Raw genomic sequence first — 72,089 nt, forward strand, 5'->3', positions numbered from 1 at the left:
GGCCATCTTCCCAGGATCAACCTAGTGTTGCCTTTGTACTTTTTCTTCACTAAGCACGAGATCTCCAGTGTTTTCTCTTGGTACCAAATTGTCCTTGGATATCAGGGAGCAAACCTCAGGGATCCAAGCCGGTGGCTGTCCAAGTTCCCGGGATGCAGGTGAGGAAGACCAGGCCGCCTCCGCTGACCACGTGACTGCCCTGGAGCCCGGTGCGCGGTCCCCAGTGATCACGGGCGGCCCTGGGGCTCCCCTGAAGGCAGGGCTGGGCGCAGGGGCAGGTGACCCGGGAGTCGGGCTCGAAGCTTTCCCGGCATTTCGACTAGCCTGGTGCACTGCGCGGGGAGTGGCCCAACCTATTCTGTTGCCACAAGAACTCGTCCAGAATCCCCAATTAAAATCATAAGGAATTGCTCCTAGGGCCCTGATTGGCCCATGGGAGGATCTGGTTTTAAAAAGAGGAAAAGGATGAGATGCCTGGGTGGCTCAGTCAGTTAAGCATCCGAGGTTGGCTCAGATCATGATCTCGTGGTTCGCAAGCTCAAGCCCCACATGGGGTTCTCTGCTGTCAGTGCAGAGCCTGCTTTGGATCCTCCGTCCCTCTCTCTCTGCCCCTCCCCTGCTTGCGTGCTGCCTCCCTCTTCTCTCTCTCTCTCCCTCCAAAAATAAAAGAAAGGTTAAAAGAAGAGTAAAAGGACAGAAATAGATACACCGAGGGACAATGTTCCTTATGAGAGATGAGAATGGGGTAAATCTGAGGATGAAATGACTAGTACAATCCCCTGGCAAGCTGACGGTCTCAGGAATAAGAAACACATATATAAGAAACACATATGGGCTAGGGCAAAGGGAAACCTCCATCATCTACAGTGGGAGGCTGAAGGAAAGATGCCTGTGTTCTTCAGAAAGAGAGGGAAAGTTTCTGGAATTCACTGTTTCCCCTTCCCATCCTATCAGTGGATAGAGGCAGCGGTGATTCAAAGGTAGCAGGTTTGTGCTCTGGGATAATTCTCAAGTGTTTGAAACTGGGCTGTGGTGCAGTAGTTCTTGAATGGTCTCTTTCTGTGCTAAGCAGGTCATCAAGAATACTGCACCTGGGTGAACCAACTCCTCTTCAAAGTGAAAGTATCTTTAATGGCCAGGGAGGGAAACAAGTTGGCTAACCATCATTTCTTATATCAGCCAGCCATACACCAAGTACTCCCAGGAAGGCAATCTTTCCTTTGGGATATCAGAAACTGATTGCTCTTGGTTAGCACAGACCAGAGTCAGAGCTCATTAGGAATGGCTGGGCACTCACTATGTGGGTGACAGCCTCATTGCCCTTGCCCGGGACCCAAGACATAGTTACCAATACAGCCAGGGAATTGGAATGGCTACACACAGGGCCAAAGGTTTTCATTTCATCTGAGAATGGGATCAAGCTGAGAATGAAATGTCTAGCCCCACGGTCCCCTTGTCCCAGAGTGAAGATAGCTCCCTCCAATATCAGTGACCCTGACCACACACGAGCATTCCTGCTGGGCACTTTGAAATGCCCTGGGATTACCTTTGTCAACATAGTACTGAAAGGCATTTTTTGAGGGACTCTGTGGCCCAACGTATCCTGGACTGACAAGAATGTGGCCTGACACCCAAGTTAAAAGTAGAAAAAAATGGCTCTGAGACACTGTCCCTGAATGGACAACAGGGAGAATTTTGTTGGAAAAGAGCAACAGGATGGAGAAGGATACGGAGAAGGCCAAAGCTCTGTCTTAACAGAAGAGAATGCGATAGAGCAAAAAATGAAGCGACTAGCACAATCTCCTGGCAAGATGATTGCCTCAGGAGTAAGAACAATGTGTGGGCTAGGACCAAGGGAAACCTCCTGCACTGTGTCCTTCAGAAAGAGGTGGAAAGTTTCTGGCACCGGCTTTTTTTGCCCTGTCCTTTGAGGCCAGTAATGACTCATAGTTATCAGGTTCTGGCTTGTGGCTTACACTCAGGTATTTGGAAAGTGGCTCTGGTGCACTAGTCCTTGAATGGGCTGTTTCCTGCACATAGCAGGTCCTGAAGAAGACTGCAAATGGGTGAACTGTCTGCTCTTCATAATGAAGGCATCTGTAGCAGCCAGTGGTTGGAGTTCTGCTGTCGAACTGATGGCGTTTGGGGCTGATGGTGGGGGTGGTCCAGAGCCGACGACCAAGAAAGATTTCTTGAAGACATCTTTGGTGCAAAAAAAGGTGATTTTATTAAATCATGGGGTCAGGACCCATGTGCGGGAAGAACTGCACTGGGGTCCTGACGGGTAACTCATTATTATATACCCTCGGGTTGGCAAGGGGTCAGGATAGAGTATGTTTCTAAGGAACTTTGGAAGCAAGGTTTTTGGGACCTTGAGGGGCTAGCTGTTGCTAGGGAAATGCCATTTATTACCATTTAATAAAACCTCAGTCACGAGACCCATTAGATGTATATCGGGGGGCCATAAGCTTGGGGTATGATTGCCAGCATATATCTTGGGGCAGTTGAAATAAAAGAAGTTGAGCTACAGGGTCCTCGAGGTTGGGGTAATGTTAAGCTAAGGTTCTCTTTTGCCCCTAGAAAAGTGTCATCATTGAGGCAGCTGGGCTCCTAGAGGGAGGTCACTCTGCCCGTTTCAGGGACTTGTCAATGGGATACAGGCAGTAAGGGAATTTAATTTTTCCTTTGCCTTAGTTTCCCACATTACCATGGCAAGCACTTAAGCCCCTTTTCTTTGTTCTTGGGTAGTCAAGAGTGTCCAAGGAATAATACTCAGATCACACCCGGGGTGGGGGGCGGGGCTAGCTTGTGCTTTACCCCTCAGCCGGACTCATGCTCCCTCATCATATGCCCCCTGAGCAATGTTGACCCTTAAATCTTTAAGGTTGATGAAGACGGAAGGTCTCATCTTCTGTAGCTTCTTTCTGCTGAGTAGGGGCGTAGAGTTTTCCCTACCTATACAGGTCACTGTTGGTCTGCTGGAGAACATATAGAAGAGTTACAAAAGGTGAAGGCCACCGAATCCAAGGTGGGCCTTCTTAAGTAGCAAGGCTCATCTGTTGACTTGAAGTTATTGTAGTGATGGAGTCTTGGCACCAGGCAGAGAGGCATGGGAGAAAACAGCAAAACGTAATTAGAATAACAAGAGAGAAGCCCCAAGAAAAGTCCTTTGGTTAGTTGACAAAAATCCTCCAGTCCAGGAGTTTAGTCAATCACTAAAGGAAAGAGAGGGATTGTTTATTTTTTTAAATATGAAATTTATTGTCAAATTGGTTTCCATACAACACCCAGTGCTCATCCCCAACAGGTGCCCTCCTCAATGCCCATCACCTACCCTACCCTCCCTCCCACACCCCCATCAACCCTCAGTTTATTCTCAGTTTTTAAGAGTCTCTTATGGTTTGGCTCTCTCCCTCTCTAACCTTTTTTTTTTTTCCTTCCCCTCCCTCATGGTCTTCTGTTAAGTTTCTCAGGATCCACATAAGAGTGAAACCATATGGTATCTGTCTTTCTCTGTATGGCTTATTTCACTTAGCATAACACTCTCCAGTTCCATCCACGTTGCTCCAAAAGGCCATACTTCATTCTTTCTCATTGCCAAGCAGTATTCCATTGTGTATATAAACCACAGTTTCTTTATCCATTCATCAGTCGATGGACATTTAGGCTCTTTCCATAATTTGGCTATTGTTGAAAGTGCTGCTATAAACATTGGGGTACATGTGTCCCTATGCATGAGCACTCCTGTATCCCTTGGGTAAATTCCTAGCAGTGCTATTGCTGGGTCATAGGGTAGGTCTATTTTTAACTTTTTGAGGAACCGCCACACTGTTTTCCTGAGCGGCTGCACCAGTTTGCATTCCCACCAACAGTGCAAGAGGGTTCCCGTTTCTCCACACCCTCGCCAGCATCTATAGTCTCCTGATTTGTTCATTTTGGCCCCTCTGACTGGCGTGAGGTGGTATCTCAGTGTGGTTTTGATTTGTATTTCCTTGATGAGGAGTGACGTCGAGCATCTTTTCATGTGCCTGTTGGCCACCTGGATGTCTTCTTTAGAGAAGTGTCTATTCGTGATTTCTGCCCATTTCTTCACTGGATTATTTGTTTTTCAGGTGTGGAGTTTGGTGAGTTCTTTGTGGATTTTGGATACTAGCCCTTTGTCCGATACGTCATTTGCAAATATCTTTTCCCATTCCGTTGGTTGCCTTTTAGTTTTGATTGTTTCCTTTGTAGTGCAGAAGCTTTTTATCTTCATGAGGTCCCAATAGTTTATTTTTGCTTTTAATTCCCTTGCCTTTGGAGATGTGGCGAGTAAGAAATTGCTGCGGCTGAGGTCAGAGAGGTTTTTTCCTGCTTTCTCCTCTAGGGTTTTGATGGTTTCCTGTCTCACATTCAGGTCCTTTATCCATTTTGAGTTTATTTTTGTGAGTGGTGTAAGAAAGTGGTGTAGTTTCATCATTCTGCATGTTGCTGTCCAGTTCTCCCAGCACCATTTGTTAAAGAGACTGTCATTTTTCCATGAGATATTCTTTCTTGCTTTGTCAAAGATAAGTTGGCCATACTTTTGTGGGTCCAATTCTGGAGTATCTATTCCATTGGTCTATGTGTCTTGTTTTTATGCCAATACCATGCTGTCGTGATGATTACAGTTTTGTAGTAGAGGCTAAAGTCTGGGTTTGTGATGTCTCCCACTTTGGTCTTCTTCTTCAATATTGCTTTGGCTATTTGGGGCCTTTTGTGGTTCCATACAAATTTTAGGATTGCTTGTTGTAGCTTCGAGAAGAATGCTGGTGCCATTTTGATTGGGGTTGCATTGAATGTGTAGATAGCGTTGGGGAGTATTGACATTTTAAACATATTTATTCTTCCAATCCATGAGCACGGAATGTTTTTCCATTTCTTTGTATCTTCTTCAATTTCCTTCATAAGCTTTCTATAGTTTTCAGTATACAGATCTTTGACATCTTTGGTTAGGTTTATTCCTAGGTATTTTATGCTTCTTGGTGCAATTGTGAATGGGATCGGTTTCTTTATTTGTCTTTCTGTTGCTTCATTATTAGTGTATAAGAATGCAACTGATTTCTGTACATTGATTTTGTATCCTGCAACTTTGCAGAATTCATGGATCAGTTCTAGCAGATGGTGGTGGAGTCTATCGGGTTTTCCATGTATAATATCATGTCATCTGCCAAAAGTGAAAGCTTGACTTCATCTTTGCCAACTTTGATGCCTTTGATTTCCTTTCGTTGTCTGAATGTTGATGCTAGCACTTCCAACACTATGCTAAACAACAGCGGTGAGAGTGGACATCCCTGTCGTGTTCCTTATCTCAGGGGGAAAGCTCTCAGCTTTTCCCCATTGAGGATGATATTAGTTGTGGGCTTTTCATAAATGGCTTTTATGATGTTTAAGTATGTTCCTTCTATCCCGACTTTCTCGAGGGTTTTTATTAAGAAAGGATGCTGAATTTTGTCAAATGCTTCTTCTGCATCGATTGACAGGATCATGTGGTTCTTATGTTTTCTTTTATTAATGTGATGTATCACATTGAGTGATTTGCGGATGTTGAACCAGCCCTGCATCCCAGGAATGAATCCCACTTGATCATGGTGAATAATTCTTTTTATATGCTGTTGAATTCCATTTGCTAGTATCTTATTGAGAATTTTTGCATCCATATTCATCAGGGATATTGGCCTGTAGTTCTCTCTCTCTCTCTCTCTCTCTCTCTCTTTTTTTTTTTTTTTTTTTTTTTGCTGGGTAATAGAGGGATTGTTTAAAGTGCCAATTTAAGTATTCATGTCAGTTAGAAATCCAGAAATATTTTTGTGGTAATCTGGGATGTATACACAGCATTTTGTTAGAGCAAATTACCAACCCAGTGTCTACCAGTGCTGCCAGTGGGGTTTTTAGATGTCAGGCTTGAAGCATCCTCTGATGGGAGTGGGGAAAGGCAGCAGGAGTCAGATTGGTCTTTCCAGTTTGTAACTCAAATGTCTGTGGTGATCCTCTGAATGGCCTGTCGTAAGAAGGAACTGTTATTATAAATTGGGAAAGTAAAGTGAAAAAGAAAGGTACAACCATCATAATAGAGGTTTGAGGTCTTACACAGGTTCCCGGGAATAAGAAGGCACATTATTTTGCTCATTGAATTCCTGTAAAGGGGGTACAGGTTTTATTTAGATACAGGAGTCCATGAAGAATGCCCCTCTCACTTACTGCAGTGAGAGTACATAATATGACCCAGTGAGGGCCCTTTCATTTTGGAGTTAAGTCCCCTGTTGCATGAGACTTCCCATACCTTGAACAAACCAGGTCTTTGGGGTTTATATGGGGTGGGTTTCTAGTAACTGTCAGATCAGGTTTATGTTGGACATGGTTTGCATACTTAGAGATTTATGAATTAACCCAGACTCAAGCAAATAATAAAGCACTATCGTCTTTATCTCTTGATAGGTCTACAGTGATAAGAGTCCTTGCCTACAGTTGTTGGGGGAATCCATCCCACTTTCCAGTTGTTTAAATAATATACCCATGGGGTCCTATTACTATCCCCACAGGGTAACCTGTGCTATTGTGACAGGATCCCTCAAGTTTACTTCAAGTTGTCTAGGCAAACATTTAAAGACAACTAGGATTTAGCATCCATAAATGTGCATTATTTTTCTCTCTAAAAACCCTCATTTCCAGAGATAGCCAAATCAAGATGAATTCCCTTGTAAAACATGTCCAGTCTTACCAAACTTGGCCTAATTATTTTACATAAGCTCGGCAAGAATAGTAATTGATCATAAGGAAGGATCTTTTAAAGTTTGCTTTTCTGGAAGCCTTTATAAGGAATCTTCAGGCTGAGTTTCTGTAGCCTCTCCAGGCCAGAAGCTAAGCCAACTACTTCCCGTCAGACGGGCCTGCAATACCTGTGGAATTGGGTGAATTCCTCTTCACGAGGTCCCCAAGATATCCTGAGGTTCCTGCAGCTGCCAAGAAATGACATTCTTTACTCACCTGGTGAGGCTGCTGGGAACTCTGTAAGCAAGGTATGCGGCCAACATTTCCAAGGGGCTTTATTGGCTCCATGTTTCATAAAGTCAACCTCAGTTCCTTAAAGCTGTGGGGTCATTTCTGAGTCTATGCATGTCTCTCTCTCAGATAGGACATTCCAGTCAAAGCCTTCGTAAAATAATGAGTATTTCCAATGGTGTCCTGTTAAAAGGAGAAGATTCTTACTGCACTTATGAAAATAACTGCAATGGCCATGAAAGAAAGAATACTCACTGAGAGTGTTTGAATTCCAGAGGGTTTAGGTAGAGAGAAAAGTTCAATGCTTCAGTTTACAAGTGAATATTTGATGACATCTCTGTATATTATAGATATCTGAAGAGAACGTTTCCTTAATCTGGAAGAGCAAACATGAGAGAACCAGCAATATTTCCAACAAGAATCACAAAACTATAATCTTCCTCAATTCATTTAGTCCCATGTTCCTAATTCTTGTTCAGTTTGAATGCAGCTTTTTAGTTGTTGAAATTCTTGCTCATCTGGGTAAGAATTGAATCTGAAAGACTTCAAAACCTCTATTTGCCCTAAAAGTCCTTTTTTTTTTTTTTTTTTTTGTGAATCTCCTAGAAGATTAAGTATGTTTTGTGACAGAATAAAAGCAATTATAAATGATGAAATCTCAGAAATGGACATTGTTAAATATCTGATGAGAGTTCATTATGACGCAATTGACAAGGGAATTCAGTTATTTCTGTGGCGCATAACACTTTGATAATCAGAATATCAAGGGAGGACCTTAGCAGAAAAAAATTAAAACTTTAGGAATTGCATGTATCTCTGAGCGGTTACAGAATTTACCCAAGCAATAGAACCTAAGGTTTACCATTGTTTGACAATGCTTCTCCAAGTAACTTAGCATACCACATAAAAAGGCCTAATTGGTCAAAAAGACTTCATTTACAATTGAAATCTTGGGAAAGTTTGTTCAAACCTTAGGAAGTGATGGAGAACATTCTAAATAGGATTACAGATCATTACAAATCTTAAACTTTAAATTATTTATGTAACCGAGATGGCAATAAGAGATTCCAAAGGCAAATAAAGTATGTAGCATTATATAGTTGTTAGCAAAACCTAGCTCCTTTACCATTGAGAAGTTTTAACTTTAAGTAATCAAAGACTTGATAAAGATGAAACCTAAAGCTTTGGTTTTCCTGGCAGACAAAAGAGAAACAAAACAAAACAAAACAGAAGAAAACTTTGTTTACATTTCCTTATCAAGAGCAGATCAACAATCCAAGAAAACTTTGTCTTTCCAAAAGGGAGAAAAGCAGACTTTTAACCTTACACCCATGTAGTGTTAAAATCCATCCATGGCAACCTCAGTCCATCCTTACCTCGCATAGAATTCCTTTTTGAAGATTTCCTTTCACAAACCTTCTACAACTTTCCTTTGCCTTCAGATTTTGTCCAAAGCCATTTCTCTCCAAACAACCTATCTGATTTAACACAAAATTGCTTTCTTTTACCCTCAACGAAAAATGTATTCCCATTCCGTATATCTTCCTTACATACCTCCTACTTTCCTACATACAGAGTTGCTTTCCTTATTTCCATCAGCCTTAACTACACTTAGCAGAGTTTTAACTGCTAGAAACCTTTGTCTCCAATGAAAACTTAGTGACCAGTTGGTAACTGTTTACACCAGAAATCTTTAGAGGGAAAATTCATGAATCAGTTAAGCACAACGCATGTTTTCCAATAGACCCCAATAGCCCTAGTTTCTCTGCAGTAAGAAGTTAAAAGCACAAACCTCTGTTCAGTAATCAAAGCTTTGCATTGCATTCTATTTGGAAAAGACCTAGATGTCCCATAAATGTCATCTCATTGGTCACGCAAACTTTAAAGCAAAACTTTAAAGTTTCAGGTTACCAAAGACTTTGAAAGCTATCTTAACAATTACCCATGATCACGTTGAGACAGTCAAAATTAACCATTATATCAAGTCCTCGTTTTGCTAACAGATTGCAACCGAGATAAAATGAGCTCACTTGACCTTTAGTAAACCTTGGTAGAATAAAAGTTTCAAATTTAATGCTGATAACTCTAAAGACAGGTCTATCTTAATTAAAACAACAAACTTAAATTAGCTTAAGTGGTGCATCAAGCACCAAATTGTTTCTCCTAGTCCACTTAAAAGACAATCCATTTGTTTCCCATTATCAGTTTTTACCTGGGGCGCCAGTGGGTTCTGAAGTGGGTGGGCCAACGGGGTGCTCTTTGCTCCTTGACATTTAGGGTGGGAAGAGGAGCCAAAAGTGCCTGAGGCACTGAGGATGGTGTAGGAACCAGTTATGTATGCCACACCCACCGTTGTGCAGAAACAGGAGGAGGGGAAGGGGAAGGGGAAGGCAGAAGAGGTGAGGTGCCGGCAGAAGGCAGAGAAGGAAAATTTCCCAGTTCTAACCTTGTCAGCTGGGACAGAGGAGCAGACGCCATGTCTTTTGTTCCACCAAAGTGGAATTAGGCAGTTCACGTCAGGCCGGAGAAGACAGGGAATTTCCCCAAAACAAGTGGAATCTTGGCAGCTGTTTGGGAATATTCCTTGAAGTCCCTGTCTTGAAGTAGACTAAGCACAGTTGGCTCCAATTATAGCCCTTAACACAGGAAATGAATGAGGGAGAGGCCCTCACATCTATTAGGCAGAGTAACAGAGAGAAAGAGTCAGTGTCCCCTTTTCAGGGATGGCCTGTGTTTCCTTCAGCGACTGAGTTGTATCAGGAGGCCTGTCTAGACATCGGTCATTCAATATATCAAGAGGGAGCTTACTGGCCTGGTTACTGACCAAACACATTCTTTAAGAGGCCCCTGGGTCCGGGTAGCCGTGAAGGCCTGGACCTAGGGTAACCTCTGTCCATTTCCCCTGTTTCCTAAGGTCAGGCACTGTTACAGGATCAGTCCTTTCTACATTTTGCAATCCAAATTGTTTCCGGTGGGTTAAGAAGGCATCCCAAGGGAGAATCCTTGGGGACCAAACAGGAGATCCCATGTACCACCTAGAGATAAAAGGAGAGAGAGAGAAGGTCCGCTACCCCTAGACTCCATCCCGACTCCCCAGTAGCGTCCCAATGCACAGGATATGTCAGAGGTTCCTGAGGTGTCAACGTGACCCGAGGCATTCCTCGAACAAAATCGCTATGACCACCAACCAGCTAAGGGCTCCTGGAGGAGGGATGCTAGCATCCCCCCGCTTCCCTGTTGCATTCTAGAGTACAGATGAGTGCCTGACGTATGGACCTGAGTCTGCCTTGCTGAGAAGGCAGAGAAGAAACTGCCATTTTGAACCCGTGAAAAACACTAGAAAAGTTTGACAACGGGGAATTCCCCAATTGTAAGTAGTAGTTAGTAGAGGACATTGATAGAAAACAGTAAAGACAGAAATCCGTCATGATCTAAGCGACATTCCAACCCATATAGTCTTTATAGCCAACTTCCCTAGGAAATGGCACCCAGTTGGGTTTTAATTCAGTGGGGGTACTGGTTTCCGCCAGCTCTCATGGAGGTCTCGTGGCCAGAAGGGGCTAGACCAGAGATGTGGAGGGGATCACGTTAGACCAATGAGGAGGGAACTTCACACGGGAGTCTTAGGATTGGCAGCCATGCTAGTCACTTAGGTGAATGTCCCCTGCCCAAGACAGACAACTTTATATAAGGACAGGAATAAAGAGAGGGCATCAAGTTTCTAGATCTTACTACCATTCTGGCCAAGGTTCTATCTTCCAACCAAAAAGCAGGCTTTCTCCTCCTGGTGGAGTAGCCACAGGCTAGAGGATTGCAGTCTGAGCAATCCACATGAAAGTGTTCCAATAAGACCATACTCCTCAAAAATCCCCTGAAATGAGGGGAAAGGAAGAAAGAGAAAGCATACCCACAATATTTGCACCGAAGCACAGAGTCCAGATGAAAAGACTCGAAGCCCCACATTTGGACACCAAAATGATGACGTTTTGGAATGATGGTGGGGTGATCCAGAGCCGACGACCAAGAAAGAATTCTTGAAGACGTCTTTGGTGCAAAAAGGTAATTTTATTAACGCATGGAAGAGCTGCACTGGGGTCCTGGTGGGTAGCTCACCATTTTACACCCTCAGGTTCGCAGGAGGTCAGGGATAGAGTGAGTCTCAGGAATTTTGGAAGCAAGGTTTCCAGCACATTGAGGGGCTAGCTGTTTCTAGGGAAACACCATTTATTACCTTTTTTTTTTTCCTTCAACGTTTATTTATTTTTGGGACAGAGAGAGACAGAGCATGAATGGGGGAGGGGCAGAGAGAGAGGGAGACACAGAATCGGAAACAGGCTCCAGGCTCTGAGCCATCAGCCCAGAGCCTGACGCGGGGCTCAAACTCACGGACCGCGAGATTGTGACCTGGCTGAAGTCGGACGCTTAACCGACTGCGCCACCCAGGCGCCCCTATTACCTTTTAATAAAACTTCAGTCATGAGACCTTTTAGATGTATATCAGAGGCTTGGAGTATGATTGCCAGCATATATCTTGGGGCAGTTGAGATAAAGGAAGTTGATTTACAGGGTCCATGAGGTTTGGGTAATGTTAAGCTAAAGTTCTCTTTTGCCCCCGGCAAAGTGCCATTATCCAGGCAGCTGAGCTCCTAGAGGGAGGTCACTCTGCTGGTTTCAAGGACTTGTCAATGGGCTATATGCAGCAAGGGAATTTAATTTTTCATTCGCTTTTGTTTCTCACATTACCACAGCAAGGACTTAAGCCCCTTTTCCTTTGTTCTTGGGTAACCAGAAGTGCCCAAGGGATGTCACCCCCTCCCCCCGGGGTGGCAGGGGATGCCAGCTTGCACTTTACCCTTCAGCCTGCCTCATGCTCCTTCATCATAACTATTACCATGCCAACTCCAGCCTTTCGAGCACCAAGTCATCAGTGACAGGTCAATGGATCCTTTTGTATATCAGAAGCTGATTGCTTTCAGGTAGCATGGGAGCAGGGAGCATGGGAGTTTTCCAACAATCCCTGGTTTTTCACTGAGTTCTTGACAGGCCCAATGTGCCTGGCGGGAACCAAGATATAATTAGAAAAACAGCAAGGGATGGGGCGCCTGGGTAGCTCAGTGGGTTAAGCGGCTGACTCGTGATTTGGGCTCAGGTCATGATCTCACAGTTCCTGAGTTCCAGCCCCATGTGGGGCTCTGGGATGACAGCTCAGAGCCTGGGGCCTGCTTCAGATTCTGTGTCTCCCTCTCTCTCTCTCTGCCCCTCCCCCACTCATTCTATCTCTCTCTCTCTCTCTCTCTCTTTCTGTCACTCAAAAAATAAACATTAAAAAAATTAAATTTGAATTTCCCTGTAAGCTGCAGCTAATTGACAAATATTTGAGGCTGGCAGAGTAAAATGTTTCTCCAGGAACTCCTTACTGTCTTAATGTTAATGCTTTGCTAGAGGGGAAAAACAACCTTAGCTTGACAATAGCTATGCCTCCAGTGATCTGTGAGTCTTTGGCATATAAAATCCTCCTTGGAAACTTCCCTTTGGACTTTACCTTCCCAAAGCACAAAGTATATAACCAGTCACTCTTCACAACCCCAGTGCAGGCAGCATTTCCTGCTCACAGGTCCTGTCCCACTGCTTTAATAAAATCACCTTTTTGTCACCAAAGAATTCTTCAAGAATTCTTTCCTGGCCATCAGCTCTGAACCCCACAAACCCCACCATCATCCCCCAAAACTTTATCACGCTAAATCTGAGAGCCCTGCCTGCAAACTATGTACATTCTTACCTCAGATAGGTCAAGGAGTCTTTTGGCCATCACCTTTTTTCCAGCCCTTTCCTTCAATGGATAGAGGCAGTGGTAATTAGGTGATGGTGGTGTTGGCTCACAGCTAACACTTAAGTGTGTGGAACGGGGCTCTGGTCTTGTACACTTTGATTGATCTTTTTCTTGGCAGACCAGCTCAGGGATTGCAATGTGCATAGGCAAAATGCAGGCATTTCAGGCAGCAGGGGGGGGAAGGTCTCAGCAGGGTGACCATTGTCATACCAACCACAGCCTGCCAAGCACCATCTTCTCAGTAAGAAGATGACAATGTTTCCTCAGTGATACTGTTGGGAAAATGAATAAAGTTTTACACCGTAAGATGGCCGATGGGCTAAAACAAGCTCTGGTCTCTACCTTAGAGACCCCTCTTCCAGGTTCTTCTTGCCCTGTTTGCCACGTGCGCAGAAACCCCCACGGATATGGAAGCTGAGAGCTATAAATTACCCTTCCCACTTGCATTCGGCGCTCAGATCTTTGGAGAAACGGTCTCCTCTGAGCCCGCCAGTGTTAAATCTCCGATCCACCAAGATCTCCGAGCGCCGCTTGGTTTTTCCACCTGCGTTCCAGCCTGGTTCCGTAACAATATCAGAAACAGATTTGTCCAGATTGGCACAGAAAGGGAGTGGGAGCTTGCTGCCAATTGCTGGGAGATTGCTGTCTAGGTGACAGCTGCATTGCCCCTGACTCCTTACTGCTGTTATATTCGTTTTGCCCCAGAAGTAAGGCAGGCTGCTTTCAACACCACCCTTTGTCTACAGGCAAACCTCTTGTGCTTAATGCTTTCCAACACCCTAGGGCTCCTGCTTCCTGTTGCCAATGTAAGTTTGGCAGGGAAGCCGATGAGGCACCCATTGTCCAAGCTATCCCAAAATCAGGGAACTTGCTATAAAAGACTTGACAATTAAAATCGGAGGAGAGGCTTGCCTCCCAAAGCCCCACAGGGAAGAACTGGTTAACAACAACAACAACAACAATAATAATGTTTCTGCTGATTTAATAATAGCAAATAATAATAATAACATTATTATTATTATTATTAAATCAGAATAAACACTGAAGGCCAAAGTTGTTCACCTCAGATGAAAATGGGATGAAGCTGGGACTGCTGACATGAGCACTATTTCCTGGGCAAGCTTGGTGTCCTGAGAGTAAGAAGGGAACACCTTTGGGGTTGGGATGAAAGGAAGCACAAGCCCCAAGAACACTGTATCCTGACCTTGATAGGGCAGGAAGTCTTCTGGCTCTTGCTTTACACTTCCAACCAGTGGGCAGAGGCACTCGTGATCTAACATAATGTTGGCTTCTTTCTGCTGGCTGGCAGCCATGTCTGTGGAATTGGGTTCTGGCCCCAGAGTCCTTGAATGGACTCTCTTCCCTGACCATCTGGGGAAGAACAATGTTCATGCTCAAACTTTGATCTTTTCAGATTGCAGGAATGTCACAGGGGCCAGTGGGATCAGGGTAACCAACCCCCCACCCCCAGGCCAACAGAAGCATACCAAGCACACAGGTCTCGGGAAAGGAGGGCAATATGTCCTTAGGAATCACCATGTGTTAGCTGCTTGTGAATGCTAGGCACTCTCTGAGTCAAAGCCACATGGTTCCTGACTCTGACCTCTGATCTCCATCTCCCCTTGCACAGAAGTAAGGATGGCTCCCTCCTAATAACACTTGTGCCTTCCCCATGCTTTTTGCCTTCTGTTGCCAAGATAGGTCTCACGGGTGAGACCCATTGCCCACGTTCTCCTCGATGTAGGTGAACTTAGCAGGACTCCACATTAAAGTCAGAGAGAAATACTTCCAGGCTCGGACTCTCCCTCATTGGAAAACCTGGTTAGAAAGAGACCAGGGGAGTTGGAAGGGATGCACTTGGGTCCAAATTCTTTGTCTCAGATGATAATGGAATAAAGCTGTGAATGAAGTTACTTGCACGATTCCCCAGGGAAGCTGGGTGTCCTATGTCTATGGAAAACCTGTGGGCTATAGTGAAATGGAACATATTTTAGCTACACCTGGGAGCCCCAATGTAGCATAAAAACCCTACATTTGACCTCAAACAGTGTAGGAGGGCTCTGGACTCTTGCCAGCTTTGCAGCATTTCCTGTCAGTGGGTAATGAGAGACTAAGAGAAAAATTACCAGGTGTACTCACAACTGCAAAGAAAAGACCTCCCCCCTCCCCCCCCCCCCCCCCCCCCCCCCGTTCCCGAAACCAGCCAGGGCGTGCCCGGTTGTAGTCTGACATAAAGGCGGGAACCAATCAAGTTCTGCTGAGCGTTCAAATTTAAATGTTAACCAACAACAGCTCTGTAACCTCTAAAAAAATATCCCTAACTTGTTTGTGCCTGTCTATAAAAGAAGCTGTAAGATCCTTACTCGGGACTCTTAGCGTCACCGGCAACGAGTGCGCGGAGGACCGGGTTCGAACCTGCAATAAACGACCCTTGCCGCTTGGCTTTGATTCTGGACTCTGGTGGTTTGTTTTCGGGGGGGGTCTCTCGAATCGGGGCATATCATCTGGGGGCTCCCCTGGGATCCCCCCAAACCCACCAGACCCCAAGTCAATGGGTCGTCCCTGAGACTGATCGGTGAGTGAGCCGGATCTGTCCGTTTCTGTTTGTTCGTTTCTGGCTCTGTCCGTTTCTGTTTGTCTGTTCGTTTCTGGCTCTCCCGCGTGGGATCTGTATCGGTGACTGACACGGCCCAGGCGGACGCGCTATAGGGCAGTCGGTCGGGTCCAGTAGGAGACGTCCACTGGCACCCGTCTGGGGCACCTTTTTGGGCCCATCGGAATTTTTCTGTTCGGGTGGCAAACACCCGAAACGCACTAGCGATCTAAGTGTTGTGTTCTCTATTCTATAATTTTTAAGTGTTAAACTCCTTCTCTTTCACAGGCGACCTGGCCTGGCCCAGCCAGAAATCCTCATAACTTTACTGTTTCTCCTTTTAATCCTTTCCTCCACCTCCAGGATACAGATGGGCCAATCTCAAAGCACTCCCCTTTCTCTCCTCGTTGCTAACTTCAGGGATGTTAAAACCAGAGGACAGAATTTGAGTTTAGACATCCGGCGGGGAAAATTAATAACCCTCTGCCGCTCCGAATGGCCAACCTTCGGCGTTGGATGGCCAACCGAAGGAACTTTCTGCCTCCCTATAATTGCTAAGGTGAAATCAAAGATTTTTCTACCGGGTTGCGAGGGACACCCGGATCAAATTCCCTACATTCTTGTATGGCGGAGTTTAGTGGAAAATCCACCCCCTTGGTTGGCCCCCTTCCTATCCTCGGGAACATGTAAGGTCCTTGCCATGCAGCCTGCAGGTCCCCCAAAATCAAGGACGCCAGCCGCGCCCTTGTATCCCATATTGCCCGATAGTCAGGACCTACTATCCCTAGACCCTCCACCCTATCATCCCCCTCCCCTGGCACCCCAGGCCCTGCCCGCGGCAGCCGCCCCACCAGTCGCCCCGCTAGTTGCCCCCCTAGGGGAACCAGGAGGACGGGAGGCAGCAGCTGTGCTGAGCCCCACTGAAAATGAAACCAACCGCGGGGGGCCAGCCGGCCGAACCCGTGGGCGCACCCAGCGTGAGCCAAACCCTCGCCTCCCTGACTCCACTGTGGCCCTACCCCTGCGGGAAATAGGACCCCCCGATGAAACAGGCAACCCCCGACTCCAGTATTGGCCCTTTTCCACTAGTGACCTTTACAACTGGAAAATGCAGAGCGCTCGATTCTCTGATAACCCTAAAGATCTAATAGCTCTTTTAGACAGTGTCATGTTCACCCACCAGCCCACCTGGGATGACTGTCAGCAGCTCCTCCGCATCCTGTTCACCACAGAGGAGCGAGAGAGGATCCAATTAGAAGCAAGAAACCTGGTTCCCGGAGACGACCGTCGGCCGACATCTAACCCTGACCTCATTAATGCAGCTTTCCCCCTAACCAGACCTCCACAGGACGAATGGGACTACAACACGGCAGAAGGTAGGGGAAGGCTACTCATTTATCGCCAGACTCTGATGGCGGGTCTCCGGGCTGCAGTTCGCAAGCCCACCAATTTGACTAAGGTATATTCGGTCGTACAGGGAAAGGCAGAGAGTCCAGCTGCTTACTTAGAGAGATTAATGGAAGACTTTAGGCAGTTTACTCCCATGGATCCAGAAGTCCCTGAAAACCAGGCTGCTGTCGTTATGTCCTTTGTAAATCAAGCAGCTCCTGACATTAAAAAAAAACTCCAAAGCCTAGAGGATTTAGAAGGTAAACAGATCCAGGATCTGCTCCGTATAGCACAACGGGTCTACAACAACAGGGATGCCCCAGAAGAGAGACAGATCAAAGCCACAGAGAAAATGACTAAAGTCCTGGCCGCTATAGTCCAGAAAGAACAGCCACCCCCAGAAGGCATTCAAACAATACACCCTCCCAGGCGGCACTTAGATAAAGGTCAATGCGCCTATTGTAAAGAAAAAGGCCATTGGATACGAGAATGCCCCAAGAAGAAACAACCCCGCCCCAGCCAAGGGCAATGGCAGCCTAAAATAGCCCCCATACTGTTTACCCAAGATACAGAATAGGGAGGACGGGGTTCGGATCCCCTCCCCGAACCTAGGGTAATATTGCAAGTGGAGGGGACCCCGGTCCAGTGCCTAGTTGGTACCGGGGCACAGCACTCAGTTCTGGTCAAGCCCCATGGAAAAGTATCTGAAAAATCATCCTGGGTACAAGGGGCCACCGGAATAAAGAAGTACCCCTGGACAACTCAGAGGACTGTGGACTTAGGAACTGGGAAGGTAACCCACTCCTTCCTGGTCATTCCCGACAGCCCCTGGCCCCTGTTGGGGAGGGATTTGCTTACCAAAATGGGGGCCCAAATTCATTTCCAACCGGGGGGGCCCACAGTGACTGACTTCCACAACCAACCCATATCTGTACTCACTGTGAAACTAGAAGATGAATATCGGCTCCATCAGGAACCCACTCCTCTGGATCAGGACATCGAGCCCTGGCTTCAACGCTTCCCAGACGCGTGGGCAGAAACGGGTGGTATGGGGTTAGCAAAACATCACCCAGCCCTATTTATAGAGGTCAAGCCCGGGACGGACCCCGTCCGCGTGCGCCAATAACCTATGCCCACGGAAGCCAAAAATGGCATCACACCGCACATCCGCCGCCTCCTTGACTTCGGGGTCCTACGCACCTGTCACTCAGCATGGAATACCCCCCTGCTGCCCGTGCACAAACTGCATTCGAGTGGACAGATCCAGACAGGGGCATAAATGGCCAGCTCACTTGGACCCGGCTGCCACAAGGATTCAAGAACTCTCCAACCCTGTTCGACGAGGCTCTACACGAAGATTTAAGTGAGTACAGACAACAACACCCTAATATAACTCTCCTACAGTATGTTGATGATCTCTTAATAGCTGCCGAGACACCCGAAACCTGCATCCAGGGAACCGAAGGTCTCCTGCGAACTCTGGGAACCTTAGGCTACCGCGCCTCAGCAAAGAAGGCTCAGATCTGCAAGTCAGAGGTAACTTACCTGGGTTACTTACTGAGAGGGGGGCAACGCTGGCTAACGGATGCCCAGAAGGAGACTGTCCTTCGTATTCCCAGACCGCAGACACCACGACAGGTGAGGGAATTCCTAGGGTCGGCTGGGTTCTGCAGACTATGGATACCAGGGTTTGCTGAATTAGCAAAACCTTTATACCAGGCAACAAAAGATCAACAGCCCTTTAGTTGGACTGAAGAAGCCGAACAGGCCTTCCAACAAATCAAAACTGCTCTGCTATCAGCACCTGCCCTGGGACTCCCCGATGTCTCCAAACCCTTCCACCTATATGTAGATGAAAACTGAGGCATAGCTAAGGCGGTGCTAACTCAGCATTTAGGCCCTTGGCGCAGGCCAGTAGCCGATCTGTCTAAAAAGCTAGATCCAGTGGCCGCCGGATGGCCACCCTGTCTCCGGATGATTGCAGCTGCTGCCCTAATGGTAAAGGACGCTGATAAGCTGACCATGGGCCAAGAGCTACAAGTCACCGCCCTGCATGCCATCGAGGGCATCCTCAAGCAGCCGCCTGACCGATGGCTGAGCAATGCCTGACTCACTCATTACCAGGGACTGCTGTTGAATCCCCTCAGGGTCATCTTCACCCCCCCAACGGCCCTGAACCCAGCATCACTGCTGCCAGACCCAGACATGGGAACCCCACTTCATGACTGCGCCGACATACTGGCTCAAGTTTATGGGGTCCGGGAGGACTTGCAGGATCAGCCATTGTCGGACGCAGACGCCATCTGGTTTACTGACGGAAGCAGCTTCGTTCACCAAGGACAAAGGTATGTGGGGGCGGCCGTGACTTCAGAGACCGAGGTAGTGTGGGCAGAAGCTCTACCCGCTGGAACCTCGGCCCAGAAGGCTGAGCTAATAGCCTTAACCCAGGCCCTAAAGTTAGGAAGAGACCGCAAGCTAACCGTGTACACTGATAGCCGATATGCCTTCGCCACCGCTCGTGTACATGGGGCGATATACAGAGAACGGGGGCTCCTCACAGCTGAAGGGAAAGACATCAGAAATAAAGAAGAGATTCTAGCCCTGCTAGCAGCCTTATGGGAACCCAAAAAGCTAACGATTGTGCATTGCCCAGGACACCAGAAGACAACCGACCCAATTTCCCGGGGCAACAATTTGGCCGGTCAGACCGCAAAAAACATAGCTTGGCCCCCAGCGCAATTGCTGACCCTACAGCTGCCAGACCCCGGACCCCGGGAATTGCCCCCCAGCCCTGAGTATTCAGAAAGCGACATTCAATGGATGAGTAAACTTCCTATGACCCGAATCAAAGATGGCTGGTGGAGAGACTCTAAAAGCAGCATTATACTCCCAGATAAACTAGGATGGCAAGTTCTAGAGCAGATCCATCGCAGCACCCACTTAGGTTCCCGGCGAATGTTGGACTTACTGAGACAGACTGGACTAAAGATCAGAAATGTCTCTGATAAGGTCGATCAAGTAGTCACTAAATGTACAGTGTGCCAACTCAACAATGCGAGTAGCAATCCTCAGACAACAGGGGTAAGACAAAGAGGGAGCAGACCGGGGACCTATTGGGAAGTAGATTTCACTGAGGTAAAACCAGGAAAATATGGATATACGTACTTGCTAGTTTTTGTAGATACCTTTTCAGGATGGACTGAAGCCTTTCCAACCAAGAATGAAATGGCGCAGATTGTAGCCAAAAAGATCCTAGGAGAAATCCTGCCCAGGTATGGTTTTCTAGTAATGATAGGGTCAGACAATGGACCTGCATTCGTCTCTAAGGTAAGTCAGGGACTGGCTTCCATACTTGGGGCTGATTGGAAATTACATTGTGCATACCGACCCCAAAGCTCAGGACAGGTAGAGAGAATGAACAGAACCTTAAAGGAGACCCTAACAAAATTGACCATGGAGACTGGCGCTAATTGGGTGGTCCTTCTCCCCTACGCTCTGTTCAGGGTGCGTAATTCCCCATACAAACTGGGACTCACACCCTATGAAATAATACATGGTAGACCACCCCCCATCATCCCTAACCTAAAAGATAACCTTGTCAAAGCTGAGAACGATAATAGTCTTGAATTCTTGTTCTCCCTACAAGCCTTGCAGAGGGTCCATGAAGATGTATGGCCCAAATTAAAGGAACTCTATGAGACTGGACCCCCGCCTATTCCACATCAATTCCGGCCAGGGGATTGGGTCCTCGTCAAACGTCATCGGCAGGGAACTCTGGAGCCCAGGTGGAAAGGACCCTTCCAGGTCATCCTGACAACGCCTACTGCCATCAAAGTAGACGGAATCGCCACCTGGATCCATTTCGCCCACGCCAAACCAGTGGACCCGTTCTCAGACCTCATGGGACCTTCAAAGACAACCTGGACTGTTGATCGGACTAAGGACAATCCTTTAAAACTGACCCTACGCCGTCAACGGACTGAGCCGTAACTATGGTGCTTGCCCTTCTCTTGATTGTTCTGCAAATTCTGTCTGTAAATTCAAACCCCCACGATCCCTATAATTTGACATGGGAAATTACTAATTTAGAGACTCATGAAGTCTACAACAAAACCCTAGGAACTGCCCCATTAAATACCTGGTGGCCAGATTTATATTTTAATTTAGAAAAAATTAGTCCATTAAAAGAAATGGAAGGAGGTAAATGGAGGCAACTGCAAAAGAGGGTATCAATAAGTAGAAATGGATTTTATGCATGTCCGGGATTTAGGACGGGGGCAATGAGGCACACATGTGGAGGGTTTGAAAACCTCTCTTGCGCAGCCTGGAGTTGTGTCACCTCCAATGATGGGGAATGGAAGTGGGAAGTAAAACCCCAATTTATTGAAATGTCCTATGTCCAACCATGTACCCGCACCAGGTATGATGAAAACTGTAACCTTATTCGTGTGAGATTTACAGAGGAGGGGAAAAAGGACAGGCGGTGGGTCTTAGGACTCACTTGGGGACTCTACTTATATCAATATCCCCTCTTTGGGACTGCCATTCAAATAAAATTAAAAGTCTCCCCTCTTGTACTACCGGTAGGGCCAAATCAGGTATTAGAAAAAAAAAAAAAAAAAAAAGAGACGAGCCTATCCCAGAAGGTATAGACTCCCTATGGAAATTGCTAACAGCAGCGTATGAGGCCTTAAACCGATCGGACCCTGAGGCAACAAGGGCCTGCTGGCTATGTTATGATATAAAACCCCCCTTCTACGAAGCCATAGGTCTAGCTGCCCCTTTTTCACAGTCAGAAGAAGAGTCGCCAGCAGCTTGCAAGTGGAATCGAAAGGGCCCCCACCTCACACTGCAAGCGGTCACTGGCAATGGGACTTGTATAGGAAAGGTCCCCTCTAGCCATATCCAGCTCTGTGCCCAGACTAATTACTCTATGGGTGAATCTAAATGGATGATTCCAGCTCCTGACAGTTGGTGGATTTGTTCTAAGACAGGGCTCACCCCATGTGTTAGCAGGGATGTTTTTAATTTGTCACCCGAATATTGTATCATGATATTAATATTTCCAAGGGTTATTTACCACCGAGAAAATGTTGTATATGATCTGTGGACAGAAGGGATGGAAGCAAGAGAGTCAATAAGAACAAAACGGGAACCCTTTACGACCATAACCTTGGCCACCTTATTTGGCCTTGGTGCCATAGGGGCAGGAACAGGGATCTCATCACTAGCCATCCAGCACCAAGGGTTCGATAGCCTAAGGGCAGCCATTGATAGAGGATATAGCCAGACTTGAGGACTCGATCTCGCACCTCGAAAAATCTCTGACCTCCCTTTCTGAAGTGGTCCTACAGAACCGAAGGGGGCTAGATCTAGTCTTCCTCCAACAGGGAGGTTTATGTGCAGCCTTAAGAGAAGAATGTTGTTTTAATGCTGACCACACCGGAGTAGTCCGAGAGTCCGTGGCTAAAGTTAGAGAAGGCCTGGCCAAACGGAGGCGTGAACGAGAACAACAACAAGGCTGGTTTGAGTCTTGGTTCAATCAGTCCCCATGGCTAGCCACCCTGCTTTCTGCTCTAGCTGGGCCCCTTATACTCCTCCTTCTCCTCCTCACCCTCGGGCCTTATATTATTAATAAACTAGTTGCCTTTATCAAAGACCGAGTTAACACGATCCAACTGATTGTCCTTAGGACCCAATACCAACCCGTCACTACCGAAACAATTGAGTCAGACACATAAAGATCCAAGATTGGCTCTTAAGGCACCAAAGAGAGGGGGGAATGAGAGACTTAAGAGAAAAATTACCAGGTGTACTCACAACTGCAAAGAAAAGACCTCCCCCCTTCCCCCCCCCCCTTCCCGAAACCAGCCAGGGCGTGCCCGGTTGTAGTCTGACATAAAGGCGGGAACCAATCAAGTTCTGCTGAATGGTTTGAAATAAAGGTGGGAACCAATCAAGATCTGCTGAGCGTTCAAATTTAAATGTTAACCAACAACAGCTCTGTAACCTCTAAAAAATAACCCTAACTTGTTTGTGCCTGTCTATAAAAGAAGCTGTAAGATCCTTACTCGGGGCCTCTTAGCGTCACCGGCAACGAGTGCGCGGAGGACCCGGTTCGAACCTGCAATAAACGACCCTTGCCGCTTGGCTTTGATTCTGGACTCTGGTGGTTTGTTTTGTAAGGGTTAAATTGTACTGTAGGGCTAACGCTTAGCTTGAAAGATAACAACTTTGTTCTGACACTGAAAGTCAAAAGATAACAACCTTGCTTTTATTCTTGTAAATCATACTTCATACTCTTGTGAATCAGGCTTTACCAATGAAGGAAACAACACCTCAAAAAAGAGCATCAGAGACAAGGTCAAGGAGATCCACTGGTTGCAACTTAGCGGCAGAAAGTCTAAAATAATCACCTCATTCGATAACTGTTTCTGACTCATCTGGCAACTGTTTCTAACTCATCTGGAAACTGTTTATCTGTTCTGTTCCCAGATAATGATAAAACGATGTGATCGGCTTTAAAAACTCTGTACCCCGGCTGTTCGGGGCCACACTCTTATCAAGAGGCCTTGCCTCTCATTGTAATAAACTTTGTTGCAACTGTCACTGGTGCCCGTAGCATTCTGTTCCAGGAGTCGCGTGGATACAACAGTTTTTGGGGGTTCTCTCGAATCGGGGCATATCAGTAAAAGCAGTGGTGACTTGGAGCACAGAGTCTCAGTACGGGCTGATGCCCACGTCTGTGGGACTGGGTTCTGATTTTGCTTAGTTTTTTGAGTTGTTTCTTTCTACCTTCACCTGATGGCGAAATGACTGGGCATGCAGGATCCCTTAGAGTCTCAGAAAGCAGGATGTTCAGGCAGTCTATGGCGGGGGCAGAGAGCATAGTAATAGTCACTGCACAAACATCAGACTTCGATGCCCCAAGTTTCTAGGAGGGCAACATGTTTTCCTTGATATCAGAAATCAGTTGTTTTGGGGGTAGAAAACAACCTTCATGTATGCTCACTGGGAGTTAATCGGCCCTATCTGCAATGAGAAAGCATGGAATCATACCATTTGCAGCAACGTGGATGGAACTGGAAGGTATTATGCTGAGTGACATGTCAGTCAGAGAAGGACAGATATGATGTGTTTTCACTCATACATGGTTCTTGAGAAGCTTAACAGAAGACCATGGGGGAAGGGAAGGGGAAACAATAGTTACAAACAGAGAGGGAGGGAGGCAAACCACAAGAGACCCTTAAATACAGAGAACAAACTGAGGGTGAATGGGGGGGTGGGGGAGAGGGAAAATGGGTGATGTGCATTGAGGAGGACACTTGTTGGGATGAGCACTGGGTGTTGTATGTAAGCCAATTTGACAATAAATTATATTAAAAAAATAATAATCAACCCTATCTGTATGACTTTTATTTTTACTACTGGCTGTGGCCCTGAAGGCCACAACTCCATCAGCTTTTGCCAAAGAAGTGAGGCCAACTGTCTCCCAATACCACCTGCCCCTACCCACAAGCAATCCTCTTGTGCTTAACACATTCGAGTCCCCAATACCTCTTCTTCCAAGTTAGATCTGGCAGACACCCCAAGGGCACTTGTTCCTCAAGCTATTCCAAATTGATGGGAATTTGGCAAGACTCCACAAATAAAATTGGAGAAAAAGGCTGCCAGACTCCGGCATGGAATGTCTTCCAGTGAACACACGGTTAGCATAAGTGTAAGGGAATTGAAGAGGATACACTGAGGGCTAAAGTGCTTCATCTCCGATGAGAACAGAATGAAACTGTAGATAACGTTACTAGCACAATTCCCTGGGCAAGTTTGTTGTCCAAGGAGTAAAAAAGACCTGTGGCCTGAAGAGAAATGGAACATCCACTAGATATACCAGGGAGTCCTGTGGGCAACATCAAGCACCCCAACATCAATAAGGTCAGGAATGTGTCTAGCTATCGCCAGATTTCAAGCCCTTCCCATCTGTGGACAGAGGCAGTTGTGACTCACAAGGTAGGCTCTTGCCCCTGGAAAGTCGGCAGATCTGGGCTCTGGTACTTTAGTCTTTGAGCATCTTTGTGCCCTAACCTGCTCGGTGAATGGACTTTACATGCAGGAACGCTGAGTGTCTCAGGAGGTAGGGAGCTCAGGCTTTCCTGAAAAGGGTGGATAGAGAGAAGGGCAATGGTCCCATGCCAACAGAAACCAGCCAAACAGAGAGTTCTTACTGGCAGGAGGTCTACCTTTCCTTTTCCATATCAGAAAATAATTGTTATGTGATGCACACGGTGTGAGTGCAGGCTCCCCGGGAAGGACTGGGCGCTGTCTGAGGGACGGCCCTGTAGCTCCTGAATTTGACCCTAGGCCCTTGCTCCAGAAATGAGATAGGATCCTTCCCAACATCATCTGACCCTGTACACATGCAACCCTCTTGCACTGAACAGTTTCCAATGCCCTATGACATCTTTTGCCAAGGTAGGTCTTGTAGAGGAGCTCCATGAACTCATATTGCCCAGGCTATCCAAGATTACTGGGAACTAGTCACAACTCCATGATTTACATCAGAAAATTCTCCCAGATGATGTCTGTGAATGTCCCCTAATAAAATCCTCATTAATGAAAGAGTAAGGGAATCTGAAAGGATGCACGGAGGGCCAAATGTCTTCATCTCCAATGAAAATGGTATAAAGCTTCAAATGAAGTCACCAGCACTTTTCCCTGGGCAAGGTTGGTGCCATCACCAACATCAGTGGGCCAGGTCTAAGGGGAACATCCATTAGCTACACTTAGGAGCCCTGTGTGCAAAAAGGCTATCACTATTTTCCACTCATTTCCTTCAGCGATAGAGCAGTGCTGATTTAGGGGCTCTTGTCTGGCTCCTGGCTGAAACCCAAGTCCGTGGAAATGGGCTCTGACTTTTAGTTATGCAGTTTATTTTTTCTATCCTCACTTCTTCAAGGCATGGACTTTGTGTGGATAAACCGTTAGGGTCTCAGAATGTAGGAAGCGCAGGCATTCCAGAAGGTTGGTAGAGAGCAGGAAGTGACCATCTGGGCCAACACAATCCTGCCAAGCACTGAATTCTAAGTAACAGAAGGACAACCTTTCTTCCCCAACATCAAAAACGAATTGCTGTGTCGTAGCACACCACCAGAGTGGGAGCTCACCTAGAGTTTCTTGTCACTGTCTGAGGACAGACCAGTCAGTCCTGACTCCAACCCCCGATCTCAGTCTCTTTTTGCCACCAAAGTGAGTGGGGCTCTTTCCAGCACCACCTGTATTGAAGTGCATCGGGGTTTTACATTCTATACTCTATTTAACATCTAACCTGATTGCTTTGCAGCGTGATACCTGTCTTTGGATTGTATTAAACACATAGGGGCACATCACTCTTTGTTTTTATTTCTTTGGCTATATAGACATTATGATAACATATATGACTAAAGTGGGAAGCCTTTCAGAGGTTGAGGTTTGAGTAAGTCTGTGTGATCTCTGAACAGGTATCTGATATCTGACACAAATACAGAAATATCTAAATTCGCTTGAAAGACAGCCTGCCATTTGTGGTTCCTGCATTTTGTCAAATTCTATTAAGTATCACCTATAAGTGAGGAGTTTGAATATTTTGAAACACTTCTGATTAGGAAATGTCATAAAGAAACATTGAAACTTCATGACAACACATTCTGCTTTCATGTTTTTCTTCACTTATCCTAAATATCTGAGTGGAAACATTTGATTTTATTCTATTCGTGCTGAACTATAAGCATAAAGACAAAATAAAAGCAAGCATTCTTGGAATAAGTCAGTAGGGTCACAATAAACCATTAGGGTTCTTTTTTTTCTTTCGTTTTCTTTTCTTTTTTTTTTTTTTTTTTTTTTTTTGTTTGTTTGTTTCTTTTAAGTGCTCTTTGGAATATGTTCAAAATGATGCCTCCGGCTTTGCTTTACTTTTTCAGGATTGCTTTCGCTACTTGGGTTCTTTTGTAATTCCATACAAATTTTAGGATCATTCGTTTTGTGAAAGATGTCGGTGGTATTTTGATAGGGTTTGCGTCAAATGTGTAGATTGCTTTGAGTAGTACAGACATTTTAACAATGTTTGTACTTCCAAACCATGGGCATGGGATGTTTTCCCATTTCTTTGTGTCCTCTCCCATTTCCTTCATAAGTTTTCAGAGTACACATCTTGTACCTCTTTGGTTGGGCTGATTTCTAAGTATCTTACAAAGTATCTTTGGTGCAATTGTCAATGGGATAGATTCATTGATTTATCTTTCTGGGTGGGTGGGGGATAGATGGGTGATGAATATTGAGGTGGGCACTTGTTATGATGAGCCAGGGGTGTTGTCTGTCAGTGAAGAATCACTGAATTCTAATCCTGAAACCAATATTGCACTGTATGTTAGCTAATGAGAATTTAAATAAAAATTTGGGAAAAAATAGGAAAAAATGAGCAGATGATTTGGTCTTGCTAATTTTACACCTCCATTTTGACGCTGCTCTCCTGACTCAGACCTTTTATCTTGGAGAACTCTGCTCACACACATGAACAATTTTGTTTTGGTGCTGTGCTTCATAAACATCAGAGTCAGAAATATACCAACATAGGATGTTTGTGGATAAAGTGTCTTTCAGGGAAAAGTAATAAAACATTTCAATTACTTGATCAATTTAAAACACTATAGCTCAATGTACAGGTTCTAGTTCCTCTGAATTTATTTTATAATTAATGAAATTTTTTCAGGGCCAATTAATTTTTATGTAAAGAACTTGGTGTTCTATCCATAGCATAATGCATGAAGTATAGATTCTACTTTTTAAAAATTTTTAGAAAGGAAATCATATACTAAGATGTTAGAGCAGGGAGATCAATGGTATGTGATCTGCCACGGTGGACAATCCATAATCAGGTATAGACTAGCCACGTCCAGGTTTCATGTCTATGAAAAAGAAACACATCTGTATCCTGTTTCTTAGACATCTACCACAGGGACCCAAATATCACCTTAACCAAAGCAAGAACTTTACCTTTGGAACACTGTGTGGCTTTGGAAAGGATCTATGTCCTTCTGAAGGACAGATCTCTGTATGACTAGCAGCAGAGGCAGGAGTGGAACTAGTCTACATGATTCAGAGACCTAGTGTTTCTGCCTGGTTGATATCCATGCCCTTTCTACTGGGAACAGTAGGTGGTACAGGGGTGGGGTGGTTGCTGAAGACCTATTTCCTGAGCAGTATTTGCTGCATTACCATGCCTCATAAGGCAAGGGAGCACACTCATGCACTGCTGAGTTAGTGATGTCCTGCGTACCTGGTGGTGGACACAGACCTGATTTTTCTTCACTGGCTCCACACATTTGCCTGTTTTATGCAGGTTTTTATGCTTGTATAAAGTAAACTGGAATACTTAGTATACAGGCATGCCTGAGCACTCCCCACCTGACATCCTACCCAGTATTAATGGAACGTGACGTCACATCCTCTGGAGAACTGGCTTTTGTGGTTATGTACCTAAGCTCTCACTGTACAATGGGGTGACTGATCTGATCAAGAGACTAGGACTGGCCCAGATCACAGGAGGTGGGAAGAGTCCAGAGGAGAAGGCTGGGCTCTGCCGTTTTAGGCAATGGCTCAAACCCCTCCAATCATGTTTGCTTTAGAAAGGAGAGACTCTAATATTCTGGGACGAATCATGCTAGCACTTGCTGTCCATTTGGGGTCATTTTGCTATCCAATTCCTCACATGTACACTGGCACATACACTCTGAAGGTATGTTCAAGAAAGAGTGGACACTGGGGAAGTGACAACAGGGAAAGAAGAAAGAGGTTGGAGAGAGCTCTGCCATGGGGCAACAGCATCCATTTTCATAGCTGCATGCACAAAGGCCCAATGATGGGCGTGGAATTCTTGAAGTTTGTAGGTTTCTGCTGGACCCAGGGCCATCCTTGGCCCCGCCTCCAGAGGAAAGGCCTGGGGTCCTTTACCCCAACTCTGTGGGCACCTGAAATTATGATGAGCTAACTCCTCCTAGTTTATACAATAGATACAGGAGAAAAGGGTTCAGTGTTTTCCCATATAGTGTTGTGTTACCAGTGGGTTTCTCCAGAGTTCCATATAATCATAAAGTGTCAACTGGCCTTGGTTCTCCATCAATGACTCACTGTGTTCTGAGATACTAGAGAAGTGCTTGATACATTCTGGAAGCCTTTTAGAGCCTTAGAGAGGCTTGGGGACTTGGGGTGGTGAGGATTTGGGACAGGGAAGGACATGTCAGAGCACTGAACACTGAGTCTAGAGTCCAAGTACAATACCAGTCCATGTTGGGCCCCCAGGCTCTTCATTTGGAAATAAGGCGGTTATTGCCTGGGCTGATGGGAGGATGCCTCATGAGTCAAGAGTATACACTGGAGATGGACAGACAAAGGGGAATGGCAGAAGCCTGAGATCCCTGGCACAGCCCTGGAGCCTGTGGGTCCTGAGTTTTACCCAGGGAACTTAAAGGGCCACTGCCTTCATGTCAGCCACATAAAGGTGCTAATTTTGTTTGGGGGTTTTCATGCCTGTGGCTCCAGTGCTAGTGCTGGACACCAGGGAACAGGCAGCCTCCTGTGTCAGTGGTACCCACTGAGGTTTGCTGGGGGAATGGAACAAGAGAAAGGTCATGCAGAGGTCGTTCTTGATTTCCCCTGCCTCAGATACAACAGGAATCTCCCATTACTAGCAGTTATCTCCACAGAGTAAGCCGGTCAAAATCTGGACGGAGGGCCCCACGGTCCTTCTATTTATTCATTCAGTAACTGCTCCAAGCACTCACCTTGTGCTTGGGGATCTGGTGGACATAAGTGCAAGGCTTACAATGACAAAGTGGCCCCTGCCTGCCGGGTCTTCACAGTTTGGTGGGGAGATGAACAAAGATATGAAAGACAAGACATGTGAAAATAAAAGTGAGGGGGGGGGGCACGAACTGTAATAGTGAAAACAACAAGTGTGTTGTGAGGACAGGCTGGGGAGTCACTGGAGGGTATGAGAGGCGTCACTGAGGTGAACAAGCTTGGAAAGCGTGCCTAGTCCTGAAGATGCATATAGGGCTCAGGGCTATTAACAGGAAACCAGGCTGAGACGCACTAAGTACTAATAAAGAGGAGATATTTAATTGGGTGATGCTATCATTACTTATGCAGGACAAAAACCAGCCCTGGGAGGAAGAGATATTATAATTATTTTCTAGTTGTTGGATCTGTAAAGTGGAGGTAGCAAAGAGAACATAGGGAGAAGGGACACAAATGGTGGTCTATGCAAATTGATTGTTGTGCAGGGAGGCCCAAGTTATGTTAATATGTTGATTTGCATACATTTCACTGTGGCTAATAGTAAGAGTGAAGAAGGGAAGGCCTAGCTTCCAAAGATTAACAAGTCAAGGTCCTTTTAATTTCCCTTTATGCGAAGAAATTAGAGGGCCAGACAAGCCTCCATCTTTCCAAAAACTATTCTTCCTACTAGACTGCTCAAAGGGTATGGTCTTATTTGAATATTTTGTTTCAAGATGTCCTCTAGGACCCCTGTCAATAATAGTGCAATTACCCCAGTGAAGATTATGTTCAGTCTCTCCATAACAGGTTGTCCAAGGAATATTATTCCAGGGGTGGTCTGAATATTTGAGATTAGAGCAAGTTATAACATTGGGAGTGTGAGATATGTTTGGTTTTTTGTTTTTTAGGTATATCAAAGCTTGTGGCTGAGAAAAAGGTAACATTGTCTGGCCTTGTAGAGGTTTTGGGCTGTACATGCAAAAGCCAGTTGATTTTTTGTTGGAAACAAGCAGATAAGTTGCTAAGTTTAGTAGCACACATAGGAGGCGCTGGAGGAAGCCACCATTGAAGTCTTGGCATATAAAGCCAATGCTCTTGCTCAGTTTGGAAGGCCGGGTTGAGATTGGCTCCTTCCATGAACTCTGTCATTATTGCTAACAGGAATACCCCAGGCTAGGAGTGTTAAGCCAGCAAATAGAGGTGGGATAAGGAGATGAGCCCAATATGAATATTGAGCTTGGCCTGGACAATTGAAGGCAAGGAGAAGAATCAGGTTTACACATACCGAATTTTTGTGAATGACAGAAATCATGGCCATCAGATGTGAATTAGGGGTATATGCCATATTGTGTTGTAAGAGGATGATGGCCTGGCTAGACAGGCATTTAAGGCTTCCCGATGTTATGTCAGGGGCAAGGACTTGCATTTGTGGAGTGGCTTTAGGATGAAGAGTCCACGAAGAGGCTTCTTTCATCTTGAAAAAGGGGGGCAGTGGTTGCTCACTCAGAGTCATTCTCTGGAAGTCCTGGTTCATTGGAAGATATCCTGGGGGTCTCCACCATGCCATGGTAAGGCTTCACCAACTGAGAGGGAATACACAGAGGTTCAGAATCTGAAAGAACATAAGCATATCCTCAACCCCAGGTGAGAAGTTTAGTGGGCCCAGTCCGTGTGGGCCCCCCTTCGGGGGTTTTGCATAGAACCATAGGGTGAGAGGGTTTATCTTATTTTGAAGAATGCCACCCAGTCCTTGAGGATTACTCAAGGACTGGGTGGCATTCTTCAAAATAAGATAAACCCTAATCAGGTTTAAAAAGTTAAGAGTAATCATAGCACAGTCAAGAAGGAGCTGAGGTTGTAATGCAGACAGCCAGGTGTATCTCCCCCCCCCCTTTTTTTTTTAACATGTTTTGCACATATTATGTGCTCATTTTACATTTGCTTGGTATTGTGGATTGTAAGGAATGTGTGATTCCAACCAAGGCTTAAGTAAAACAACTTAAAAGGGCGTGTTGTCCTGTTGTTTCACCCTTTTGTTAAAACTATATTTATTTATTTACAAATAAATATGTTGATATATTCATTTATTTATAAACATTTATATATTTGTTTATTTACAAATCAATATACTTATATAATTATTTATAAATAAACATATTTATATATTCATTTATTGACTTATTTATTATCTTTAAATTTTTTTTTAAATTTTATATCTTTTTTACATATCTCTCACTTTTTTCTATACAAAGTTACTTATTTCCATTAGCCTTAATTACAATTAGCAGAATTTTAACTCTTAGAAACCTTAGTCTCCAGTGAAAACTAACTAGTAGCCAATTGTAACCTGTCTGTTATATCAGAATATTTTTTAGGTGGTAGACTTATGAATCCATTAAGCATAAAGCATGTTTTTTAATGGGTTTAAATATTTTTAGGTTTTTTCCCATAAGAAGTCAGAAGCATAAACCTATGTTTAATAAGCAATGCTTCAGCATTCCATTTGACTTGCAAGAGGCTCAAATGTCCGATGAACTTAATTCAATCTATCATTTAAGAAAATTGTTCAAGTTTTAGGTTACCAAAGACCCTGAAAGCTATTTTAACAATTACCTGTGAAAACTATGAGACAAAGTTAACCATTACTTTAATTCATCTCTTTGCTAACAAATCGGATCAGAGATAACATGAGCTTATTTGACCTTTAGTAAACCTTAGTAGAATAAAGTTTTATAATTTAAAAGACGTGCCTATCTTAATAATATTTTATGTGTGTCCCTTCAAAGTTTACCATTGTCATTTTTTTCCCATGGAACCAGTGAGGAGATCTGAGGTCTAAGCAGTTTTTTTTTTTTTTTTTTTTTTTTTTTTTTTTGCTTTTTGACAATGTGAGGAGGAGGAGCTGATACTACCTGAGGCATTGAAGAGCCAGATAGGCAGGACACACCCCAGATGGTGCAGAAACAGGAGGAGGAGGAAGGGAAGGCAGAAAAGGTGAGGTGCCTCCAAGAGGCCTGAAGGCAGACAAAGGCACAGAGAGCAGAGAAAAGAGTTCATGTGGTCCTAAAGCCTGTCATCTCAGATAGATGAACAGATATTGATTTTGTTTTTGTTTTTGTTTTTTGGATTGTTTTGTTTTGTTTTGTTTTGTTTTCCACTAGTGGAATTAGGCAGTCCATGTCGGGCCAGAGAAGACAGGGAAGTTCCCCGAAACAAAAGGAGTTTCTGCAGCTGCTTGGGAATGTTCCTTAAAATCTCCATCCTGAAGTAGACTAGCCAGAGACAATTGGCTCCAGTCATCATAGTTATTAATCCAGGAAACGAATGAGGGAGAGGCCCCTACATATAGTTAGAGTAGCCGGAGTGTATAGGGAGAAACTGTGTGAGAGAGAGAGTTAGAGTCCCCTATATTAGGGATGGTCTGTGTAAAATACACCGCACTATTTCAGTGCATTGTTTTACTGACAATGATTGGAAGCTGGGCTTGCTGCCTTGGTTGGGAATACTGCTCCATACCGGACAGTTGTTCAAAAGACACCAGAACAGCAGTGTCAAAGTGCTGCACAGCACGAGCCACACAAGCATCATGAAATTCTTGGGCACAGACAGCATATTGGGCTGGGGTCAAAATGATGTTCATAAGAGAGCCCCAGTCCCAGGCGCACATGGAATAAGTACCAAATATATATACATACATACATATATATATATATATATATATATATATTTAATGCTGGTTGTAAAAGAGCTGTGATGGACATACAGCTGAACTGATTTTTGCAATTCTTTTACTATTGGAAAGGCCTTCATGGACGTATTGCCCATTTTGCCTGACAACTGGAAACAGCTGAAATTGACCGGCCTTATGGGCTTCCTTAATGTACTTTTGCACTGGGGTGAGTGAGGACTTTATCAGAACCGGTCTGTGAGGTTTTAAGAGGCTCCCTATCCTCCCACCCTTTTGAGGGAGGGGGAGTATCTTTTGGCTCTTAAGGCACAAAAGGCACAGGCTGACTATAAAAAAGCTCAGGTTTTTTTTCTCTATTTTGGGTAATTTTGCATCTTTATATACATCCTCTGAACTCAATGGGGGAAGGGCAGTATGGACAATGGACCAAATGAGGATTACCTCAGGGGGAATGTTAGCCCCCTCAGAATGCCGAGCTTTAAGTGTTTTCCCTACTTGTTCCCAAATATCAAGACCACAAGTTCCTTGTTTTGGGAACCAAGGGCAGTGTTGGTGGGTAATCATAATAATATAAGGTGTGGGGAATGAGCTTAGGAATTCCCTGGGCTTACACCAATGGGTTAACAAGGCATAAAGAATTACAAAGCCATAGGATGCTCACACCCAAGTTTGGACAAACAAGATTAGGTAAATAAGTATAGAGAAGGTGGGGCAGAAGCCCCAGTATAGAGAGGGTGGGGCAAAGGCCCCAATATAGAACATAGGTACATGAAATAAATGAGATTAGATATTTGGGGTGGAAGCACCCCCCCCCCAAATTAGTACTATAGCAGAAACCTGCAGAAGGACCAAGCTAGGTGAACAGGTAAATTGGGCTATAGACCGCCGCCCTGCAGGTGAAGCAGCCCAGAGCGGAGATGATTAACAAAAGAAAAGGTGCCTTGTTAACTCTGAGGTCACGTGTCCTACCTGTCTCATCCCCTAGGCTAGCTAAGATAAACAGAGGTCGTGCCTCCTGTCCCTTGTAAACAACCTTCCACCCAGACTGCCCGGCGGCACCGTATTTTGTTTTGTATTAACCCAAACCCTTAACCCCGAATATCCTCAAGACGCCCTTTCCCTCATGTCCCCAAGTTAGTGTTTACAGATCATTGTCTCTTTGTGCATGTCCATCGCCATGTTTCTAAGCCTTCTGATCCTAATAAAAATGGGGCAAGGACCTTTATTCGGGGCTCTTGTCTTTTCCCGGACATTAGCCATCTCTCACTTTTCATCCTGCGTCCTGCTCTTCTGCTGGCCAAAAGAGAACTTTAGACTTAGAGTCTACGACAATAAGGAGTGCTTTCTGATTGAGGATAGTGTCGACCACCTTTTCCAATGACTGTAAATAGGAATGTATTGTTCCTGCTTTGGGATAAAGAGTCTCCCATAATGAACCTCTCAAAAGTTCCATGGCAGCAAATCCTAATATAGTTTTGCTTTATCCCTTACCTTTTCCCCTTTGCTTGTTTGTTTCTTCAATTCCACATATGAGTGAATTATTGGATGTTATTTGTTTTTTCTGATTGACTTATTTCACCTAGCATCATACTATCTAGTTCCATCCATGTCCTTGCAAATGGAAAGGTTTCATTCCTTATTTTGGCTATACACACACACACACACAGCCATTCATATCCATATATATATATATATATATATATATATATATATATATCCATCCATATATTCATATATATCCATATATATGCCCATATATTCATATATCCCTATATATAGCCATCTATCTATCTATCTATCTACCCATATATCCGTATATATATCCATACATATCCATGTATCTCTATCTATCTATCTATATCCATATATATCCATCCATCTATAGAATATGGATAGAGGTAGAGAGTATGATGTTAAGTGAAATAAATCAATCAGAAAAAGACAAATGCCATCCAATAATTTTACTCATATGTGGAATTGAATTAACAAACAAGCAAATGGAAAAAAACAGAGATAGAGAGAATCCAGAAACAGACTCTTAAGATTAGAGATCAATCTGATAGTACCAGAGGGGTGGTGGATAGGGGGAGGTGGTAAAATCGGTGATGGGGTTTATGAGGTGTACTTGTCATAATGAGCACAGGATGATATATGGAATTGTAGACCTGAAAGTAATATAACTCTTCATATTAACCAACGGGAATTAAAGAAACAAAAAAGAAAATACACTGTGAAAAAGGACAAAAATTAAATGAGGACCTATCCAATCATTTCCTAGGTGAATTACATGAGAACTGAGTCATGGCACTCTTACATTGCCTGCAGGGTTAAGAGCTACCTTGGAGGAAGTTACAGTGTCCTCTAAGGCACATAGCACAGAGATTCCTCCTCACGTGGCCCCCTCCTGCTACCTTGCATGCAGAAATATTTAGTAGTAATTGTGCAGGCATTTAAGAAAAATCAGGATGATAATATTTTACAGATAGATCAAGGAGGCTTTGCAATGGAAGGTCAGTGGGAAACACTCCGTGCATGCCATCCTGGGCCTGTACTTGTGACCCTCTTGACCCACCTCCAATACAAGTTCATTTTGTATGAATTCCTTTAACCACCAGCCATCCTTGCTCTGTGCCCAGCACTATATCTTTATTAGTGACCATGTCAAAACGTGACCTGTGCCATGTGGAGATGACTTCCAATGAGGAAGACAGAAATGAAAGGGGTGTCCATGTGGTTAGCAGGGATGGTGGACAACAGCAACGGGTCATTTAAAATAGAGACCTGCACTTCAAAGGAATCTTCTTCCAAAAGGAAAACATAGCACATAGGTCTTGTAAAAGGAATGAAGTAGAGCTTTGGGAAAAGTTTATTTTTATATCAAACAAAAGGTGTGTGATAATCTCACTTGTGTACTTATTCCTAGAACAAAGAATTAAACTGGAGTGGACCAGGGATCTGTCTGGCCATTTGTCTCACCAAATTATAGCATTTTGGCAGAAATCTTCTAGCCTCTTTAATTTTTTCCAAGGGCTTCTCTAATCCTGTGGCAATCAAAGCATTCTCTTTGGAAACCTCCATTGTGTCATCTTCCTTATTCACTTTCCCTTCTTTGTTTATGAAGAAGTTTAACCAAACCAGGGTACACCTACAAGCAGCTTTCTGTACTATTTGGAAAGACAAAATAAGGATAATGAAGAAAATTAAAAATCCTGGCATTCAAAGACAATCACAGCCTAAACTATTTTTCCACTTATGAGCATGGAGTGGTCACAGGGAGTGGACCCCAGGGAGGGCTCAGACTTAAAATAGAGCAAGGGGGTGTAAATGGATAGAGGGAGGGCCAGAGTTCTGCATCAGTGATAAGAATGAGATAATGCAGAGGGTGACTGACTAGCACAGTCTTCCCTGGCTCAATGACTGACTCGGGAAGGAGAGACACCTGTGGGCTTTGGCAAAAATGTGCCGTCCATGAGTTCCACCTGAAAGACCTGTCAGCAAGAAGCCTGCCCCAAATTATTTCCTCAGAATCATAAGGAAAGCCCTGGCTCTGTGTATGTGTCCTGCCCTTACCATTAGGACATAGGGGCAGCAGTGATACAGCTGTAGCAGGGATGTGCTCCCGGCTGATGGGCAAGTGTTTGGAAGAGGGACGTGTTGCAGGATTCCATCCAAAAGTACTTTCTGTGCTGGCCACATCCTGGAGCATCCTGCCCACATGAAAACCTGCTATTATTCTAAATGAAGGTATCTCCATTAGTGAGGGGAGGGAGGCCAACTGGATACCCATGCTGGTGCATACCCTAGACAGCTAAGCAACACCATGTGCTCAGGGACAGAAGGGCCAACTTTCCTCTGGGATATTAGACCCAGAGAGCCTTCAGTTTCCTCAGGAACTGACCGGGGAAACTGGCACCATTCATACAGCCATGGCTGTGTAAGTAACAGCCCCAGGGTCCTGGAACATGAACTGAGACCTAGCTAGAAAAGCAGCAATAGGATGTGCAGGAGTACAAGCAGGGTCAAAGCTCTGCATCTCCAAAGGGAATAGCATCCATCTGCGAAGGAGATTATCTTTATTAATTAACTCTTGATTCAGACAGGTGGACAGCTCCCTTCCTAAAACCTCTGGCTTAGCCTACACACAAGAATTCTCCAGTGGGCACCTGCACATGCTCTAGGTTTGGTGATGTCCACAAATTCTGAAACACAACTCCCAGGGCCCCTGTGGCCAAACCTATTGAACACTCATCAGTATTGTACCAGACTCCCCGCTTAATAAGAAAGGATATGACTCTGAGACACGGGCTCTGAAAGGATTCCAGGGAATCCCTTGTTTCAAAAGAAGAGCAATTATTTGCTATTGCTATAATAGCCTGCTTAGCAACAAGAGTTCAGGGACATAAGAGTCAGTTGTCCTCTTGGACATCAGACTGAGAGCCCTCCACTGGCTCAGGAACTGACTAGAAATTAACTTCCAATCCTTGGAACATGGTTGTGTATGAGACAGCCACATGCCCTTGCTGTGTGAACTGAGACCAAGTTAGAAAAGCAGCAATGGGAGAAGAATGACTACAAGATGAGTCAAAGTTCTCCATTCAAATGGGCACAGGTCTAATCGAGGAAGGAGATATCTCTAACATCCCTTCCTCTTGTCCCACACAGGAGGTGGAATCCTCCCCTAAACACTGGCTTAAACTACCCTCAAGCAGTCTCCCTGGGCATCTTTACACACCCGAGGTTTGGGGATGACACATAATTCTAAAACGAAATTAAGAAGGGCCCAAAGCAATACCTATATCACCATCACAAGGACACCACCAAACTCCCAAGCTGAAACAAGAGGCTATTACTCTATGAAACTGGCTCTGAATAAATTCCATGCATAAACTGTCTTCACAAAAACGGCTAAGTGGTGGCAATGGAGACACAAACTGCCAGAGTTCTTCATCACACATGAGATTTGGAGAATGTTGAGAATGAATACCCAGTGCAGTCTCCTCTCAACGAGGTTGTATCCAGAATAAGAAATGCCTGTGGGCTTAGGCCAAGGGAGCCTCTGAAGGACTACACGTGGGAGGCGGGAATGAGACCAATGTGGCATGCTGATGTGTTTCTTCATTTCCCCTAGGACCAGCAAAGAGGCCAGCTCCCCGCTAACACATCTGGCCCAGCCTCCAAACAAACAAGTCTTGTGTGGACCGCTGCCAAGGCCCCAGGGCTCTGGATATCCATGTGGTCCTGAAACCAAAAGGCTAGGGCTCCTTTGGCTCAAACTGTCCCACAGTCACAAGGGCTGATCCACATTGGACATCTCCAAGCCAGAGATAGAACTCTGAAAGAGTGAATTTGTATGGATCCATAGACAAACCTTGATGGATTTTAAACAATGTCATTAAACTTGATATGCCTAGGGCCAGAGCTCTTCATTAAAAATGAGAATTGGATCATGTTTAGAAAAAATGCTGAACCTGGAACTCAAAATCGGCTGTCCAATGCACCCAACCTTATGTCTCTCCCACACTCTACCAGGCACTCTCAATTCAGCCTTCCAGGGAAATCTGTGGACTGATATCAGTTCTGCCCCTGAAACCTCCCGAGACCTAACCCTGACCCTAGCCAAGGATCATTCCCTATGGGAGCCCAATTTGCAGGTCTGGGACAGAACGTTTATGGGACCAATAACAGATGCAGGATTATTCAGTATGGATGTTGAAACATCAACATGTGATATGCAATATAGGGATGGAGCTGCACAAGGTGGATCCTGAAGGCAACCTAAGCTTGGCCCACTCCATAGGCTGGCCCTTGAGCCCAAAGACTAAGCCTGACCTACACTGTCCCATGCGCCCTCAACTAAGCCCTCCAGGGAATTCACAGCACTGCTGGCAGGTTGAGACCCTGGCACTTCCTAGGAGCCAACCCTAACCCTAGTCATGGCCCTACTTCTAAGAGGGATCACCTCCTAGGTCTAAGAAACTGAACAGACTTGGCACACTTGGTGGGCGCTGACAAATTCAGTGAGGAACCCTGGAGTTGACCGTGAGATTTCCAGGGCCTGACTGGAACTTCAGAAAATGAGCCAGGGCCAAAACCTAAGCCTGGAACACACAATCAGCCCTCCAATGCCCCCAAACACTTAGCGTGTCCTTCACACTAACAGGCACTCTCAACCTAGCCCTCCAGGTAGATCACTGAACTGGTGTCATTTCTGCCCCTGAAACCTCCCAGGACCTAACCCGAAACTTATTCAAGGCTCCATCCCCATAGGGGCCCGGTTCCTAGGTGAGAACAGAACGGATATGGGGCCCATAAACGGTGCAGGATTATTCAGCATAGAATTTGAAATATCACCATGCCATTTCCAAAGCAGGGTTGGAGCTGCACAAGGGGGAAAATGAGGGCCAACCTAAGCTTGGCCCACACCCTAAGCTGGCCCTTGAACCCAAAGACTAACATGCACCCTCACATGCACCTTCCACTCAGCGCTCCACAGAGACCATTGCACTGCTGGGGGTTCAACGCCTGGAGTCTTCTGGAACCTAACCATAAACCTAGCCAGGGCTTTGGCCCTAAGGGGGCCACCATGGACGTCTGGAAAAAAAATAATAATAATAACAGATTTGGGCTGATGATCAATGGGGAATATCTCAGCATGGAAGCCAGAATTTGCCATGACCTTTCCATGGCCGGGATGGAGCTGTAGGAAGGGATCCTGAGACCTTGCTTAAACCTGGCCCACGCTGTCTTTTGGCTCCTGTTTTTAAACCCTAAACCTGACTCACACCCGGCCATGGACCCTCCATTCAGCCATCCAGGGAGATCTCGCCACTTTTGGTGGTTGTGCCCCAGGCACTTCCTGAGAGCCAACCCTAACCCTAGCCATGGCTCTGCTTCTAAGAAGGATCACCTCCTAGGTCTGAGAAAAGAACAGACTCATGATGGGTGCCCTAATATTGAGCGAGGTATGCTGAAGTTGACCATGTGATTTCTTGGGGCTTGAATGGAGCTTCAAGGGGGATCTGGTGCCTAAACATAAGCCTGGAACACACAATTGGCCGTCCACTGCACCCAAACCGTATGTCTGTCCCGCACCCTAACAGGTGAACTCAACTGACCCTTCCAAGGAGATCAGAGGACTGGTGTTGGTTCTGATCCTGAGATTTCCTGGGACCTAACCCTGACCCTAGACAAGGCTCTTTCCCTTTTGGGGACCAATTTGTAGGCCTGAGAACAGTAAACGGATTTGGTGCCCGTAACCAGTGGAAGATTATTCAGCATGGAACTTGTAAAATCACCATGCCATTTCCAAAGCAGGGATACAGCTTCCCAAGGAGGATCCTGAGGCCAAAGCTAAGCTTGGCACACACCCTAGGCCAACGCTTGAACCCAAAGACAAAGCATGACTCACACCCTACCATGCAACCTCAACTCAGACCCCTGCGGAGAACCCTGCCTTGCTGGGGTTTCAGCCCCTGGAGCCTCCTGGGACCTAACAAGAACCCTAGCCAGGGCTCTGGCCCTAAGGGGACCCACCATAGACGTCTGCAAAGAGAACAGATTTGGGTTCAATGACCAATGGGGAATACCTCAGCATGGAAGCCAGACATTTTGCCATGGCATTTCCATGGCTAGGTTGGAGCTATAGGAAGGGACCCCGAGACCTTGCCTAACTCTGGCCCATGCAATCTTCTGGTGCCTGATTCAAACACTAAACCCGACCCACACCTGACCATGTGCCCTCAGCTCAGATGTCCAGGCAGATCACTGCACCGTTGGTTGTGCTCCTGGCACTTCCTGGGAGCCAACCCTAACCCTTGCTGAAGTTCTGCTTCCCAGGGGGCCCACCTCCTAAGTCTGAGAAAAGAACAGACTTGGGGCCCATGATGGGCACTGAAATATTCAGCAAGGAACCCTGCAGTGCAGTTCACCACAGGATTTCAAGGGCCTGAATGGCACTTCAAAGGGGATCCGGGGCCAAAACCTATACCTGGAACACCCAGGTGGCCATCCACTGCATCCTAATTCTATGCCCATCCAACACCCTAACAGGAACCCTCAACTGAACCCCCCTGGGCAAACCACTGGACAGTGTCGGTTCCACCCCTTAAGCCTCCCGGTACCTAACCCTAACCCTAGCCACGGCTTTTCCCTATGGGGGCCCAATTGCTAGGTCTGAGAACAGAATGGATTTGCGGTCCATGCCAGTGTGGGATTATTCAGCATGGAACTTGAATATTTCATGTAATTTCCAAAGCAGGGATGGAGCTGCCCAAGGGGGGACACTGTGGCTAAAACCTAAGCTTGGCCCACACACTTTGCCAGCCCTTGAACACAAAGACTAAGCCTGACCTGCACACTACAATGCTCCCTAAACTCAGCCTTCCGGGGAGACTACAACACTGCTTGGGGTTCCATCCCTGTCACCTCATGGGACCTGGCCCTAACCCTAGTCAGGGCTCTGGCCCTAAGGGGGCCCACCATGGAGGTCTGATAAAAGAACAGATTTGGGCCCAGTGACCAACATGGGAATATCTTAGCATGGAAGTCAGAATTTTGCCATGACATTTCCACGGCAAGAATGGAGATGAGGGAGGGGATCGTGAGACTTTGCCTAACCCTGGCCCACAGAATCTTCTGCCTCCTGAATCCAAACCCTAAGCCTGAACCCCAACTGCCTGTGCGCCCTCAACTGAGCCATCCAGGCAGATCATGGCACTGTCGGTGATTGTGCCTCTAGCAATTCCAGGGAGCCAACCCTAACCCTAGCCACAGCTCTGCTTCTAAGGGGGCCCACCTCCTAGGTCTGACAAAAGAACAGTCTTGGGGCACAGGATGGGTGCTGAAATATTCGGCAAGGAACCCCGCAGTTGACCAGGAGATTTCCGGCCTGAATCGAGCTTCAGAAGGGGCTCTGGGGCCCAAACCTAGACCTGTAACCCACACTTGGCCATCCGCTGTACCAAAAACCCTATGCCTGCCTCACACCATAACGGGTGCCCTTAAGTCAGCCCTCTGGGGAGATCACTGGACTGGTGTCAGTTCTGCCCTTGAAACATCCCTGTACCTAGCCCTAACCCTACCCAAGGCTCTTTCCCTTTGGAGACTCAATTCCTAGGACTGAGATCAGAACAGATTTGGGGCCCTCTCCAAACCCAGGGTGTGTGAAGGTGCCCAGGGGGAATGCTTGTGGGTAGGCTAAGCCAGAGGTTGGGGGTGGATTCTGCCTCCTGTGTGGGACAAAAGGAAGGGAAGAGCGGGGCCTCCTTCCTCAATATCCCCCTTGCCCATTTGAATGCACAGCTTTGATTCACCTTGTAGTCATCCTCTCCCCTTGCTGCTTTCCTAACTTGGTCTCAGTTCAGACACAGAGACCCTGTGTCTGTCCCCTACACCAACCAAGGTCCCCGCTTTGGAGTTTCCAAGCCTTTCTTGAGCCAGTGCAGGGCTCTCAGAGTCTGATATCCCAGAGGACAGCTAGCCCCATGGTCCCTGAGCCCTTGGTGCTGGGCTGGCTACAGTACTGTGGGAACGGGTAACCACATGGACCCCGGCCACTAATGGATGGAGCTACCCTCATTCAGAAAAATAGTCTGTGCATGTGAAGCATGCTCCATGACCTAATCGTCTCACAAAAAGCCTTTTGAATAAATAGTGCACCAAGGTCTCATTCCCACCCCTTGATCATCACATGGAAGCACATTCTTCATATCTCAGACCCACTGCTGCCCCTGTCGACGGATATGATGGGCAGAAGCACACCAGAGGCCAAAGTTCCCATCTATTTTTTAAGGGGACCCTTAAAAAACCCCTTTCTCACAGGGTTCCAAAGGGCATCCTTTGGAGCGCTCCTGTAGCCAAAGCCTCCAAAAACTTCTTGTGATTCCTGAGCAAGCAGGCTTGCAAATATATTGTGCTATTCAGGTTCTTCTAAACATGATCCAATTCTCATCCTTAATGAAGAACTCTGGCCCTCGATGTATCTAGTTTCATGACATTGCTTTATTATCCATCAACGTTTGTCTCGGGTTCCATACAAATTCATTCTTTCTGAGTACTATCTCCGACTTGCAGATCTCCAAGGGTGACCAGCCCTTGTGATTGTGTAACAGATGGAGCCAAAGGGGCTCTGGCATTTTGGTTTCAGGACTAGATGGAAATCCAGAGTCCTAGGGCATCATAAGGAGTACAGCCAAGAACTGTTTTTGTGGATTCTGTGCCAGACATATTAGTGTGGGGGCTGGCCTCCTTTTGGGCCTAGGGGAAATGAAGGTAAACATCTCCATTCCACATGGATCGCATTCCCACTGGATGGAAATATTGAATGCACTTTGGTCGTGGCTGCAGCTATTCCCTACCCCTTACTGTTTCTGACTCCCTCTTCATTCACCCTTAAGAGCCATGGAGCCGGCATTCACTCAGCAGACACCCAGGGATGGGCGTCGGGTTCCCACTCAGTCCTGTGCTCAGTAACAGCCATGGGCATCGGATACCTCAAAGGAGCATAGCCCTCCTATCCCTGAGCTTGGGGCTTGGTTGTTTGTAGCAAGGGGTTGGGGAGGGGTGTCAGCTCGCATTCTTGCTCTGCCTAATTGAGACACCTTCCTTCTGAAAAGCAGACAGTTCATACAGGAGCAGTAGGCTCCAGAAGGTGGTCAGCACAGAAAGAGCCCTTTACAGGTAGAATGCACCAATGCCCTCTCCACACTTTGGAGCCACAGCTGGGGGCACCTCCCAGCTACAGCACTGTCACTGCTCACTCCATTCAATCATGGGAAAAGCAAAAAAGCAGACAAAGTTCCAGGGCTCTCTAGGTCCTTCTGAAGGAAGAAGGCAGGCCTGTTGGTGACAGGGCTCCCAGATGGAGGATCTAGAGGGCGATTTTGCCTGAGCCCTCTGGGGTTTCTTCTTCTTCCCACAGCCAGCCACGTTTCTGGGAGCTGGTGCTGGGCACTCCCTTCTCCATAGAATTCCCCTTCCAAGTTCTAAAGAGCTCTGGTCCTCCCTATCCACCGTGACACATCTTTGCTCTCTTGTACAAACAAGGTTCTTCCCACAATCTGTTCAGAGTCAGCCCTATCCTGTGCCTTCCACCTGGGAGTCTCATCCAGTCCTTGTGGTTGGGGGGCAAATTTTGCCACAGGGCTCCTTCTTTGTTAAGTCACTGGGTTTCAGAAGTATGCGGCCATTCAGGGACTGAGGACATTTGAAGGATCCCAGCAGAGGATGTTTGGTGTGTAGGCTGGGCCAGAGATTTGGGAAGGGAGCTACTCCCTCCTTCTGGGCCCAGGGCAAATGAAGCAAGACATTCTCTTTTGAAATGGATCCCCATTACCACTGGAAATGTTGAGCTATGGCCTTCTTAGTTCCCATTTCCTTCCCCTTTCCCTTTAGGAGCCAAGGAGCCATCATTCACTCAGCTGGCACCCCTGAGTAGGCCGCAAACTCCCCCTTTGCTCCTGTGCTAGTGATGGCTATCAGGCTCTGTTATACCAAAGGGAAGAAGGCCTTTAGCCCCTGGGAACTTGGTGGTTGGCCTGCTGTGCTATGGAAGGTGAAGGGGAGCCAGCTTGCCTCACTGACCCGGATGACTGAGTTGCCTTCATTCTGAGAAGCAGGCAGTTTGCATATGGGCTGTGTGAACCAGGAGGGGGTCAGCATTGGAAGAGCCCTTGCCAGGAATGAGAGAACCAAGTCCTTGTTGCAGATTCCTGAGCCAGAGCCATCAGATCCCAGTAGCTCCAGATCCAACACTGCTGCCTCCTTCAACTGATGGGAAAAGTGGCAGGGATAGACCAATCCAGAAATCACTGGCTTCTAAAGAATGAATTCAGGCTTCTTGTTCCCAGGGCTCTCAGTTGTAGTCCTTCAGAGAGCTCCCCTGACCTAAGCCCACAGGCCTTTCTTATTCCAGATACAACCTGGTTGATAGACTGCGCTGGGTACTTCATTCTCAGCTTTCTCCAAATCTCATGTGTGATGAAGAACTCTGGCAGTGTGTGTCTCCATTGGCACCCGTTAGCCCTTTTGATGAAAGAGGGTTTGCATGGCAGCTTTTCTGAGACAGTGTCTCAGAGTACTATCCTCTTGTTTCAGCTTGGGTATTTGGTGGTGTACCAGTGATGGTGATAGAGGTGTTGTATTGGGTCCTTCTCAATTTGGTTTCAGAATGATGTGGCCCTCCCCCAACCAGGGTGTGTGAGGGCGTCCAGGGAGAATGCGTGTGGGTAGGCCAAGCCAGAAGTTGGGGGTGGATACCGTCTCCTGTGTGGGACAAAAGGAAGGTATGGTCAAGGCCTCCTTCCGCGTTTTCCCCCATGCCCCTTTGAATGCACAGCTTTGACTCCCCTTGTAGTCATTCCTCTCCCATTGCAGCTTTCCTAACTTGGTCTCAGTTCACACACTGAGACCATGTGACTGTCCCATATACAAGCAAGTTACAAGGATTGGAAGCGAGTTTCCAGTCAGTTCCTAAGCCAGTCAAAGGCTCTCAGTGTCTGATATACCGGAGGACAATTGACCCTCATGTCCCTGAGCTCTTGTTGCTTGGTCGAGTATTATTGCAATATTAAATAATTTCTCTTTGGAAACAAGGGTCTCCCTGGAATCATTTCAGAGCCCTTGTCTCGAGTCATAATCTTTACTATTAACCTGGGAGTGTGGTACAGTCCTGGTGATTGTGCAGTAAGTTTGGACACAGGCACCCTGAAATTTGGGTTTCAGAATTTGTTGACATCACCAGGTCTAGAGTATGTGCAGGTGCCTAGTGGAGGATGCTTGTGTGTAGGGTAAGCCAGAGGTTTTAGAAACGGAGCTCACCTCCTGTCTGAATCAAGAGTTGATTAAGAAAGGTATATTTTTTGCCAGCAGATGCTATTCCCTTTGGAGATGCAGAACATTGGCACTGCTGGTACTCATGCACATCCCATTGCTGCTTTTCTAGCTAGGTCTCAGTTCGGGTTCCAGGGGCCACGGCCATACAAATGGTGCTGGTTTCCCAGTCAGTTACCGAGGAAATTGAAGGTATATGCGTCTAATATCCTAGAGGAAATCTGGCCCTTTTTCTCCCTGTGCATATGATGTTGCTTAGCTGGCTAGGGTATGCACGCGCATGGGTATCCAGTTGGCCCCCCTCCCCTCACTAATGGAGGTCCCTTCATTTTGAACAACAGCAGGTGTTCATGTGGGCAGGATGCTCCAGGATCTGGGCAGCACAGAAATTATCTTTGGATGGAATCCTGAGCCAAATCCTGCTTCCAAACACTTGCCCATCAGCCAGGACATCCCTGCTACAGCTGTATCACTACTGCCCCTATGCCCTGATAGCAAGGGCAGGACACATACCCAGAGCCAGGGCTGTAGTTCTGATCCTGAAGGAAAAATCTGGGCAGGTTTCTTGCTGACAGGGCTTTCAGGTGGAACTCACAGATGGCACCGTTTGTCAAAGCCCACAGGTGTTTCTCCATCCTGAGTCAGTCAGCAAGTTGGGGAAGGTTGTGCTAGTCATGTCACATCATTATCCCTGATACAGAACTCTGGCCCTCCCTCTATCCATTTTAACCCCTTTTCTCTATTTTAAGTCTGAGCCCTCCCTGGGGTCCATTCCATGTGATTGTCTTACAGTCAAACACTGGACTCTCCACTGAGGATTTTGGTCTAGTCGTTGTGACTATGGCACATGTTTGGCAAAAGAGCCCCTAACTCTTCAGGAGGATAGTTTGCCCTGTATGTTTGTGAATCTCTGCATGAGTCTTGCAGAACACAGGTTTCTGACCAAGTAGGCCTGTGTTTTTGTTTTTGTTTTGCCATGGACAGATCTAGTTTCAGGGGTTTGGTGTAATAGTTTTGCTGGTTTGGTGGATGAGAAATTACACCAAATCCATTGTCCTATGTTCACTCTTCTAATGATGAGTGAGGCTGGACGTTCATTGTTTACAGCCATTTCCAAAACGTAGCCACTCTTCTCAGTTCTGGGGTGAACCAGCTGAAAACACTCTCATGGACTTCCCCAGGGGACACAGACAGTGATCCATGTCCAGCAAGTAAACTTCACTTTTGTTTTGCCATGAACAGATCCTCTGATCCTCTCAGGTTTTCAAGAATCTTGAAAAGACAAAAATAACTTTGAAATGGAAAGTTGTTACAGTATCTTAATGATGCTCAGGGCAAGATCCATATATTTAAATCCAGTGCATATTATTGATATGTGAATAGACAAGGCAACCCTTCTTTTGTACCTCCCCCTGTATTTCTTCCTGGCATATTAAACACCGACCAGCACCTTGACTCAGTACATCCTTATTATAGTTTATTCCTGGCTTTGTTCAATGCATCACATTATGCATCTCCATTTCATGTGAGGGTACACATGTGAGAGCACTGTCATACTCCAAACATGCACTGGGAGAAGTAAACTGGTAAGGAGGCAAACACAAGGTACTGCTCTAATGGGTTCCACCTTATCTGCCAGTCCCTGCCTTCTGCCACTGTCTTTGGGGATGTTGTGGTCCTAATCCTTCCAGCTAGAACTGTCTCTGTTGCTACTGTTGAGTAGGCTGAAGGAGAACATCACTGCACAGACCAATGCCATGGTTGCCACACCATAACCACAGAATGGCTTCGTTTGGCCACTGAGGCTTCTATGGCACTGCCTGATGCACAGGGCTGTTCATGCCTTACCACCGGACCAATAAATCTCCTGTGGTGGTGACCTGTACCCACCACCAATTCCTGTGGTCCCACTGGCCCCTCTGTACCCCAGATGGAAGGTAAATCTACATCTGACTAACTGCAAGTACTGCCATTAGCAGAGGATGGGCTGCCTTGCTTGGGTCCTACCTCCACCATGTACAGGCTTTGGTGAAAATCTATCCCTGGGCATAGGCTGCATGAGTGACAGCTCCAAGGCTCCTAAGTCTAAATGGGGACATAGTTAGACATAGAGCTTTGGGAAGGGATGGTCATTAAGGAGGGACAAAGTTCAATTTCTTCAATGGAAATGGGATCAATCTTGAAAGGGGCCGTGTAACTTCATGTCCCCTCAGCCAAGAAAGGAGGCCAGCTCTCTTCCCAGTCCTCTGGCCCAGCCTAAGTACAATTGTTCTAACCTGGGCTCTTCAAATGCTCTAGGCCTCTGAATGCCTGCATGGTTTAGACACCAACTTGCCAGGGGCCCTGTGTCCAAACCTATTGCATGATCACCAGTATGGGACTAGGATCCCCAGCTGATCACCAAGGATATTCCTCTGGGAGAATATATTGGATGGACCCCAGAAAGGACCTAGCATGAAAATAGAAAAGGGGTGAAAATAGATCCACGGAGGGCCAGAGTTCCTCATTAGGGATGAGAATGGGATGATGTGGAGAATGAAGTGACTAGTGCTATCTCCTAAAAGCTGGCCATCTCAAGAATAAGAAAGACCTGTGGGCTTTGGTGAAGGGAGTCCTCTGCAGGCTACACCCAGTTGCCCTGTCAGCAAGGGGCCTACATTCTTCCTTAAGAATGGGAGGGAAAGCTCTGGCTTTGCGTCTGTTTCTTGCCCTTTTCCGTTAGTAGACAGTGGTGGCAGTGATTCAGCTGTGGCAGTTTGGGGCTCTCAGCTGATGGTCAAGTAGTGAGAACCCTGCCTGGGTGCAGTATTCCCGTCAAAGTCCCTTTGTGCACTGACCAGGGCCTGGAGCAAAGTGCACATGTATGACTCATCTACTCTGTAGGATGAAGGCACCTTTGTCAGCCAGGGGAGAGAGGCCAGCTGGCTACCCATCCCTGAAATGACCCTATCTGACTAAGCACCAAGCTCCAGGGATAGAGGGGCCTGCCTTCCTCTGGGATACCAGACACTGAGGGCTGCCCATTTGGTCAGGAATTGACTGGGAACTCCACAACTATGTATGGACATGGGCTGTGTACCTGACACAGACCCATGGACCCTGGAATGTTCTAGTTTTAAACAGTACATTCTTCTGAGGCTCTTGCTCTGAATGGCTCCCAGGTAGTACCTAGTTTGAAAAAAAAGAACAGTAAAATACAAATAGGTACCCAGAGTACCAAAGTTCCTCATTATAGGAGAAAATGGGCTAAAGTTAGAATTAAGTGCCTACTCCTATCTCCTGGCAGGATGGCTGTTTGGGTAGTAAGAAACACCAGAGGGCTGGTGTAAAACCTCCACTGGCTACACCTAAGAGTGCAATTCTACAGGAGGTCTGTGTTCTTCCTTCAGAAGCCGAGGGAAACCTGGATTTGGTGGTTTTTCCTGTCCTTCTCATCAGGAAATAGATGCAACATTTGATTCAGAGGCAAGGAGTTCCTACTCCCAGCTGGTGATCAAGTGTGTGGAACATGATGTGGTGGTTCTTGAAAGAGCCCTTTCTGTGCTGACCGGGTCCTGAAGCATAGTGTGCTTATGACAATCATGTTTGACACAGAATGAATGCATGTCTACCCTTCACTGCACTTACCAGAGCTGGCCTAGCACCAAGCAATGGAGATCAAGAAGGTCCTCATTCATTTGAATAAAGTTACTGTTTGCTCTCACAGAGCACAGGACCAGAGAGGAAGATTAGCACCAATCTTTGCGCTTTTCTTGTGTGGAGTGAAAACCCTGAATGTGACCCAAGACTTAGCAAATAGCAAATTGGTGGGAATGGCTACAAGGGAGACCAAGGCTCTACATTACAGATGGGAATGGGATAATGCTGGGCACACAAATCTACCTCATTTCTCCTAACTGCATGAGTAAGGCCAGTCCCTACTCTACCCTCAGGGACCACCTCCAGGTATCCATACATGACTTACTCAGCAATTTCATATGCTCTAGGCCTCTCATTGTGAACACAGTTCTAATGGGAAGTTACAAGGGATCCTGTTGCCAACCTATGCCAGAGTCCCCAGGAATCAGCGAGAACCCCCCATTTAAAGTGGAGGAGTTTTCTCTGAGACACTGACTCTAAATAGACTCTGGTGAGATCCTAATTGTAAAAAAAAAAAAAAAGCAAAAGGTTGGAAATAAATAGAAGGCTAAAGTGCTTCATTACAAAGGAGAGCAGGATGAAGCTGAGAAGGATGTGCCTAGCACAATCTCCTAAGAAGCTATCTGTTGTCTATAGTAAGAAACACCTGTGGGCAGGGGCAACAGGAATTGCCTACACCTGGGTGCTCAGTTAGCATCAGGTCTGCACTTTTCTTTCAGAAAGAAGACTCCTGACCTTTGCTCCTTTGTATGCCCTACCCCTCAGGGCATAGAAAGGGAGTGATTCAGTGGTAGCAGGTTAGTGTTCCACTGGTACTTTAGGTATTGTAAACAAGTCATGGTGCAGTATTCCTTGTAAGGGCTTTTTTGTGGCTGAATTTTCCTGCAGAATACTCTGCAGACCTGATCCATCTGCCTTTTAAAATGAAGACATTTCAATTAGTTAGGGGAGTGAGGTATGCTGGCTACCCATCACAGACATTACCATGGCCACTCAAGCAACATGCGCTCATGGACAGGAGGGTCGTTCTTCTTTGGGATAAAAGAACCAATTGCTTTCAGGACCAGATTTGTTCATCACAAATCCTGGATGTTGGCTGTGTGGCTTACAGACCAATTCCTCCTAGTTGTGACTCATGACATACTTTTGAAAACAGAAAATGATTGGCAAGGGCTAGAAGGAAGGCCAAGGTTCTACATTATAGAGGAGATTAGGATAAATCTGGGAATAAAATGTCTAACATAGTTTCTCCTTCAAACAGAAGTGAGGCCAGATCCCTCCCTGAACCCTGGCATTTGCCTACACATGGACACTCTGCTGGGAACCTTCAAGGGTCCTATGCCTCACATTGTCAAAATAGTTCTGAAAGGCAAATAATGAGGGGTTCCTTGTCCCAACCTATGCTACAGACATAAGAACTTGACCAGATTCTGCAACTTAAAGGAAAGAACATTTCTCTGAGCCACTGGCTCTGAATGGCACCCAGGGAGAACTACTTTGCAAAAAGAAAACGGGTATTCATTGAACTGGAAATGGGGAAGGCCAAAGTGCTTCATTCTAGACGAAAATGGGGTAAAGATTAGAAAGAAGTGTCTATAATGACAATTTCCTGGCAAGGTCCAGTCTAAGGAGTAAGAAACAACTGTGGGCAGAGACCAACGAAACCTCTAAAGTGAAACCTCCTGAAAGCCCAGTCTGCAAAAGGTCTGCATATTTCCTTCTGAAGCAGAGGGAGAAATTCTGGCCTTGGCTCTTTTTCCTGCCCTTCCCATCAGGGGATAGAGGCATCAGTGATTCAGGAGTTGGGTCTATGCTCCAGGCTGCTGCTCAAGAGTGTGAAACCATTCTTGTGGTGCATTAGGTTTTGAATGGCCACTTTCTGCACTTCCTAGGGCCTGGGAACATACCTCGTATCTGTGGATCATATGTTCTTCAGACTCTTAGGCCAAGAACTAAGTGCTCCCTGAGAGCAGGGCAATCTTTCCTGGGGGTCTTCAGAAAGTAATTAATATTGGTTAAAACAGAAGCAGAGTGAGAACTCACCACCAATCCCTGGGAGCTCACTGTGTAATTGACAGTCTCACTGCTCCACCCAGCCTGCAAACCAAGTCCTAGTTAGTAAATGGCAATGGGATGGGAATGTCTCTATGGACACCCAACATTTAATTTTAGATGAGAATGGAAGAAATCTGAGAGTGAAACATCTTGCTCCATTTGCCCTTGCCCAGAAGTGAGGCCAGCTGTCTCCCAACACCTTTGGCCCTACCAACATACATATATTCTGTGCTGAGTACTTTCCAGTGATCTATATCTAATGTGTTCAATACAGAAGGAAAGTTGCAAGGCTTCTATGGCCCATGCTATTCTGTTGTCACAAGAACTCATCCAGAATCCCCAAATAAAATCAGAGGGAATTGCTCTAAACCATGGGCCCTGTTGGCCCATGGCAGATTCAAGTTTTAAAAAGAGTAAAAGGGAGCGCCTGGGTGGCTCATTCGGTTAAACGTCTGACTCTTGGTTTTGGCTCATGTCATGATCTCGCAGTTCGTGAGTTTGTGTTCCATGTCGGGCTTTGTGCTGACAGCTCAGAGCCTGGAGCCTGCTTTGGATTTTGTGTCTTCCTCTCTCTTGGCCCTTTCCCCACTCTCACTCTGTCTCTGTTTCTCTCTCAAAATTAAATAAATATGTAAAAAAAATATATATATATAAAATAAAAATAAAAAGAGAAAAAGATGGTGTTATAGGGTGGCTCAGTCAGTTAAGCATCCGATGTTGACTCAGGTCATGATCTCGTGGATTACAAGCTCAAGCCCCACATCAGGTTCTCTGCTGGCAGTGCAGAGCCTGCTTTGGATCATCTGTCCCTCTATCTCTGCACCTACACTCTCTTGTGCGCGCGTGCTCTCTCTCTCAAAAATAAAAATAAACATTAAAAAAGAGTAAAAGGATGGAAATAGACACACTGAGGGACTGTGTTCCCATGAGGGATGAGAATAGGATAAGTCTGAGGATGAAATGACCAGTACAATCTCCTGGCGAGCTGACTCTCTCAGGGATAAGAAACATATATAGGAGAGTGCAAAGAGAAACATCCATCGTTTACAGTGGGAGCCCTCATGGCAAGATGCCTGTATTCATAGTTGAGAAAGAGAGGGAAAGCTTCTGGAATTCATCCTTTTCCCTTCCCATCCTATCAGTGAATAGAAGCAGCAGTGATTCAAGGGTAGTGGGTTTGTGCTCACGTGTTTAGAACTGGGCTGTGGTGTGGTAGTTCTTGAATGGTCTCTTTCTGTGCTAAGCAGGTCCTCAAGAATACTGTGCCTGGGTGAACCTACTGCTGTTCAGAGTGAAAGCAACTTTAATGGCCAGGGAGGGAGACAAGTTGGCTAGCCATCATTTTTTTTTTATCAGCCATCCAAACACCAAGTACTCCCAGAAGGCAATCTTTCCTTTGGGATATCAGAAACTGCTCTTGGTTAGCACAGACCAGAGTCAGAGTTCATTAGGAATGGCTAAGCACTCACTATGAGGGTGGCAGTCTCATTGTCCTTGCCTGGAACCCAAGATATAGTTACCAATACAGCCAGGGAAATGGAATGGCTACACAAAGGGCCAATGGTTTTCATTTCAGCAGAGAATGAGATCAAGCCAAGAAGGAAATATCTAGGTCCACATTCTTGTTCCAGAATTGAGGATAGCTCCCTCCCAATATCGGTGACCCTGACCACACATGGGCATTCCTGCTGGGCACCCTGAAATGCTCTGGGCTTATCTTTGTCAACATAGTACTGAAAGACAATTTTTGAGGGATCCTGTGGCCCAGCGTATCCCACAGTGACAAGAACATGTCCAGCCTCCCTAGATAAAAGTAGAGAAAATGGCTCTGACACACTGTGCCTGAATGAACAGGGAGAACTTAGCTTGAAAAAGAGCAATAGGGTGGAGGAGAATACAGAGGAGGCCAAAGTTGTTTATTAAGAGAAGAGACTGGTATACAGCAAAAAAAAAAAAAAAAAAAAAAAAAAAAAAAAATGAAGGGACTAACACAATCTCCTGGAAAGATGGTTGTCTCAGGAGTAAGAACAATGTGTGGGCTAGGACAAAGGGAAACCTCCTGCATTGTTCCCTCAGAAGGAGAGGGAAAGTTTCTGGCACTGGATTTTTTTTTTTTTGCCCTGTCTTTTGAGGCAGTCATGATGCCTAGTTAGCAGGTTCTGGCTTGTTGTGACCCTCAAGTATTTGGAACGTGGCTCTGTTGCACTGGTCCTTGAATGGGCTGTTTCTGCACATTCTTCAGGTCCTGAAGAATACTACATATGGCTGAACTGTCTGCTCTTCAAAATGAAGACATCTGTAGCAGCTGGTGGTTGGAGTTCTGCTGTCTATTACTATGTCAACTCCAGTCTTTCAAGCACTAAGTCGTCAGTGACAGGAGGTCAGTGGATCCTTTGGTGTATCAGAAACTGAATGATTTCAGTTAGCATGGTAGAAGAGTGGGAGCTTTCCACCAATCCCTGGTTTTTCGCTGATTTATTGACAGGCCCACTGTGCATAGTGGGAACCATGATTATAATTACACAAACAGCAAGGGAAGGGGTGCCTGGGGAGGCTAAGTTGGTTAAGTGGCCCACTCTTGATGTCAGCCTAGGTCGTTATCTCACTGTCATGAGGTCAAGCCCCACATCAGACTTTGTGCTTATAGTCTGGATCCTGTTTCAGATCCCCTGTCTCCCTCTTTCTGCCCTTAACCCACTCATTCTCTCTCTCTCCCTCTCTCTCTTACTTAAAAAAAGAAATGTTTAAAAAAGTAAACAAAAATAAAGAAAACCAGCAAGAGAATAGGAATGGACACATTGAAGGCCAAAGTTCTTCCTTTCCTATGATAGTGGGATCAAACTGAGAATACAGTTACTAGCATAATCTATTTGAAGCTGGCTGTCTTCAGAATAAGAAACACCACTGAACAGGGGAAAGGAAAAAACACCACTGGTTTTAGCTGGAAGCCCATTCCAGAGGAAACCTTCATATGAAATTCAAATGAGAATGGGATAAAACTGAAAATGTACTGTATAGCTCAGTGTTTTCTTGTTCCATAAATAGGACTGTTTTTCTCCAAACTCTTATAGGCCTGCCTACATGCAAACATTCCATGATGGACATGTTCAAATGCCCTAGGTTTCCTCATGTGCACATAGTTCTAAAACACAAGTTGTAAGAGGTGTCATAGCCCAATGTATTCCGTAGTCCAGACAACTTGACCCAAGTCCTCAGTTAAAATGAGAGTGAATTGGTCTTAAAAAGTGGCCCCAAATGCCTACCAGAGTAAACCTAGTTTGACAAAAAAGATCACAAATGGACATGGATACACAGAGGCCCAAAGTTCCTTCTTGCATAGGAGAATGGGGTAAAGCAAATAATAAAGTGACTAGCATAATCTGAAGAGTAAGAAACACCAGTGGTGTGGACCACAAGAAATGTCCATTTACTACACCAGATGCCCCTCCTACAATAAAATGTTCATCCAGAACTTTTTGATCCAGAAATTCTTCTGGCCATTGCTTTTTCTCCTGCCCTTTCCATTAAATAGAGACGCAATATTTCTTCAGCGATTCACGGTCAGTCTCCCTGCTGACCTTTAAGTGTTTGGAACCAGACTCTGGTGCAGGAGTCCCTGACTGGGCTCTTTCTACACTGACCTGTATCTGGGAGCAAACTGCCCATGTGAGAGCTTTCTGCTTTTCAGAATGAAGGCAGCTCAATGACTCCAGTGAGTGTCAATCAGGGTAAACATCACCATGCCACCTGCAGCCTGTCAAGCACCACATTTTCAGTAAAAAGAGAGCAATTTTCCCTTTGGGATATCAGAAACTGATTGGTCTTGTCTGGCACAATCAGTGAGGGGGAGCTCTCAATTAATACCTGAGTGTTTTTTATGTTAGTGACAACTCCATTTCTCCTGAGTGTGACCCAAGACCTCGTTAGAAATTCCGCAAGGGGATGGGAACATATGGAGGGCCAGAGTTCTTTATGTTAAGAGAGATATGGGATATAACTTAGAACGTGGTGTCTCACTTCATTTTCCCTTGCTGCAGGATTGAGGCTGGCTCCATTGCACTCCTCTGTTCCTGCCTACTGCAAATATTCTGTGCTGGGGTCCTTCCAATGCCCTATGTCTTTTGTGACCATAGTAAGGCTGAAAAGCAAGCCCTGTGGGTGGGCCCATGTTGCCCAACTATTGTCCAAGTTGTGAGAATATGGCATGATTCCCCACTTGGCACAAGAGGACATCGCTCTTACATTTTGGCCCAGAATCCCCAAAGTGAATGCCTAAGTAGAAAAAGTGTAAGAGGATGGGTATGGAGACATCAGTGGCCCAAGTTCTTCACTGCAGATGAGGACAGCATAAAGCTGAGAATGAAATGAGTAGCTAAGGTTCTTCTGGCCCCACAGGGAGGCCAGTTCCCTCCCAACTCCTCTGGACTTGGGCTATGGGCAGAAATTCTGTTCTGTGCACCCTCCAATGCCTTAGGCCTCCCATTGTCAGCATAGTTAGGAAAGGCAAGTCTCAAGGGGCCCCATTGTGCAACCTATACGTAAGATGAGTGCAACAAGACTGTCCAGTTAAAAGCTGAGGAGATCTCTCTTGGACGCTGGCTGGGAAAGTTTCACAGGACAAAAGGGTAAAATGATGGAATTGGATACATGGGGTGGAAAATTCTCCTTATCAAATGAGAATGGGATAAATCTAAGAATAAAGTTACCAGTGAACTCTTTTGGCAAGCTGGCTGTCTTGGGTATCAGAATCTCACCTTGGCTGGGGGAGAGGAAATCTCCAACGTCTACGCTGGCAACCAGTCTTCCAAGAATTCTTCATTTGGGGCTTAAGAAAGGAATGAGAAGCTTCTGGCACTGAGTGGATTTCTTACCCTGAACCTACAGTGGATACAGTCACCAGTGGTTTTGGTGTAATGGGTTTTGACAGTTGTGTGTTTGGAATCATGCTCTGTGGAAGTATTCCTTGAATAGGCAATACAGTGGCCAGTTCTGGGAGCTAAATGCCCATCTAGGAACCATTTGCTTTTCCATATGAAGTTATCTGAAGCAGCCAGGGGAGGGAGGCAAACTGGGTTACAATCACTGTGCCTACTCCCATCACTGCTAAGCCCCACAATCTCAGTAACAGATAGTTACTCTTTGTGGAAATCAGAAACTGACTGATCTAGGCTAGCATAGGAATGGAGTGGGAGCTGGCCACCAATCCCTGGGCATTCGCTGTGTGAGTGAAAGCCCTATCACATTTCAATGTGACTCAAGACCTCCTTAGAAATACAGGTCAAGGATCAAAATGGATACATGATGGGTCAAAGGACTTCATTTCAGCAGAGAATGAGATAAAACTGAGAAGAAAGTGATTATCTCTGTTGCTATTCTCACCAGAAGTCAGGCTGCTTCATCCAAATTTTCTGGTTTTTCCTGTACACCAACATTTTGTCTGGCAACCTTCAAATTCCCTATGTCTTTTTATTGTCAAAATTTTTCTAAAAGGCAAGTCCCAAGGAGCTTTTTGCCCAAATTATGCCAGAGTTAGGATACCTTGGCCAAGGTTCCCAACTAAAACGGCCCTCCTTACTGGCAGGCAAACCAGCAGACCAAGGCCCTTAGGTCTGGCCTTGATTTCCCCACAGTGAGGACTTACTTAAAAAAAAGAATAAGGGGATGGGAATGGATACATAGAAAACCAAAGACTTCATCAGATTAGAATGGGTAATTCTGGGAATAAAGAGAATAGCAAAATCTCCTGGCAAGCTCCCTGTTTTCTGGAGGAACAAACACACATCAGCTGGGTAAATGGGAAGCATCCATCTGCTTGATGAAGGAGCAGAAGGCAAGCTAAGGGCCAAACACAAGCAAGAATTACCTGACCACACCCCCAGAAAGAATGTGTATAACTGTTACAGAAACTCATCTGGATCACCCAACAGAAGAACCAAGCAGCACTCAGAGATCTTGGAATGCAGGAGGTTTATTTTACACCGGTGGGCTCAGAGGAGATAATTCTCCAGAGGTCTGAGCCCAGGACATCAACAGAGGGGACAATTTATAGTCTGTTACTTCTGCATTCCTCATTAGTAGTAATTTGGCACCTGCAGCAAGCAGGGTGGGAAGAAAAACCTGGAAGGGGAGTCTTTAGGCAAGGACAGGAATTCCCTTATCAGTCCTGTCAGCCCTCTTATAACAGATTTTTCCCTATCATTCCCCCATTTGATGCCCCTTTAAACAGACCTATACTGTATTAGAGGGCATCATCTTCATTTATTATGGGCTGGTTCTTTTTCTTAGTTCCCTGACTTTGGTTGTGACTACTCCTGACTGGTTTACAAAGTAACAGCATTCTTTTCCAAGGAAGATGCAGGTGCCCCCTTTCTCAGCAGTGAGGAGGTCAAATGCCCATCTGTTCTAGAGGCCAACTCCTGCCAGGGAACTTATTTGGCTCTGTAAGGACACTAGGGAGTCGGCCACTCATTAGTCCCACAGAAGAGCCTATGTCTCCTATGCCAGTCCCTATTCCTGTGGCTATTCCTGCCCCTAGGTTGATGGGTAGTAACACCGCTCAGTTAGCCAGGCCTTAAGGTTGAAGGTTATTCTAAGCACCAACTTTTATCCTGAGAATCATTTAATCTCTTTTTCCTGAAGCTTGAGGCACATATATCAGTGTAAACACGTCCCCAAAATGGCATTGGCAACCTCCTTACTGGCAGGCAAACCAGCAGACAAAAAGAGGTTACAACACATTTAAGCTTTTAAACACCCCAGATTCTTCCACTGAAAGTGTCCCACTGTTACAAATGGGGCCCATATTAGAGGAAATCAATACAAATAAAATATCCTATCCATAAAAGGAAGGTACATGTGGACAGGAACCTCTCACTGTTTCTCCAGCTTTTTGGAGCAACCTCTGCCAACCTGATGGCAAAGAGTAAAGACAGTCTTTTTTTTCTTTTCTTTCTTTCTTTTTTTTTTTTATCATACCAGCAATTTCTCAAGCTTCTGCCATGAGTAGACTGGTCAGCTTCCAGGGTGTGGCTGGAGCAGGGCTGAAGATTGGACTTAGGTCAGTCTTCCAAGTCTGGGGCTCCTCAGATTTGGCTCTCTTGACTCTGGAGTGGTGGCCCATGGGGTGATACCTGTGTGAGGCCCAGTCTCCTGTGGTTTGAGAGGGTCTTTTTTAGACATTCAGTCTGCCCCACAGCACAAAGTACAGGCTTACATCCTGGTCCCCTTCATGGGTGATGATGGTGCCAGCTTTGGCATGATGGGGCAAGACCCAGCTGTTCAAGAGGAAGTGGTCACTGGGTCCCCTGCAGGTCCAGATAGTGGGACCCCAGTAGGATCAGGTGGCTGGCCATGAGTCTTCCTTGGCTCCTTGGTGGCTGAGGTGCTGACCACCAGCTTGGAACCACACATGGGGCTGGTGCGGTCCAGGAGGCCGGGGCTGGGGAAGAGGTGCAGGGGCTGGATCTCATGGCTGAAGGCCAGAAAGGTGTCCCACTGCAACCTCACCATGATGATCTGCACCACCTGCACCAAGCTCTCAGGGTACTTGGTGAACACGGCAGAGAAGGTCTCCACTGGCAGTTGCAGCACCGTAGAGTCTCAGGCTGCCTGGGCAGACACAATGCCCTGGGGGTGCTGGTGGCTGGTGATGATGTCCAAGGTGTTCAGGAAGCTCTTGACGCTGTCCCCAGGGACCACTTCCTTCATCACACACTCCTTCCCATCAGGCCCTGGCAGACAGAGCTCCAGTAGCCCATCCTGCACCACACAGATACTGGCATCCAGCTGGCCTGGCTAGAAGACATAGTCACCCTGGCTGAGCTGCTGGAAGACCATGTGTCAGCAGAGTTCCAGGAATTGCAGCTTCTCGAAGTGGCCCAGCACCTGGACATTCTTGAGCATGTAGAGAACCTCGGAGGGCAGGTTCGAGTTAGCCAGGTCATTCTCAAGTCAGCTTCAGCACCGTGGGCAGGGGCTCCTTCCATTACAGTGTTGGTACCTCTTTTTGAATGTGCAGGATCTTAAATACCTGGAGCCATCCAGGGCTGGAGTTTTCTGCACTTTCAGTCTGCATACCCGCAGTAGGGTGGATACAGCTATGACCAGCACCATGACTCCAGACCCAATCATCATGCCCAGCACCTCCTTATTTGGCTGCTTTGTCTGCCAGACGATTTCTTCATGCTGTAGGGTTGTCTCCATTCTGGTGTCCTTTGCGGTGTAGAATTGTAACTTCCTTTGGAAACCAGACTGCCTTGAGGAGCTTTCTTCCCCGCTGTGGTGAGGCCCCTCTCTTTGTAGATTGCCCCATGTATGTGTACAGTAACAGAGGTGTCCTGGGAGTCGTTTGACTCGCTTGTCCTTGCTAATGGTGAGGGCTTGCATTAAGGCATGTCACTGCATACCCTACCTTTTGAATGCCCCCATGATGAAACTGCTACCATCACTGAACAAGGTGAGGACCGAGTTCTGTCCAACCTGGTCATGCAGATCTGGACAGCTTGCAAATACTTTATCGTTCACCTCATAACAGTCATGATCTGGTTTCCCTTTCTCAGAAGGTAGGAAAGTTGCAAGGTTCAGCGTCTGCACTGTTTTAAGAGTGACCAGCAGATTTTCACAGAGAAGCCCCTGGTGTTGTGCTAGCCAAGAGTTGGAGAGGCATGATAATTTCTTATCATGGACAAAAAGATTCCACACTGAAACAATCTGTGGCCAGCCACAACCTGCTGGGAAGGACCCTCAAGGACGCACAGTGGTACATCGACCTTATCACCTGAAATTTGAGAGAAGTAAGCCCCCCACCAACCTACCACACCACTGCCTATCATCTCTCCTCCTCCCCCAGGATGAGCCCAGTTCTGGCTCTGCAGATATTGGCAGCAAGGGGTAACAATCCCTGGGCCTCTGCGGCCTTCCTTTTTCACCCAGGGCTGAGACCTGCCACCTCTCCCAGGCTGAGACACAGCAAAGTTCTCTTAAATGAACACCAGAACATAAATCCACTCCACCATCAGGAGTCACCTCAGGGCACAGTCTCAGCCCCCTCCTTGGGGCTTCTGAAACACACATCTCTCTGACCCAAGCAGGTACTGAGATATGACTTCACAGAATGAATCAACCTCTCAGCCCTCCATATCACTGTGCTCCTGTGCGCGGAGAGACATCAACACCCCTGGCTGTAGTTGGAGATGTAGGAAAATGCAGGAGCCAAAGGCAGGGGTAAAAAACGGAAGTGGCTGTACCACATTTTCTGAAATTCACTTTTTTTGCATATTCTGCAGGCCAAGGGCTGATGCCTGCCCTGAGGCAGGCTTTATCTCTAGGAAGGCGACTTTGGCCTCTGTCCAGGCAGGGTGTTCTCAGTCTGGCCCTACCAAGAGATTATAGAGTGGTCTTGCTATTGGTGAAAATCTGGGAATCCAGATTTAGCAGAATCTCACAGCCCCCAGGAATTCTTATAGCCCCCTCTCAGTTTTGGGCTAGGTTAGGGAGGTGATAACCTTTTTCTCTGGCTTTAGTGCTCTCTTTCCATTAGACTCGATACCCTGAGTCTGACAGGAGTTGGAGGAGGACCCTTATGCCCTCTGTACTCTTGGGTATTGCTGGCAAATAGGAAGTCATTGACATGCTGGAAAAGGGTGTGGCCTCCCTCAGAAAGCAGGCAAGGCCTCCGGCCAGTGTCTCCCCAAAAAGGGGAGGTGAGTTTTTAAACCCCTGTGGGAGGTGGGTCCAAGTCAGTTGCATTTGACACCCTGTGTCTGGTTTGGTCCATTCAAAGGCAAACAAGGGTTGGGTTGGGGGGTCAAGCAGAGGCAGAAGAAGGAATCCTTTGAGTCTAGACAGGTAAACCAGCTGGCAGAGCCTGGGATCTAGCTGAGGAGGGTGTACGGGTTCGGGACCACCAAGTGTAAGACTTGAACTGGTCAGTACCCTCCTCCCGGTTTCCTGACTGGCAAGAATGGGTGTTCCAGGGTGACTGGCATTCAACCATCATGCCTGATTTCTTGAATGCCTTCCCTTGCCTCTTGTGGAAGGGGGCATTTCCTCTGTATCTGCGGTTGAGCCCCTGGGATTAACTCTACAGTGACAGGGGCCTTGTAATCTCTTACCGTGTGGCTCCTGAATTCACATAAAACTCAAATAGTTTGGCCCCCTACTTTTATTTTGATCGTGGGTTCATGGGTGCCAAGAAGAAGCGAGCCTGGCCCCCCTCAATCTGAATCTATTCCTGCTTTAATGTCCTTTCTCCTTGCAGCAGGCACATTGTTTTCTTACTAACGAGGTTTTGGGCCTCCCCCCTTTTAGCGGCTGGACCTTCCCTGTCCTTTGTCATGTCTCTCTTGTGTCTCAAGGTCAAATGGGGTGTAAGCCTTGCATAGTATCTCATAATAATCTCAGGGGGGTTTCCCTTGAGCTGGGCATATCCATGGGCTTCTTTGCCCCTGCTCAGATCCCCCAGAAGAGAGCCTCTTGGTACCAGCGGCTGTGGACCAGCATCTGGAGAGTGCCTGCGCTTGGCAGAGGGCATAATCTGGCCACTGGTGTGGGAAGAGAGAATCTGCCATGCCCAGAGGTGGTGGGGAGACCAAAGGTAGCAGAGTATCAGGAACCAGGAGGTTCATATGGCAGGGGCAAGATTGGTTCTTCCGGTTCACCGGCGAGGATTTTTGGAGGTCAGGACTTATATAGGAACTGATAAGGGTAACCTGGGTCTCTGGCGACAACATGCCAGATGTAGCGGACCGTTGGGACATCCAAGGTTCCCTCTGAAGGGCCCTCCTACACCAAAAGTGGGCCATTCTAACTCACATAAGGTCCTTAACTTGCCAGGGGTTATCTTAATTCCATAGTCTCCCCAAAACCCCTTCTTTGTTCTGTCTCAATCCCATGATGTTCCCGTGAGGCAGAGTCACAAAGACAGACAGAGGGTTAGGGGTGCCCCTTCTAATGAGGAGACCAGTCAGATGCCCATCTGGCTGTGTCCCGAAGGAACTTAGGTGACGCCTAGCTGTAGCAGTCTCAGCTTTGTGACTTACAATCGGAAACAATTCCAATGCCACCATAGACTGTATGCAATTCACGGAATCACAGATGGGCCCACTCAGACTCCGTGGACTTTTGGGGACATTAAGGGTGTCCTCCCATTGAGCCACAGAATCAAACTCAGCAGGCAAGCCAAGCTGAATTGTACATTCACACTCACATACACACCAGAGGTTATTACATTCCTCCCACAGAATTTCTACAGATGAGACCACTGAGGTCTCTGGGGAGTGATCGGGTCCCCCTTCCACCACTATGGGTGGGCAGGACAGGACAGAATTGGGTCCCGGGCCTTACCAGTATGCAACGTCGGGTCCAGATCCTCACCTGCCAAGTATCCTTGAGTCCACCAGGAACGGTGGAGCGGGGCTGGCGTGAGGCAACCGAGTGGGAGACTGCCAGAATTCAGGCAGGGCTAGCCTTCTCCGTTGCGATTCCTCATCTCGTCACCGCCTTGCCAGTTTCCCAAACTGGTGGCAACAATGGGCCAGCACAGTTGGGTTTCCCGGTCAGGGAACCAAATGTTATGTAAACTGGTCTGGATCACTTGGCAGAAGAACCAAGGGGCATTCGGAGATCTTGGAAGGCAGAAGGTTTATTTTCTACTGGTCGGCTCAGAGGAGATAGTTCTCCAGAGGTCTGAGCCCAGAGCATCAACAGAGGGGACAATTTATAGCCTGTAACTTCTGCATTCCTCATTAGTAGTAATTTGGTGCCTTCAGCAAGCAGGGCAGGAAGAAGAACCTGGAAGGGGAGTCTTCAGGCAGGGGCTGGAATTCCCTTGTCAGTCCTTTTCTGCTAACTCATAACAGATTTTTCCCTATCATGACATTCCTCAGACACTCCTGGCTGTTCAAGGACAAAGGAAAGGACAGAAAACAAGTGGTTAAGCTGATAGAGCCTCCATCAATTGACAAGTATCTTGGTAAATAACAAGAAAAAGACAGGAGCCTTTCTCTCCAGAAACCTATGAACTCCTTTTCCTGGAGCCCCTCCATAGTGATGTGAGGAACAAAGGCAAGAAAGAAATGACAGATAAAACTGAATTTCCTGGGGCCCCTGGGTGGCTGAGTCCCTGAAGCCTCCAACTTTGGCTCAGGTCATCATCTCACAGTTCCTGAGTTCCAGCCCAATGTGGGGCTCTGCGCTGACAGCTCAGAGCCTGGAATCTGCTTCAGATTCTGTCTCCCTCTCTCTCTGCCCCTCTCCTGGCACATATTCTGTCTCTCTCTCTCTCTCTCTCTCTCTCTCTCTCTCTCTGTCTCACTCTCTCCTCTTCTGTCTCAAAAAATACACGTTAAAAAAATTAAAATTTAATTTCCTTGTCACCACTGACAAACATTTGAAGCTGGCAGAGTAAAATGCTTCTCAGGAACTCCCTATTGCCTTAATGTTAATATTTTGCTAGAGGTGAAAAGCAACCTTAGCTTGACAATAGCTAGGCCTCCAGTAATCTTTGAGTCTTTAGCATATGAAAGTGCTTGTCACTTGCCATTTGACTTTACCTTCCCCAAGCCCATATTATATAACCAGTCATTCTTCACATTATTAATAACAATAACAACAGTAGCAATAATAATAATAAAATAAACCCCAAACACACTGAGAACCAGAGTTCTTCACCTCAGGTGAAAATGGAATGACCTTTGACAAGAACACCATTTCCTAGGAATTTGGTGTCAGCAGAGTAATAGGGAAACACCTGGGGGTTTGGGATGAAAGAAAGCACCAGTCACAAGAACATGATTCCTGAGCTAGATAGGGCAGGAAGGCTTCTGGCATTCATGATCTAACTGAATGTTGGCTTCTTTGTGCTGTCTGGCAGCTGTTATAGGTTGCGATCGCTTATGAACTCCGGACAGCAAAAACAGGATCAAAACAAATTTATTACAGCCAGGCCAGACAGGAAAATACAACAGGTCCCAAAAGTCTGGCCCCGAACAAGCTTTGGGAATGTCTTATACAGGCTGTATTGACCACTCGAGTTGTAAAGAGTGGCAGTTTGAAAGGGCGAGCACCAAGTACACAGTCCTGAAGAATTTTAAAATATAACTTGTTGACTCTAGCTAGTTAAGAGCTGAATCATTAGTCTTCAATCTAGTTCGAACAGAAGGCGGTGCCCGAGAATAGGGAAGGGTGATTACACCAAGCAGGTTTACAGAAGCTCAAACAAGCAGTTAAGACGAAGTTCTATTTCTTAGTAACTCGGCAAATGTGGCTTAAAGCAGAACTAACATCTAGGGAACAGAAACTGCACTCCTAGGAAAGCCCAAAATAAACACTGGTTCAGCATCTTATACTCTGGGGTCCTTCTAAACTTACATAGGTCATAGTTTACTCCTGGGCTACAGGAGACTAGCTATGTTTGCCCTTTACAGCAGCCATGTCTGTGGAATTGTGTTCTGGACCTGCAGTCCTTGAATGGACTCTGCCCTGACCATCTGTGGAAGAACAATGCTCATGATCAACTGATGTTCTCAGAAGGCAGGAACATCAGTGGGCCAGTGGGATCAGGGCAACCAACCCTGCTCAGGCGAACAGAAGCCTGCCAAGTGCAGAGGTCTCCATATAGGAGGGCAATATGTTCTTAAATACCACCATGTGTTAGCTGCTTGTGAATGCTGGACACTCTCTGAGTAACAGTCAAATGGTTCCTGACTCTGACCTCTGATCTCCATCTCCCTTTACACAGAAGTAAGGATGGCTCCCCCCATAAGACTTGCACCTTTCCCTGGCTTTTTGCCTTGTGTTGCCAAGATAGGTCTCACAGGTGAGCCCATGGAGAAACCTTTGCCCATGTTCTCCTGGATGTAGGGGAACTTAACAGGTTTCCATACTTGAAATCGTAGAGAAATACTTCCAGGCTCAGATTCTCCCTCACTGGAAAACCTGGTTGGAAAAAGATCAAGGGAATTGGAAGGGATGAACTTTGGTCCAAATTGTTTCTCTCAGATGATAATGGAATAAATCTGTGAATGAAGTGACTGGCATAATTCCAAGGGAAGCTTGACGTTCTAGGACTAGGGACTATGCACTATAGAGTGCATATAGAGAAATGGAACCTGTGCACTATAGAGAAATGGAACATATCTTACCTACCCTTGGGAGTCCTAAAGTAGCATCAAAACCCTACATTTGAACTCAAATAGTGTAGGAGGGCTAGGACACTTGCCAGCTTTGAAGCTTTTCCTGCCAGCAGGTAAAATCAGTATGATTTGGAGGGCAGGGTCTCAATATGGGCTGATGCCTAAGTCTGTGGGACTGTGTTGTGAGTTTTAGGGTTTTGAGTAGTTTCTTTCACGTTCACCTGCTGTGGAAATGGAGTGGGTATGTGGGAACACCTAGAGACTTAGAAAGCAGGATGTTCAGGCAGTCCATGGCAGGGGCACAGATCCCAGTAATAGTCACTGTGCAAACCTAAGACTTCAATGCCCCAAGTCTGTGTGAGGAAACATTTTCCCCTTGATACGAGAAATTAGTTGTTCTGAGGGTAGAAAACAATCTTCATGTTTGCTCACTAGGAGTTAATGAGCTCAATCTGTGTGACTTTTTTTCCTTCTGACTGTGGCCCTGAAGGCCACATCTCCTTCAGCTTTTACCCCAGAGGTGAGGCCAACTGTCTCTGAATATCACCTGCCTCTACCCACAAGCAATCCTCCTGTGCTTAACACATTCAAGTCCCCAATACCTCCTGTTCCTAGGGTATATCTGGCAGACACCCCAGGGGCACCTGTTTCCAAAGCTATTCCAAACTTATGGGAACTTGGCACGACTCCACAAGTAAAATTGGAGAAAACTGCTGCCAGACTCTGGCACTGAATGTGTGACAGTGAACACATGGTGAGGATAAGTGTAAGGGAATTGAAAAGGATACAATGAAGGCCAAAGTTATTCATCTCAGATGAGAACAGAGTGAAGCTGTAGATAATGTTCTGAGCACAATTCACAGGGTAAGTTTGGTGTCCAAGGAGTAAGAAAGACCTGTGGCCTGAAGAGAAGTGGAACATCCACTATATATACCAGGGAGTTGTATAGGCAAAAGTCATGCACCCCAACTTCAATGAGGTCTGGAATGTGTCAAGCCATCACCAGGTTTCAAATGCTGCCTATCTGTAGAAAGACACAGTTGTGACTCACAAGGTAGGATCTTGCTCCTGGCAAGTCTGCAGATTCGGACTCTTGTATTTTAGTCTTTGAGTATTTTAGTGTCCTAACCTTCTCGATGAATGCACTTGACATGCATGAAGCCTGAGTATCTCAGGAGGTAGGTAGTTCAGGCTTTCCTGAAAGGGGTGGACAGAGAGCAGGGCAACGGTCCTGTGCCAACAGAATTCTGCCAAACACAGAGTTCTTCCTTGCAGGAGGTCAACCTTTACTTTTTGATATCATAAATTACCTGCTATGTGATGACACACGGTGTGAGTGCAGGCTCTCCGGGAATTACTGGGTGCTGTCTGAGGGACAGTCCTGTAGCTCCTGAATTTGACCCTAGGCCCTTGTTCCAGAAATGAGATCAGATCCTTCCCAACATCACCCAAGTCCTGTGCACATGCAAACCTCTTCTGCTGAACAGTTTCAAAGGCCCTGTGCCTCCTTTTGCCAAGGTTCGTCTTGCAGAAGACTTCCATGGACTCCTGTTGCCTTGCCTATTCCAGGTTACTGGGAACTAGTCACAAATCCATGATTAAAATAAGAAAATGCTCCCAGATGATGTCTGTGAATGTCTTCTAATGAAATCCTCATTAATGAAAGAGCAATGGAATCTGAAGGGATGCACTGAGGGCCAAATATCTTCATCACAGATGAAAATGGTATCAAGCTTCACATGAGGACGCTAGCACTTTTCCCGAGGCAAGCTTGGTGTCATCACCAAAAATGAGTGGCTAGATCTAAGGGGAACATCCTTTAGCTACATGTTGGAGCCATGTGTGCAAAAGGGCTGTCCACTATTTTCCATTCCTTTCCTTCAGTGGTAGAACAATGGTAATTTTGGGTCTCTTGTTTAGCTTCTGACTCATACCCAACTCTGTGGAAATGGGCTCTCATCTGTTAGTTATTGAGTTTATTTTTTCTATCCCTGCATCTTCAAAGTATGGGCATTGCATAGACAAACCGTTATATCTCAGAATGAAGGAACTTCAGGCATTTTAGGAGGTTGGTAGAGAGCAGGGAGTGACCAACTGGGTGAACACAATCCTGCCAAGCACTGAGTTCTCAGTAACAAAAGAACAACCTTTCTTCACCAACATCAAAAACAAATGGTTGTGTTGTAGTACACCACCAGAGTGGGAGCTTGCCTAGTATTTCTTGTCACTGTCTGAGGACAGACCAGGTGCTCCTGACTCTGACTTTTGATCTCAGTCAGTTTCTTCTTGCCCCTGAAGTAAGCTGGGCTGTTTTCAGCACCACCTGCACTGAAGTGCATTTGGATCTTATATTCTCTACTCTGTTTAACATCTAACCTGATTGCTTTGCAACATGCTACTTGTCTTTGGATTGCATTAAACACATGGGAACACATCACTCTGTTTTTATGCCTTCAGCTACATAGACATTATAATAACATATGTGACTAAAGTGGGATGCCTTCCAGAGGTTGAGCTTTGAATAATTCTGTGTGATCTCCAAACAGGTACCTGATACCTGACACAAATATAGAAATACCTAAGTTCACTTGAAAGGCAGTCTTTTATTTGTGGCTTCTGAATTTTGTCAAATTCTACTATCACCTAGAAATGAGGAGTTTGAATATTTTGAAACTCTTCTGATTAAGAAATGTAAAAATGAAACACTGAAACTTCATGTTAACACATTCTATCTCATTTTTTATTAATTTCTGCTAAATATTTGAATGCCAAACATTTGATTTTATGATATTGCTGCTGAACTATTAGCATAAAGACAAAATGAATACAAGCATTCTTGGAATGAGTCGGTCACAAGAAATCATTAGAATATTTTTTTCTTTTTCCATTTTTTAAGTTATCTTTGGTATATATTCCACAATGATGTCTCAAACTTTCCTTTTCTTTTTCAGGATTACTTTGGCACTTCAGGGTCTTTTGTGATTCCATATAAATTTTAGGATTTTTTGTTCTATCTGTGTGAAAGATGCTGGCGGTATTTTGATAGGTATTGCCTTAAATGTGTAGATGGCTTTGGGTAGTATAGACATTTTAAGCACGTTTGTACTTCCAAAACATGAACATGGAATGTTTTCCTATTTCTTTGTGTACTCTTCCATTTCCTGTATAAGTTTTCAGAGTAGAGATCTTATACCTCTTTGGTTAGGTTGATTTCTAAGGAACTTACAAAGTATCTTTGGTGCAATTGTCAATGGGATCGATTCATTGATTTCTTTTTCTGGGTCGGTGGGGGATGGGATAGATGGGTGATGAGTATTGAGGAGGGCACTTGTTATGATGAGCCTTGGGTGTTGTCTGTACGTGAAGAATCATTGAATTCTAATGTTATGTATGTTAACTAACGAGAGTTAAATAACTATTGGGGAGGGGTGAAACTAGGAAAATAATGAGCAGATGATTTGGTCTTGCTATTTTTACACCTCCATTTTGACCATGCTATCCTGGCTCAGACATTTTATGTTGGAGAACTGAGCTCACACAAACAATTTTGTTTTGGTGTTGTGCTAACTAAACATTGAAATAAGAAATATACGAACATAGGATGTCTGTGGATAAACTGTTTTTCAGGGAACAATAATAAAACTTTTCAATTACGTGATCAATTTAAAAAAGTATAGCTTAACTTTCCAGTTCTAGTTTATCTGAATTTATTTTATAATTAAGGAATTTTTTTGAGGTCCAAATAATTTTTATATAAATGATTGATGTTCTCGACACAGCACAATGCATTAAGCATAGATTCTGCTTTTTAAAATTTTAAGAAAGGACATAATATACTGAGATTTTAGAGCAGGGAGATCAATAATATTTTATCTCCAATAGTGAGCAATCCATAATCAATTATAGACTAGCCAAATCTGGGCTAATTTTTATGAAGAAGAAACACATGTGTATTCTGTTTGTGCCACTGTTACTTTGAAATCTACTGTAAGTGCCCAAATCTCATGCTTAACCAAAGCAGAACTTTACTATTGGAGCACCGTGTGACTTTAAGAGGATCTATATCTTTCTGAAGGACAGATCTCTGCATGCCTAGCACAAGAGGAAGGTGTGGAAGTAGACTCTGATTCTGAGATATAGTGCCCCTGACTGGTTGCTATCCATGCCTTCTATACTGGGAACAATATTTGGTAGTAGGGTGGGGTTGTTGCTTAAGCAACAACAAGCAACTTCTTGAGCAGAGCCTTTGCTGCATTACCATACCTCATAATGCAGGGAGCACACTCATGCACTGTTGGCGATTGCTGTCCTGCATACCTGGTAGTGGACACAGACATGATTTTTCCTCATTGGCTCCAAACACTTGTCTGTTTTATGCAGGGTTTTAGGCCTGTCTAAAGTAAACCGGTATACGTAATATACAGGTGAGGCTGAACACTCCCACCTTACACCCTATCCAGTGTAATTGAGCCAGATATCACATCCTCTGGAGAACTGGCTTTTATACTTCTGTACCCAAGCTCTCATGGTACAGTGGGGTGACTAAAATGATAAAGACTATGACTTGCCCAGATCACAGAAGGTGAGAAAAGTCCAGAGGAGAAGGCTGGGCTCTGCCTTTTTAGGCCATGACTCCAATCCCTTCATCATGTGTGCTTTGGAAATGACAGACTCTACTCTTCTAGGAGGAATCATGCCCACTAGCTGTCCATTTGGGATCATTTTACTATCCAAAACCCCACGTGTGTACTCGCACACACATACTGATGGTGTGTTCAAGAAAGAGCAGACACTGGGGAAGTGACAAGAGAGAAATAAGAAAGAAGTTAGAGAGAGGTCTGCCATGGGGTAGCAGCATCTATTTTCTTAGCTGCATGCTCAAAGGCCCAAAGACGGGCAAGGATTTCCTAATGTTCATAGGTTTTGCTGGACCCAGGGCCATCCTTGGCCCAGCCTCCAGAGGAAAGGACTACGGTCCTGCAGCCCAACTCTGTGGGCACCTGGAATTATGATGAGCTAATTACCCTTAGTTTAGACAATAGCTACAGAAGAAAAGGCTTCAGTGTTTTCCTGTAGATTGTTTTGTTTCCCCAGAGTTCCATCTAATCATAATGGGTCAATTGGCCTTGGGTGTCCATCAATGACTCACTGAGTTCTGATTGACTAGAAATATGCTTTATACTTGCTGGAAGTCTTTGAGAGCCAAAATAGGCTTTGGGACTTGGGGTGGTGAGGACTTGGGATAGGGAAGGCCATGTCAGAGCACTGAACACTGGGTCTACAGTCCAAGTACAATACCAGTCCATGTTGGGCCCCAGGCTCTTCATTTGGAAATAAGGCGGTTATTGCCTGGGCTGATGGGAGGATGCCTCATGAGTCAAGAGTATACACTGGAGATGGACAGACAAAGGGGAATGACAGAGGCCTGAGATCCCTGGCACAACCCTGGAGCCTGTAGGTCCTGAGTTTTACCCAGGGAACTTAAAGGGCCACTGTCTTCATGTCAGCCACATAAAGGTGCTGATTTTGTTTGGAGGTTTTCATGCCTGTGGCTCCAGTGCTAGCACTGGACACCAGGGAACAGGCAGCCTCCTGTGTCAGTGGTACCCACTGAGGTTTGCTGGAAGAAATGGGTTGGGGAAAGGTCATGCAGAGGTTGTTCTGGATTTCACCTACCTCAGATACAACAGGAATCTCCCATTACTAGCAGTTATCTCCACAGAGTAAGCCAGTCAAAATCTAGATGGAGGGCTCCACGGTGGTTCTATTCATTCAATAACTGCTCCAAGCACTCACCTTGTGCTTGGGGATCTGGTGGGCCTAAGTGAAAGGCTTACAGTGCAAAGTGGTCTCTGCCTGCCAGTTCTTCACAGTCTGCAGGGGAGATGGACAGTGGTATGAAAGGCAAGACGTGTGAAGAAAAGGCAAGAACTGTAATCTTGAAAAGAGCAGGTGTGCTGTGAGGACAGGCTGGGGAGTCACTGGAGGGTGTGAGAGGCCTCACAGAGGTCACATTTGCCGGGGCCATCATGACAAGAGGGAACCACACTTCACATGTCTGCATATGTCAGGAAGAAGAAATTGCTGGTGCAGAGACTAGGAGACAGA

General features: G+C 46.0%; 1 protein-coding gene across 6 annotated transcripts; it reads left to right on the forward strand.

Annotated features, from left to right (window-relative positions):
• The first annotated feature begins 15,488 nt into the window (after nt 1-15,488).
• On the forward strand, nt 15,489-22,636 carry LOC128311604 (uncharacterized). Of its 6 annotated transcripts, XM_053202395.1 has the most exons (6): nt 15,489-16,002; nt 16,627-16,819; nt 18,259-18,368; nt 18,957-19,177; nt 20,026-20,159; nt 20,479-22,635. In XM_053202395.1, the coding sequence occupies exons 1-5, from the start codon at nt 15,814-15,816 to the stop codon at nt 20,033-20,035; spliced, it is 723 nt and encodes a 240-aa protein (XP_053058370.1). In that variant the 5' UTR covers nt 15,489-15,813; the 3' UTR covers nt 20,036-20,159; nt 20,479-22,635. The 6 variants fall into 6 exon arrangements, with proteins under 6 accessions (XP_053058370.1, XP_053058365.1, XP_053058367.1 ...); XM_053202390.1 differs by having other exon boundaries at nt 18,957-20,159; nt 20,479-22,636; XM_053202392.1 differs by having other exon boundaries at nt 18,980-20,159; nt 20,479-22,633.
• The last annotated feature ends 49,453 nt before the right edge of the window (nt 22,637-72,089 follow it).

This window comes from Acinonyx jubatus, chromosome X, assembly GCF_027475565.1.
Source record: "Acinonyx jubatus isolate Ajub_Pintada_27869175 chromosome X, VMU_Ajub_asm_v1.0, whole genome shotgun sequence".
NCBI lineage: Eukaryota > Metazoa > Chordata > Mammalia > Carnivora > Felidae > Acinonyx > Acinonyx jubatus.

What these genes read in the sequence shown, in the direction of transcription:
- LOC128311604 (XM_053202390.1), top strand. Translation starts at nt 15,814, where the DNA reads ATGGGCCAATCTCAAAGCACTCCCCTTTCTCTCCTCGTTGCTAACTTC. An exon ending in GCCTCCCTATAATTGCTAAG is followed by an intron (nt 16,003 to 16,626) that starts GTGAAATCAAAG and finishes TTCACCCACCAG; the next exon opens with CCCACCTGGGATGACTGTCA. An exon ending in CTCAGATCTGCAAGTCAGAG is followed by an intron (nt 18,369 to 18,956) that starts GTAACTTACCTG and finishes ACTCATTACCAG; the next exon opens with GGACTGCTGTTGAATCCCCT.